Below are 72,089 nucleotides of genomic sequence, written 5' to 3' on the forward strand. Positions count from 1 at the left end.
TGAAGTATAGAAGAATTCTCAAGGTTCCAGAACAAATGTAAAAGTTCTAGAACCTAATACTAACTCGAATGATAGGAGAACTCAAAAATCAGGTATTTTCCAAGTGTAGGAATTTTGCACAGCAGTTACCTGCAGTGCTAGGGAATCTGCCCTAGTATGCTTTACTGTACCAAAGTACATATATCACATTTATAGGCTCCACTGACCAATTGGTGTACATGTACCATCAATATTCCATATTCTTGTAATATACAGTATGCTGCTAGAAATATGGATGTTACAAGTCACCAAGTAGTTTCATGAACATCGAGGAACATGAGGCTGCATGACTCTATACAGCTCTCTGAGGTGACCTAAAATATTCTTATCATTGACCATAAATTGCACATCATTCTTAGTTAGCAGCAGGGTGGGATACTAATGGGCTAAAGCCCTACCAATTTAGACTTTAAAGCATTGGCATTTTCTTCAAATGAATTGCCTTATATTGGTGCCCTGAGCCAGCTTCCACAGGTCGTGGCGTAACAGGCAAATCCTTCCTTGTCATCTGTCTTAAGGAAACATCCATAGAGCTCACTGTACCGATAAAATGAAAGCGTTATTGTTTGCAACTTCTACAGCGATTACACTGACTGGTGACTTGTAATATCCTTATAATGGACAGCAGGTAAGTAAATATTCCACAAGTAATTTGTTGCACTTTTATACCACTTAAAACATTCTGAGATGTAATCTGATGTATCATTAGATTTGAAAATCTGACTAATCCAATTTTATTGCAGTTACAACAATGTATATACATATATTGTATGGTTTTCTTCTCTACAGGTGCATTAATGATTAAATCGGAGTCCGCTGGCAAAGTAATCATCACGGGCGTTAAAAGCGGGCGTTACCTGTGTATGGATCAATATGGCAATGTCTTTGGATCAGTAAGTACATATACAAACAATAATAATAATAATGTTTATTTATATATCCCTTTTCTCCAAAAGGTCTCCAAGTACTTTACATAGAGTAAGTAGTTACACAGTAGCGTTTGGTGCTATATAAAATACTGAACTATTACTCTATGTTGTAGATTGTAAAGAAAAATACTAATAAATACTTTATAAAGATGTAATGCAGTGATATGTTTACTTACATAATACCTAATATAGATCCTGATGCAGAGATGTACGCTAATGCCGCCGAGCCTGCTGTGATTGTGTACACAGCTGCTGTGCGAAAATAAGCAAATGTCGCAGATGCCGGGAGATATATGGAAACGCCCACCGGGGGGCTTTGCATATCCCAGCATCTGTGTACAAGACGTATCGGTCACAGATCATTTGATTATCGCAGTCCTGAATCCTGCAGAATGGCCACAGAAACTGAGACGCCAGAACCATTTTTATTGCATATGGGATCGCAGACGCAGGGTGTGACACGCCCCCAAAACGGTCTCGAAAAGCCTGCGTTCTGCGTTTATACAGTACATACAATTGCAAGTAGCAGTTATAGTAAATGTTGGTGCCAGGATTACAGGGAGAAAAATGCCCTGTCCAGCACAAGTCTCAGGCCTGAATCAGAGGGTGCACGCAAACTGAACACAATGCCGATGTTGGTGGAGCTGAGCGATTATTCGCTACCCCACATGCGTGAAAAAAATGAAAACCTCTAGACGCATGCGTTACACTGTGCGTACACACACTTGCGCTGTTGTTTGGGATCGCAGGCATTAGAAATGTTTAGGCAAATCCATCCTGCGTGGTGACAGGGAGGTGGCCAGAAGCGTGCGCAATAAAAGTCTCAGGGGTGTGTCATTGGAGTGCTAGACGATCAGTTGCAGAGCCACGTGCACAGAGGCCAAGTTTAGTGCGATTTCAGAAGGAGACACTGCGCCAGCCATGGGCTGGTATGAGGGTCGATGGTGGATACGATGATGCGCTGATGGTGGGGTGTTCAGAACCACTGGCGGAGTAAGGCCGGGTACACAGTAGGCGATATATTGGACAATATGTACTTTTGAGGCAAATTGGAATTACATATTGTCTACATTGCGCTCAATTGCGTGTTCACATGCGTCATTCATCACACCTTCCCATCGGATGTGCTGCATGTCAGATGGGAAGATGCCATGAACGATGTGGTGCACCTCGTGCAGTGTGTATGCTCAACTGGAAATCCATCAAATATATTGTTCCAATCTTTCCCCTGAAGACGTCACCTGAACGGCCAGTGATCTACACGATGATTACACAGTGTGTACAGGAGGAGAAGATTAATTGGATACAACAGAGGTTCCCAGACACGGTCTTCAAGGCTCCCCGATAGATCAGGTTTTAGAGATATCCATGGTTGAGCACAGGTGACATAATTAGTACCTCAGTCAATTTGATTTACCCACATGTGCTCAATCATGGATATCTCTAAAACCTGAACTGTTGGGGAGCCTTAAGGACAGCGTTTGGGAACCTCTGGGATACAATCTTTCGACATGATATATCATGCTGTCATTCGGAAAATTGTGTATTGCGCACGCTCTATATATCGTGTGTTTTTGGATGAAGGCAATTGGAACGACCATGGCAGCTCTTGCATGTCGTTCTAATGTGTACCCGGCCTTACACTTTTCCCGAGCACTGTAAGTGGGCTTGCCCTCTCCAGCGACACGCTAGCACACTAGGGGAAGGCTGAAACGATCATTGGCATATTACCGATGTCGTGACCCCACAAAAAGTCGTAGCCACTGCGGTATTACTGTCCATCTCAGAATCACGGTCTCAATGTCATTTTTATAAATTTTTATAAAGTTAGTACATAAAACACTATGAACTTAGAGGGTCTGATACGGAGTTGAACACATGCCTGTTTGCAGAGCGTTTCTTATATCGTATCGAACTACACATGCCATAAAACTGAGAGCACACAAGTGCGGGTAATGCAGATTTGTACACATTTCGATCGCATCTCCACTTAAAAGGCGTAACTGGGCTATAACTGCGCAATCTCACATATGCCTTGGTCAGTGAGAGCAACATACCAGAAAATATACCTGTTTCCAAGCGCATATACTGCACCTGCGATATTGTAGGCGCAAGTGGGCACTGATGGCGATAACATCATTATGAACCACTAGATACTTACAACTCTGCATTCAGGTGAATATACTTATGTGTCAGTGGGCGCAAAGCGGGAGCATATATGTCTAATTTCTGTCCACTCTGCATTTGTCCAAAAGCTTATGTATTGCCTATACACAATGGAGGCAGCCATTTTGTGTCATGAACCAATACTAATAGGAATGCAGTCTATACAGTCACTAGAAACAAGTGGCATCACTAAGCCACTTTGTGCTTCATGTCTCAGTGATGTCTCAAATTCCTAGTGAACTAACAATGACAGTGGGATAATGTGTTGTTCGCAATAGTAGAACTATTATAACATTCTGACTGATAGTGATACATGATAAAAGGGCATTTTCTAATTGGCGTTTCTAAAAAAAAATATTAGCGGAATTGTTCACCAACAGACTCAAGGCCTGATTCGGAGATGGACGGTATTGTACAGCTGCAGGGAAGCGTCTGTGCTATACCGTTCTTCTAATGCAGCAGAAGGGGTCTGTAGGAAAAAGACGCTTCCTGCATGTATCCAGGGGCACCGAGAAGGGGGGGAGCGGGTACTAATTACACAGGCCTTGTTGGAGGGGCTTGTTGGAGGGGCCCGAGGCGGCGTCACCCCCCCTCTCTTTTACCTGTCAGCAGCCCAGTACACGCCGCTGTGTGCTGTGCTGCAGTGGGACAAGGGAGGCGGCTGCAGCTGAGCAGCAGTCTTCTTTCCTCTGTCTGTGGGGGGGAGCGATCACACTAATCATGCCCCCCTCCTGGATTTGCATCTGGCTGAGGGACTCACAGCGCCCCCCTCCTCAGAGTGCAACGACGCTGCAAATAGGGTTGTTTTTTTAAAAGGGGGGGTGGCCACACCTCCTGTGATTAGGCCACACCCCCAGATAGTAATGGGGCCTGGGCCAGCTATTTACTGCTGAAACTTACTCAGCCAAGCCGTCAGAACTGGACAGATGGGTCCAGGAAGTCTACATCCGAAGACGCAGACCCTGGGCTCGGCACACCTACATAACATGGGAGACGCACTACCGATTTGTAGAAAGGTCCTTGTGTCCACAACTGCTCTGCCCCTCCAAACATCGCAGCGTATCAATCACGCTGCTGCTAAAGGGGGACTGAGAGCGACCATGCAGCACCCATTTTGCACGTGTGCAGACCCCCAGCAATCGGAGATGCACACAGCCATCGGGTTTGTGTACATATCTGAATCAGGCCCTCTATGCTTTTCTTATGCTTCAAGGCAGTGTCAGCCATGTCTCACTACTGGCTATGGGCCTATTGCAGAGATGGACGCATTAGAACCGCACAGCCGCAGAAGGTGTTTTGAGTTAAAAGACGCCCACTGCCTGTATGACTTTCGGACACCTGACATACCCTCAGGTTACGTGGGATGTTACAGCCACTGGCTTCAGTATGCCCATAAAATGGGGCCGATACCCCCCATTTTCTGTAATGCTTCCTATCATCGTCCTGCTGCGTTAGGTCCTATAATCCTCACTTTACCTGTCAAGCAGTTTATAAGCTGTCATGGGTAGCACCCTCTGATTTATCTCATGCCAAAGTCTCCCAGTGACTGATACTGAGGGGTAAATTTGCTAAAATTAGAGTTTTTAGAAGTGGAGATGTTGCCCATAGCAACCAACCAGATTCTACTTAACATTTAACTAGCACCTTCTAGAATATAATAGCTAGAATCTGATTGGTTGCTATGGGCAACATCTACATTTCTAAAAACTCACTTTAGTAAATTTACCCCTGAATCTGTCCACACACATTGCAATGCTGCAGCTGAGGTGAACGTCCATATCTCATCTGATCTGCTCACTCATTTGTGAGACCAAATGGAATGATAATCCCGACATTCGACCCTTGGATCGAGTGCCAGGGTCACCCTGTGTGTGTAGTAGAAGCGTAATGTAGAAGATGGTTTAAATAAAAGTCAGGATTTTGTGAACATTTAACAATCCCCATGTCATATTACCTTAACGTAACAATGATCATAATAATAGCATTAGAAGTCTTAGGGACTGATTCAGCATGTACGCAAACCCGACGGTATACACACAATTCCGATGGTTCCCAATCGACGCATGCACAGGATCTGTACTGCACATGTGGCACTCAGTGTTTGCGAAGACGGTCACAGTGCCCCCTAATATGATTGACATGCTGTGGCCATTTGGGGGCGACCACCAGCATCCCAGAAAACAGAGGTGTATCAGTCCTATTTTCGGGGTGTGCGAGGCCAGTGTCTGCATTTCACGGCCATCCTGAGTAACCTGAGCATATTATTGCACAACCTCTGTGTACAAAGTCGCAACAGCTGTGCAAAAGCTTCCATCTCTGGGGGCGAATCAAATGTTTTGCCGGCGGCTTTATTTTTAAGACGCCCAACGGAGCAATTCAATTGTTGCTCCTTCAGGGTGTGATAGCCGCCGGTATTTCTGCACGCACCCAGGAGGGTGCGAGCAGAAATGTGTGAGAAACCCCCTGGTAGCGTGCCCTAACCAGAACTTTAGACGGGTTTAGTCGTTTCACGCGGCTAAACCCGGGGCGAAGAGGGCGATAATTGATGAGCGCCCAGAACAATTGAATTGCAACACTGGGTGCTCATTAATTATCACGGCTAAAAAACATTTGAATTGCCCCCTCTAAATCAGGACGTACAGCGTAGAGATCGCCGATAGATGAATTTCATTCACTTTATCAAAATAATACTAATATTTGTCATCTTACCCTACTAGTATACAATGGGGGGTTATTTAAAAAAAATTTAATTTAATTTAATGTACCAAACTGTGTTACAAAAACAAACACCCTAAGGTGACTTCATGTGTTATTTTTTTCTCCAGCACTACTTTAGCTATGACGATTGTGTATTTAAGCACGAAACTCTCGAAAATCGTCTCGACGTTTACCATTCTCCGACCCACAACTACCTGCTGAGCCTGAAGAAGCCAAAACAGTTTTTCCGCCCAGGAATGGACCTACCGCCCTATTCTCAGTTTTTATCTATGGAGAACAAAATACCGATCACCAGATTTATCACTCCGGAGCCGGTCCGACACACCCGAAGTGCCGAAAGGTTTCCTGATCCGCTTAATATAGGCAGAGAAAAGAAGACCACGCTAAATTACCCAACACCCAAGAATCCTCAAGATGTCAAACCTTTCTTCCCTCAAGAGCCTTTGAGGCGTGATCAGAATGAAAAAGTGAACCCCGATGACCCCATGGGCATTGTAATCACAAGGAAAAACCATCCACGCCAATACTATTATAAAAGATAACCAATTTAACACAGTGCCAACCGATTTAATTTACACAAGAGAGTAATGGATACCTAACATAGGTACTATTGTTTAAACTATTTAAAAGAAAACTAATTTTTCTTAATTTAATGTCCTTATTGATAAGATGATTTGGAAATCATTGTTATCATTCTTTTTCTAATACACTATGGTTAAAATAGAACACTTTCAAGTGCTGCTTATCCGAAACACAGCATTCTATCATTAGAATTTGCAAATAGGCTTTCACAGCCTTAAGACCTTATACTGGCTCTGTATTTTTCACTACACTAGTCAGCCAGCCCTTATCGCTCAGAGCTACTTTTCACTCAGGAACACTTTATTCCTTTAATGCTGCAAAGTAACTGAGATATCTAAATAATATAAATGTATTTATACCATAAGACAGAAAACTGAATGACAATGCTTTGTAAACATCCTTATTTTAATAAATAGGGTATTTTAATACATATGTGGGTAGACATACTTTTCAAAAAGTGTATATATATATATATATATAATCTGTATATACATTCATGCATATATGTGAACACAATTTGTGTCTTTAATATATTTTTAAGTACGTCTACCTACATTTTTATTAATATACCATACATATTCAAAACTAGGCTATGCACAGTTTCAGAGAGTGGAGTTTTGCAGCTACAAGTCTCTTATAACAATAAAAAGAAGACATAACATGCAATTACTTTATTTTTATCAAGTTAGTTGCAGTTACAATAATATATATTATAGAGAGATATTTGGCTGCAGTCTGCAAACATTCTCGATCTATTCTTACGTGGGTCTAGAGAACTAGATGTCAGCCTTCCTGCCAACTGTTGTACAACATGGAGAGTCTAATATGTGGTCTTCATGCTAACAGCTGCACAGCATGGAAATGATAGAGGTCGTCCTCCATACTAACCATTGCACAGCATGGAAATGATAGAGGTCGTCCTCCATACTAACCATTGCACAGCATGGAAATGATAGAGGTCGTCCTCCATACTAACCATTGCACAGCATGGAAATTATAGAGGTCGTCGTCCTCCATACTAACCATTGCACAGCATGGAAATGATAGAGGTCGTCCTCCATACTAACCATTGCACAGCATGGAAATGATAGAGGTCGTCCTCCATACTAACCATTGCACAGCATGGAAATGATAGAGGTCGTCCTCCATACTAGCCATTGCACAGCATGGAAATGATAGAGGTCGTCCTCCATACTAACCATTGCACAGCATGGAAATGATAGAGGTCATCCTCCATACTAACCATTGCACAGCATGGAAATGATAGAGGTCGTCGTCCTCCATACTAACCATTGCACAGCATGGAAATGATAGAGGTCGTCCTCCATACTAACCATTGCACAGCATGGAAATGATAGAGGTCGTCCTCCATACTAACCATTGCACAGCATGGAAATGATAGAGGTCGTCCTCCATACTAACCATTGCACAGCATGGAAATGATAGAGGTCGTCCTCCATACTAACCATTGCACAGCATGGAAATGAGATTGGTCGTCCTCCATACTAACCATTGCACAGCATGGAAATGATAGAGGTCGTCCTCCATACTAACCATTGCACAGCATGGAAATGATAGAGGTCGTCCTCCATACTAACCATTGCACAGCATGGAAATGATAGAAGTCGTCCTCCATACTAACCATTGCACAGCATGGAAATGATAGAGGTCGTCCTCCATGCTAACTGTTACAAGGCATAGGATTTAATTAACTTTATTTTCTAATGTTGCACTAGAATTTTAAGGAGAAGTATAATGTTCCTTGTCACTGACATAGTCTATTTATTTAATATTTATCTATAATATGAAAAACATAATGAAGAACTAGAAAGATAATATAGAAAGAAAACCAAAAATATACTGTATATATAACTAAATAATTTTGAAGCATGATAAAAAGACACTTTACCAGATCATGTAGCTAGCCTTTGGTTCTATATGTGCGACTATTGGCCTGATTCAAAGATGTACGCAATGCCGATTATTACGCAGATGGAGCATTGTTTGCCATTGCGCATGCGTGTCAGCAGCACTGCGCAGTCACAGCAATTGTTTTACGATTACACCCGCACAGAGGATCCATTTCACAAAGTGGGTGACAGGTAGTTAGCGTTTGGGGAGGTAATGGGGGAGTGGCTAGGCAAACGCAGGCATGGCTGACCATGTAAATGCCATTTCATGGGCGTGCATATATTAGCCATTGCGATCTCCTATGAGAGGTCTCTGCGTGTCATGAGAGCTGCAGTGTTTGCGGCTGGTCAGACTTGCCGCATTGCCGCCTGATATGCATCGATGTTACCGATGTTTACGCTGTTGTACGTCGTCGGACGGATAGGAGAAGGCAGCGTCGTCGGACGGATAGGAGAAGGCAGCAGTGGGCCTCCCTGTGTTCGAGTAAGCTTTGGAAACAGCATATTTTCGCAGCTGTATTCTGTGTAAAATCGCAGGTGCAATTGCATTAGTGTCCATCTTTGGATCAGGCCCTGTGTCCCAGCATGCACTGCCAGCCTCTGATCTACATGATTCATTATAGTTTATAAGTGCCTTTAAATGTCTGGAGCTGGAATTTGCTAAATAACCCCTTTATTTCAACAAATCACCACACATAAACTGGAACATTGCACTTGTATAGAGGATAATTGCTGGACTATGGAGAAAGCTGCCATAGTGGGTATTATTATAAATCTCAATAGTAAAGTGCAACTAAATATGCTGGCCTATGTAATTAAATGTTGATAAATCCCATATAGGAACCAATAAAGCTAGTCGATCACTTTCTGTGAAGATCATCTCACACCTAAAAAAAATAAAAAATGGAGGCAGCCATTGTGGACGCTGTAATAACTTACATGACAAGGCAGCCAACCTATTCACAAAGAACCAGGGACTTATGACTATCGCTCACAAAGTGCCTCAGTGATATCACCATTGTTATGCCGACCATTGACACTGCCATATTGTAGTTGATATCGGTCACTTGGGCCAATGTGAGAATGAACCAAAAACAAATGTAATGCATATTAATGACCTTTTCTAAATCATTTGGAAATACAGTCAGGAGATCTTGTCTAATTTATTCACCTACGTCTGTGGCCAAATTTGACACTAATCAGCCCACATATATTGTAGGGCCTAAGGGGCTGATTTATCAACAAGTTTTATCATATGCAACGAGTTTTAAAACTCGTTACGTATAATAAATGGTGCTCCAGCCAATTGGCTCCCAACTGTCACTTTTAAAACAGATGACAGTTAGGAGCTGATTGGTGGACCATCATTATCATACACAACATGTTTTCAAACTCGTTGCGTATAATAAAATTTGTTGATAAATGAGCCCCTATATTTGCTTTTGGTGAATGAGATTTGCTATTTAAAGCCAAATACATTTCATCTGCTTGAACTGTTTGAATTGATTTTTGCACTAATGACCAAAATCAGCACTTGAAATGTTACTTATAACCGATTGCATAAAGCCACATCCTACTAATCGATTGCAATTAAAAGCAGTTTACCACCAATGCCATTCATTCCTGGGTTTGAACCTAAAATAAAGCAAGAGATGTGGCTAAATATGAATTTTTGGCTATAATTATGAATTTAGTTAATATTTGCAGAATGTATTTCTAACCCATTTTCAAATAATTGATTTTCTTTAGTAAGTGAATATTTTTGGATTATTGTATTTTTTAGGTGCCAGGAGCTGGCATAAGACCATGCAAAACAATGTTTAAAACAATGATACGATTTTGCACTATTTATATAATGTATGTATGCACTTAGTATATAGTTAACACCTGTGTCCTTTAATAATATTTTTGGGTGTACTCCAGTGCCCGCCTGCCTCTCAGCTAGGAACGAGTGACAATTTCAAATGCACTTTCAAGGAATATTAGTTTCCTACACTCCTCAAATATTTGTGTGTCCAAGATGTCATGCAACTGAGCCTTCTCTGAATGGGGAATGTGGCCACATCACAGTGACATAACCAGGACTGGCTCTCCCTCAAATCGGGACTGTCCTGCCACAATCGGGTCGGTGTTCCCAGCCTAAACACAATACCACCACAGCAGACTGAATTGATTGCTGTCCACTCAGCTCTATTAATCTCTGTAAAAGAATCTGTGCTGCCATCGCAAAACTTGAGTTGCACAAAAGTTTGCCAAACTTTTGTTCATCTCTACTTACATTTTAGTAAGGGAGCCTTCATGAGGGATAGCATGTGATATATTTTCTTACACATGATTAACTACATAGGGCTAATATGTTTAAATTACACTTTTCTTTTTAAATATTAGGCTTGATTCAATTAGTTGCGAGTGGGGCAAAGCGCCATTGCAATGGCAGGTGAACGCCGGCAACAGTGCCTCATCTCACCCGGGACTCGTAGATCAGCAAGTCTGTGTAAGTGGCACATATGCACACACTAATGTAAGTGGCACATATGCACACACTTACTTGCTGTGAGCTGACTCGTGGCTATTTGAATTGACTCCATTGTGTTTGCGAATGCTGGCATTTTACGTTAGATTGCCAATATTTGGTAATCGCCTGCGGGCGATGTTGGGCAGGGTTTGGGGTGGCAGTTGGTGTGGCTCCCCTATTTGAATTTTGGACTGGGCTGCAGCCCCACCTATGGAGCCGGCATTGCTCCTACCAGTCCCTATTTTAGAAGGACGGTCACGATTTGTGCACCCAAAAAGTTGGGTTTGATTCTGGAATCATGGTTTGCGTTGGCTGTATGAGAGGCTTATTTGTATCCAATTTTGCCTTTTTAATATATTGTGAGGTAGGCATCATGGGTAGGGCTTGTATAACCCGTGGCTTTTCAAGGACAGACCTGCTTTTGCCAATATAAATCAATAGTGAAAAATTTCAAAGAGTGTATGTATATAATTGTATATTGCTTTGTGTCATTTTCACCATTGTATGTATGCTTGCAGTAATAGGGAACACTGTAAATCAGGGCTAAAGCTGAAATGTTTCCATACTTCACTAACATTTTTCCCGGACTCCCAGGAGCGTAGGTCACCCACCCAAACTCTGCCCACGCTATTTCCATACTGCTACCTGCAGGAGAGGAGGTCCAAATATATATCTGTTTCCAGGCATGTTCTGTCTACATTCCATCTCTATGGAATATTAGTTTTCCCCATAAGTTCTCAAACTCGGTCCTCAGGACCCCAAACAGACATAATTAGCTCCACCTGTGGATCTTATAAAATGTGTCAGTGAGTACTTAATACACATGTGCACCTGCTGGGTGACATGGAAAGCGGGAACTGATGGAGGTCTTGAGTACGGAGTATGAGAACCACTAGCTTAAACCCTCTTTACTAATAAGCTCTGATCAGTAGACATGAAATTGGGGTTTCCCAGATCATATTGTGGAAGGGTGCGGAGTTATGACAGCTTTTAGAGAAACTAAATATTTTATTCTGGGGCAGGGTTGCAATATTTATTTATTTATTTGTTGGTAGAGTTGCAAACAATGTCTTAGGCTGTATTTATATATATTTATTATGTATTCCACAAAGATGATGCTTTTGTTCTATGCAAATAAAACTGCTTTTCACAAATATGACTGTTTCGGATTTTATTTTCAGAGCAGTAAAACGGATTAATAACAGGATGCCATGACTAAACACAATATACTATGTATCGTACGATATATCATTCAAACGCAGATCGGAACACTATATCGTATAGTGTGTGCGTCTGATCCGTCATTCCCGGCAGTCATTCATTACATCGTCCCATCTGCTGGTCTGCACATCAGATGGGACGATGCAATGAATGGCGCATTATAGTTACATGCAGCATGTAACGATAAATCGAGCTGTCATGCGCCATATTGTGCAGTGTGATTGGCATGCGCAATGTATCATTACATTGGCCGCTGCATCGCTAGGTCACACCGTCGTATTGTGTGTACCCAGCTTTAGATTAATGGCATAAGCAGTAATGTTTGGTATTAGTTCAGTTGTTTTTTTTTTCCACTAAATACAAACCTTTTTCTTACTAGCTTCCATTTGTGTTCTTCAGTCATGTCAGAGTAGGTTTATCTTTGCTGCACAGAATCACTTAATTTGTGTTCTGGATTGAATGATCAGTAGCTTCTAGAGTTGGTAGACTTCAGCAAGTCACTTCCCGGGATTTCTGGGGAGCAGAAGGTTGAGGTGGCCGGGGCTCTGTTCCTGGGAATTTTACTGTGATTCACGGATTTGCTTTGCCCCGCCCACTTCACCTAAGAAATGCGTGCGACAGCAGCTTGTGAGAGTTGCTCACTTTTCCAGAAGCTGCAACTCCCCCCAAGGTGTTCCAGGGAAAGAGGCAACTATGCTTATTGGTTGTTTCAATTTCCTGGTCTCCACCTGTTTGTTCACACTCAAAATTTGGAAATTTAAAAAAAACAAACAAACAAGGAAAACAATTTCAGGAATCAAACCAAGTAATCAGGAATAAAAAGGTGGTGCAGCGGTTCATAACGGTCGCCCTCACTGCTGAAATCGCACCCCAGAATGCCTTGCCGCTTCTACAAGTCCAGGCTCAGTACTAATCCTGATCTCTGCCCCCCCTGAGAAATGCTCCTCTGTATCTACATGGGGTGGATAGGTAATGTGGCTTCCTCATTGGAGGTGGTGGTGGGAGGGGCAGGGAGGCTCCTTTGGCACTGGAGGTGGCGAGTACTGCCTAGGTAAAGACCTTTGGCCCTGGGGGAGGAGGTGTAAATAAAATGTATGATACAGGACACTGGGGGTGGGGGTATGTGTATAAATGGAGACCTATTACCCCTGGGATCTATTAACACTAGGGGGTGGGTGGGGGTAATGCTAATGGAAGATCTAATGTCACTGGTAATTTTACAATGGGGGACCTATGGACAAGCCCCCTAGACATATTTTGTTTTTGATGGTTAGTTGGTAAATAAAAGAAAAAAAGTAGAATAATTGGTTAAAAAGTAAAACTATTCGACTTAATTGTGTATATGCTGCCCTCCGCTGGGATATGCAAGAACTGCATAAGTGTACAATATACATTGCACTGAATATAATTTGTGCTATAACTATAGGTAAATGTTATCTAACTGGTATGTGGTTAGAGACATATCTACAGTGGATGCAAAGAGAGTAATCACTCTTATATTGTGGCTTTATTGCACAGGAATTTTATTGCAATCATAAATGAAAGCAATCAATTTGGTGTTAATTTTAAGCATTGGTAATGAGCTAAAAGCCCTTATTTGACAATAATTCATATCATAGGATGTGTACTACAGAGCAATACCGGTAGTTTATATATGAAGTAAAATAAGCTTATCATGCTCTTACACCCCTCTGCTATAGATTGCCATGCTAGAAGGTGCTTCTAATATCCAGAAGGCAGTCTGACAAATTCCCAGATTTGCGCTGTAAAAATTCCCTGCGCGTGTTGGTGCACAGAAGCAGAGCCAGTGATGTCACTGCAGCTCAAATGACTGCTCGGTTTCAGACGTCACTGCATTACAGCTGGCCATACACCAGACCAACTTCCTCCAACCATCCAACTAGTTAGTTGGTTGGAATAAGAATCTGGTAATGGGAGCAAATGACAATCAGCTATTTCCTCCCACACACCAGAAAACACGAAAAAGGTCAATTCAGGTCAGTTGGTTAAATCGGTTTCATTTAAAAAAAACTTGGCTGAACAACAGCTTTTGTCCGTTTTCCAGTGTTTGGGAGCAAATTGCTGATTGTCATCTGCTCCCATGCATTACCGGATTCTTATTCCAACCAACTAGTTGGATGGTTGGAAGAAAGTTGGTCTGGTGTATGGCCAGCTTAAGATACTTCTGAGGAGGGAGCTCAGATGGCTGTAGTGGTATGGGAAAGTTACACTATACCAGTGGTTCTCAACCTCAACCCCTAAGTTTTCAGGTCATTTTTTCAGTATCTTTGGTGTGAAAGTAATGGAGATAATTACTGACCCAGCAACATAGATTAACTCACCTGCGCATGATTAAAGACATCCAAAAACATGACCTGTAATATTTACTATCGGGATTCTGGAGTTAGTATTGTGAGCTTCCATCGGGATTCCGAAGCCGGTGTTGTGACCAACGGGATGGTTACCGCCAGGATCCTGGCTACATCCTGGAAGTTGCTATGCAAATAAATGGGTCATGTGTAATTCCCAGAGGCATTCAGTTTACAGTGAGGGGCTGCAGTCATTTTACCACATTTATCTCTGTTCATGCAGGTGACGGCGTTTACTTTGAGCTCTAATTTTTGAAAAGTTAGTGGGAGCATTTACAAAATGGAATAAATGCAGTTCCGCAGCGTGTTCCGTTACATACATATCTGCCACCCACATTCCTTTATGAATAAATCTAAAGACACTCATAAAAAAAAAAAAAAAATCAACTGCTCGGATTTCCTATGATTATTCCTGATTATCTCATAATCCTTATGGGCGTACATATGCAAATTCACTGTGACATTCACCAGGTATTTCCTTTAAACTGTAAAGCATGTAGCACAGATATTGGGACTGTGTTTTTGCCGAAAAATCGTCCCAACTGTTGGTTTGATAAAAAAAAATAAAAAAAAAAATTGCATAGTGTGCACCTAGGTTTACTTCTGTGGAATGAAATACACATGGATGTGCTCTAACTCCATCCTACATTGATGAGCCATAAACAGGTAGGAGCAGTCTCTCTGAAGCTGGATAGTCAGCCTTAGTCCACATAATGGAACAGGCCTCCTCGGGTGACAGCTCCTGTACCTGTTACTAGGCACAAGGTTTAGAGCGTTCCTGAATCTAGATGGATTATTTTTCCAGTAAAGCAGTGAATGCCACTATCAGCGGTTTCATATAAAAAATTATGTAACAGTTTACTTTGAGCTTTCTAAGAAGACCTGAATGCTATCTATTGCTGAGGTCTTAGGTCTATGTGATTCTTCATTTAATTCTGACTCCTCACATTTCATGCGGTGTGTCATATATCTCACATAGCTCAAGGAGAGGAACATGTCATACAATCCAGTTATGCCAAATATACTTCCTGTGAATATCTGCCAGGGACACAGACTTATTAATACTACTCACATAATTATACAGGCTGCACCCATGGTGGCATCCGACTGAATAGCTTCCTAAGGGGGAAAGAGACTTAAATATATAAAATAATGTAAAGTTTCAGAAGAGCAGAATATATTAACCTCATCAGCATAGCACGCTGACATAGTAACACTTATCTCCTGACTGTCGGCATGCTGAACACGTCTCCTTAATTTACTTATGGGTACGTGCAACAATTTAAATCCCTAGATATTTTGCCCCAGGAAGCCAACAATGGTCGTAAACAAAGTCAAGGAATAAAAAATGGTATAACTATATACATTTATTTGTATACAGTTTGAATGCAACATGGAACATATCTTTACTTACCGCTAATAAATCAATAATAATGCAGAATGATGGAACAAGCAGTAGTACAGCAAAACCAATATATCTTGTAAAATGTTCAGTGCCACAGACTTTCCACTGCATAGTAAATTGTAATGGAGTATTTGCTCCCCCTCCACATTTGATGCAAGACAAAAAGTTAAAATGGGATGGTTTCCCTCTGATGAAGTTACCAGCTTGTAACGAAACGTGTCAGGGACTTTGCTCATTCAGATACCTAGGTCTATTGCGCACTTCCTGGACACCACCTGGCTTTATTGCACCTGCCAAGGACTGCACCATTTCTATCACCCGGACCCTATATTCTACAATACTGAGGTTTATCACACAGCACCCTTATCAGCAATCGTACGGCTTGACCGCCATCGGAAAGTAGGTACCTGTACCATGTAAACCATATTCCGACATTCATGCTGTTGTATCATTTGAGACATTTTTCAGCTGCATGTCAAAATTGCATACATTTCTTTAGCTGTCTTTTCCTCATTGTCAAAACAGATCACTATACATCAGATGTTTTATTTTTGTATATATATATATATACACAACTATATATTTTTTAATCTTTTTGTTTTTAAATAGTGTTTGATGGTACTGCAGGATTCTTTAATAAATTCTTGCATTTATATGTTTCACACTGTTCTCTTTAATATTTATTGTTTGTATTTGATACTACCTATCGAGAATACACATATAGCACTACTAGGCGACATTCTCACAATGGGATGATGTCATGTCTGTTATAGTTGTTTGATTAATCTAATCCACTAATCTGTAGAAAGCTTTTCTGTTAAAGATGGTGTCTGAGCTGGGCAATCCACTCTACAGCCATGGCCAAATTTTTTGAGAATTACACAAATATTGGTTTTCACAAAGTTTGCTGATTCAGTGTTTTTAGACCTTTTTGTCAGATGTTACTATGGTATACTAAAGTAAAATTACAAGCATTTCATAAGTGTCAGAGGCTTTTATTGACAATTACATTAAGTTTATGCAAAGAGTCAATATTTGTAGTGTTGCCCCCTCTTTTTCAAGACCTCTGACAGCATGCCAGGGAGAATTGCAATCAAATTCTGGGCCACATACTGACTGATGGCCGCCCATTCTTGCCTAATCAATGCTTGGAGTTTGTCAGAATTTGTGGGTTTTTGTTTGTCCACCCCCCTCTTTAGGATTGACCACAGATTCTCAATGGGATTAAGGTCTGGGGAGTTTCCTGGCCATGGACTCAAAATTTCTATGGTTTGTTCCCCGAGCCACTTAGTCATCACTTTTGCCTTATGGCAAGGTGCTCCATCATGCTGGAAAAGTCATTGTTCGTCACCAAACTGTTCTTGGATGTTTGGGAGAAGTTGCTCTTGGAGGATGTTTTGGTACCATTTTTTATTCATGGCTGTGTTCTTAGGCAAAATTGTGAGTGAGCCCACTCCCTTGGCTGAGAAGCAACCCCACACATGAATTGTCTAAGAATGCTTTACTGTTGGTATGACACAGGACAAAAACTTTTGGAGGATGGCTTGGTGTCAAGAAGGGCAGCAAAGAAGCCACTTCTCTACAAGAAAAACATCAGGGACAGACTGATATTCTGCAAAAGGTACAGGGATTGGACTGCTGAGGACTGGGGTAAAGTTATTTTATCTAATGAATCCCCTTTTAGATTGTTTGGGGCATCTGGAAAAACACTTGTCCAGAGAAGAAAAGGTGAGTGCTACCATCAGTCCTGTGTCATGCCAACAGTAAAGCATCCCGAGACCATTCATGTGTGGGGTTGCTTCTCAGTCAATGGTATGTTCTCACTCACAATTTTGCCTAAAAACACAGCCATGAATAATGAATGGTACCAAAACATCCTCCAAGAGCAACTTCTCCCAACCATCCAAGAACAGTTTGGTTGATGAACAATGCCTTTTCCAGTATGATGGAGCACCTTGCCAAAAGGCAAAAAGTGATAACTAAGTGGCTCGGGGAACAAAACATTGATATTTTGGGTCCATGGCCAGGAAACTCCCCAGACCTTAATCCCATTGAGAACTTGTGGTCAATCCTCAAGAGGCGGGTGGACAAACAAAAACCCACAAATTCTGACAAACTCCAAGCATTGTTTAGGTAAGAATGGACGGCCATCGGTCACTATGTGGCCCAGAAATTGATTGACAGCATGCCAGGGAGAATTGCAGAGGTCTTGAAAAAGAAGGGTCAACACTGCAAATATTGACTCTTTGCATAAACTTAATGTTATTGCCAATAAAAGCCTCTGACACTTCTGAAATGCTTGTAATTTTACTTCAGTATACCATAGTAACATCTGACAAAAAGGTCTAAAACACTGAAGCAGCAAACTTTGAGACATTCTCAAAACTTTTGGCCAAGGCTGTACATCAAGGATGTCCCCCACACATAGTAAATAAGGGAGGAATCGTCGCCCCCCCCATACACCTACCCCAAAACAGCTGAGGACCCAGAAAACCAAACCTGCATATGATATACGGGTGTGTGGGTGAGAAGAAGGGGGAATGGGGCGGGTGTTAAATCGTGGGGTTGTCCAAAAGCACCACGAAGAAAAACATGCTAAATAGATTTTCTTAATCAGTTACTTTTGATCATTATTTAGCTCAGTAATACACAGGCTTTTATATATATGAATGTACATGCCCTTTAAAAAAGGAAATTCCACTGTCTAACAGGTGGTTTTATTAATTATTATATTATATACAAGACATTTATTTTCTGATACAAAAGGTAAGTGTGAGTTTTAATTTAGAAGCAGCAGCAATGCCAGGCCTTCTGCAAGGTAATATTGTTTAGTATGTTTGCTATGGGTAATAGGTATTATTAGGTATCTTTACCTGCCCCCTCCTTTTATACACTCCATATTGACGTCTCTCTGTAGGCATACACCTTGTGCAGACCATACAGGGTTCCAATGTTAGCAGATGTAATCAGGAAGCTTGGTGGTGTCATAGGAGGAGACAACTACTGCTTAGAACCATTAGTAGACGCACATAGCGCTGCAATGTCACTGAATCCCAATGTACGTCTCTGCCTTTGCCTTTTCTTCAGAGATTATAAGGAGCCATAATGACAGAACAAAAAACACAGACACATTTCTTGAACCACTATCAGCTTTATGACATTACTTAAACATGGGGTAATCATTTCACTCCGTCCCTAGAACTCTTGAATGTCCTGCTCGTACAGTAATTAACAGTCAGGTATGAATAAACAAACAAACCCGTTTTTCCACATAATACAGTCTGCAATATAAACCTAATGGTTATCACGTGAAGTGAGTGGGCCCCTAAACTGGTTGACAGTACGGCCGTGTTCATTTCCCTAATAAAATAAACTGCAATAAAGCTGAACTGGCATCTTATTGCGGAGCAGCGTTAGAATGAGAGATGTTCCAATAATATGAAGGGTTTTGTAATTCAATCAAGTTCAGCCAGTTGCAAGGCTCAGAAATCTCGCTGGTAGAAGCAGTCGATGCGATCTGGCTCAGCTGCCTCCAATGGTGACATGCAGGCTCCAGTACACAGTTTAAAGGTCACATCTGCAGATCACGTTACTTTAAGACGTGATCACATTACTTTAAAGACATTAAAATTAACAGTAAGTGTTTCCTGTTCAAACCAATGGCTACATTGTGTAGTATTATAACAGGTTTTTTCATTTGACCAGCAAATATGATCATGTTTGTGTTTGAATCTCGCATGGAGGAAAACCTTTAAAAACTACCGACGTGTCCTCACTAATCTTTGCTGCAGTCGTATCACACAGCCCCTCATGGGGCGACTGGTCGTGTGAGTCTCTGCTAGCGCCGGGCGTCTTTTTGTGTGAAAAGGCGTCTAAATCACAAAGCGATGCGACTAGGAAGCACCAGGAGGCCGTGCCGATTAATTATAATGTGACACTTGTATATCTGTGAGTCTCTCATTCAGCGTGAGACGTTCTACGATGCAGCGGCCGCAGCTTTTTTCCATGCCAAGTGCCATTTACATTCTCAGGCGCACACAGATACCTGTATACAAGTGTCACATATCAAATTAATCAGCACAGGCTCCTGGTGCGTCCTAGCCACGTCACATTGCGACTTAGACACTTTTTCGGCACAAAAGGACACCTGACGCTAGCATTGCTGCATGGGCCCGGATGGCTCACTCACGCCAGGCACATCGTGCTGCATGGCGTATTGAGGGTAGATGACCAAGGACACATCTGTATGTACGGTGTAGCCATTATGCTTGAACCTGATCACAGCTACCTACCTCACTCTAATTATTTGTGTAAGCTAAAGCTTGAGAATTTGTCTTTTTTTTTTTTTCAACTCCAAAACAATAGTTCAAGAGACAATTCTCTATTCAAGTCAGAATTCAGCCATCACTGACCACGAGACGGCCAACATGTCACTGCATGGCCACTACAATGGGCAGCTCACCAGACTTTTCACTCACTTTTATTATGGAAGTTGTTACCGACTTCAGAACATAAATATTGCATCTTGCCCAAGGGTGAAGTGTGAGAAGAATACAAGACGTATACTAATCAAACAGAACACAAATGGTGTAAACACTGGCTAATGGTTTGACTTTACATTAACACTGGCACATCCATAGATTTAAATTAGCCCTTTTGAATAATATTTACAATTTCGGTTTCAACAACCAACTCCATGCAAATATTACGCACAAAATAAAACAAAAAACACAAATAATAAAGAAACACAGGATAAACAGACATAGAAAATAATCGAATAGTCATTATACTTAGAAGGAGTATACAGTGTACACCCTTCACACAGTAGCAAAAGGGTGATGTGAGTAGTTGGGAATTTCTTGAAACCAAATTAAAAAAACTATATTTACAGAAGCTTTAAACCGCCGTTTGACCATCAGAATGTGGATCAAAACTGATCTAGTTCAAAAAGGAACAGACCGTCTGTTCCAGATGGACCATGGACCAAATGTAGCTCTTCACTATGGTTTTTTAGACTCTGGTTCGCCAAAGACTTTTATAGACTATATAATATCACAAGTTTGTGAGGTTAGAGACATGCAGCCCATCACCTTAGAAACATGCATACTGTCAAAGCTCCTTTTTTTTTTACTTGAAAATAGTCAAAGTTGCGATTCCTTTCCTCAAATATAAATAAAAGACAATGGCATAAAGCAAGCCGGGGGTTTCCCAGCTGTTGTTAAACTACAACTGCCAGCATGCCCTGCCAGCTGGGCACACTGATACACAAGAAAGTGAGGTCAGTGCACATCATACCACATAATGGCTGGTGTCTGTGTTCATGTCTGCTAAGTGATCGTGGCGATTAATACAAATGCAACAGATGTCGGGTTTAGTGATTTCTCCAGGCTTAAGGCTGATAATAAAATGGCTGATTCCGGTATTGGGGCTAACGGACAGTTCCCGCAGCTTCTTCAGGTCAGGTGGGAAAGTGAATTGCAGATCTTCTACAAAGTACTTCATCCAGTTCCTCATGTAAGCTCCGTGACTCACCAGCAGAATGTTAGCGTCCAGCGTGACATCACTACTAGTGGGGCAGCCGGCCTGATTCTCACTCTTGTGATTTGTGAATGGGGCGAGGTTGATTGCAGCCACCCGCTCTCTTCCGGCGGCGCCGAGAGCGGACTGGTCCCTGGCAGCCGTTTCGTCCATTACCAGCTGGCAGAGGAATTCAAAGAAATCTTTGGCACGTGCTCTGACCTATTACACAAACAGTGAGGAAAGACAAAACATTTAGGATCGACTTCATAATACTTCTTCAGTTATACTTCCCACCTCTTTAGTCACGCACCATAGTTCTCAATGGCAAGCCATAGCCTATTTTTCTGCTACTAAACTACAACTCTTTATTACACTACATACAATATACTGTTACTATAAATGCAAGCAACGTAAATAGCAATGTAAATATTTGGCAAACACAAATGTCACATGATTTCTTCTGAAAATATTCTGTGTAATGTGTGAATATTTTGCGAATGTGTAACTTGACGAGTCCCAGGATGCATGCTCATCTTCCGTGGCTCCACAAAAAAAAAAAAAAAAATCTCAGTGTCCCCTTTCCCCTTGGGGTATAGAGGTGACTGCACAACTGTTGGATGACTTCTGATATCATTATGAACAACACCATTCTATAATAGCCAGCATTAACCTTTCCAGCAATTTGTGCTATAGTAGCTCTTCTGTGGGATGGGACCAGACAGGCTAGCCCTCGCACCCTACACGCACCAATGTGCCTTGGGTGCCAATGACCCTGTCACCAGATCACCGGTTGTCCTTCCTTGGACCACTTTGGGTAGGTGCTAACAACTGCATAGCGGGAACACCCCACAAGGCCTGCAGTTTCGGAGATGCTCTAACCCAGTCATCTAGCCATCACAATCTGGTCCTTGTCAAAGTTGTTCAGATCCTTACGCTTGCCCAATTGTCCTACTTCCAACACATCAACTTCAAGATCTGTCTGTTCACTTGCTGCCTGATATAGGTTACCCCCTGACAGGTGCCATTGTAATGAGATAATGAATGTTATTCACTTCACCTGTTAGTGTTTTGTTTTTCTATATATATTTTTTATTGAAGCATGTAACATCATCTAAACAATGAATACATAATCAAAAACAATACTTGAATCTACATTCATAGGTTCTATAAGACAGGTGAAGTTAGAATTATACAATTAGGTAGGGATACAATTCTGCAAAGTAACAAGAACATTTACAAATTATGCAAGGGGCAAAGAATTTGCCGCCAGTCAAAACTTAGAGCAGTGCACAGAAATATAACACAATATTATGGGGGAACGATCCACGTGCCCAGGGGGGACCCCCAATTTCACCAGCCTACAATCGTACAATGAGTGTCCTAGTAATCTTAGATAAGATTACTAGGACACTCCATCCGAAGCTCATCCCATGTAGTGTATTGCAGACTCCTATGAATTTGGCGCCTGGTAACCCAAGGAAGTGTGTCTATATAACTTTCCCAGGCCTCAAAGAAAAAGCCAACACGTTGTACCCTCTCCCATACGGCTTCAACCCAATCCATACGGAATACATGTCCCCCCCTTTCTTTGAAAAGGGGAAAGGAGGGGTTTCCCTCTGGAGCTAATTTTGAAGGATAGTTTTTCTACCTGCCACACTAATCGCCACTAAGAGCTTCCTAACACCCTCTGTAATTCTCTGATTAGTTGGGAAAGTACCCAACACAGCCCATTCAGGATTAAGGGGAACATAGTTAACCAGCTGGTTGTGGGCATTCCCACAGACAATGGAACAGATTTGCCTTGGGATGGGAGCATTTTAGACAATGGTGGTCACTGTCAGTGGTGTTAATGTTAAGGCTGATCATAGGTGTATATAAAGCACAGATATACACCTATGATCTGCAGATTTTCAAAACAAAAATATTACATCAATCAAGATATTATTCTGAGAAACTATATATATATTTGGAACAAACCATACACTATTATTCTTGACACAGGACCATGTCAGGTGGGCATGAGGCTGTTATACTGGGCATGAGTGTGTATGCTGGGCATATGGATGTTGCGGACATGGGTCTATATATACGATAGTCATTACCTTGTATGCGGTGTAAATGGGACAGTATTTGCCATGCCATGCATATAAAATACTGACGTTTTACATGATACCAAACACTGTAATTATGTTTATGTTTCAATGTGCCTTGCATCTTGTTGTATATGATGTACTGGATATAGCTACAGGATATACGTAACTCACAATTCTCTGTGCTATGTGCTTTATGGCTCTCTACCATATAATTTGTCTTTCCATACCCAAGATGCTGGACAGCACTTTTATCATGGAAGCTGTAAAACACTGGCCTGGTGATGTCACAGCTTACTGAATATAATAGTATAAAGTAATATTACTCTATACGCTAATATGACAGTGAATGCTTTACATTGATATTTTGCAAACAAAGCAGGAGTCTGTCCTGCCACAGATGTTACCTGCTCCAGGGTCTCTCCCCCTGGAGGGGTGTATGAAGGACACTGCTCCCCAGATTTCTTTGCCATGGTTTTAAGCTCACTAAGAGGCCGCCCCTCCGCAATGCCGTATTTCTGGAATGCATAATATTTACAGCCAGCAATTATTACATGAGCTGACCTCTTACAGAGAACATCATGCATCTAAGAGTAAATAATCACAAACTACTTTTTCTAAAATATAGGTACATATAGTAAAGTGCTTGAAAAGAAGAGCACCCAGACCCAAATAACACGATGCACTGGCCTCAAGCTCAACAGGATCCAGTTCTCATACAGGATGCTGGTGCCCAAAATATCAGATAGTACAGGTTACAATTACCTAAATGCAAGATTAAAGCTGAGTAAACACTATACCAGAGGTTCCCAAACTCTGCCACTACAGTCCAGGATTTAAGTATATCCATGCTCCAGTCCAGATGGTTACATTAAATTGACTGGGGTACTAATTAAGTGACCTGTGCTCAAGCATGGATATACTTAAAATGTGGACTGTAATGGGCAGAGTTTGGGAACCTCTGCACTATACAATCCTCTGTCATGAAATGATCAGATGATCTGCCAGAGGATAGTATTATGTATATGCACGTACAGTCTCCATTTATGGATCTCAGATAAATCTGCCTCGTCGCATGATCTCATCTTCTAGGATGCTGATAAGATGCGATAAATCTGGTCACGGTATCAGAAACATTTTGTAGTGTGTATGCGCTGACGACCGATCTGCAGGCTTCGGATACTGAGCCGCTCCAAGAGGGGCAGCGTACCGTCTTTTTCTCTATATTTTGTGTCTTATTCAGACGCAGTGAACCATCACTCGCAGTGTTTGGCGTGAGAAAAAGCTGCAGTCGCTGCATCGGAACACTAAGTATACAAATTCACACTCCGTCACACACAGTTGTACGAATGTTGCACATCGGATTGATCGGTGTAATCTAGCACGGTAGCTTTGCTGCTTTCGTTTGAGTCGTCCGGGAATTGAGGCGAGGAGTTGGGCTGTTTGGTGCGACTGAATACACAGTGTATGAGGAGATCTGTAATTTAGATGACCTAAATGCAAGACTTATGCTGGTTAAACATTATACCAGAGGTATAGCGCACAGTGTGTACAGGGGCATAATCTTTCTTCCTAATCATTAGGATAGATAAATAGAAGGATGGGAAGACGCAATTGTATATTGTGCACATGTGAGTATCGGAGGTTTTTCTTGCAAGGACAAATCGTGAGTTTATAAAACTGTAAAACTGTACAGTGTGTACCCAGCAAAAGTGCTTAAGGCCTGATTCAGAGATGGACGGAATAGCAGAGGCGCATACAAGCAGCTGTGCAATTCCGTCCACATAAAATACATATGCAGCAGGAGGTGTCTGTACGGAACAGCCATCTGCTTGCTGCATCTGCGATCCCAGCGATGTACCAAGATCACAGCCTGGGATCACCATCGCAATCACAGCGACCGATAAAGCAGTAAACAACATATTTGGTAAGTGCTTACCCTCTCCCGCAACCTGGGGTCATAGTTAATCTTAATGTCCTCACTATACTGGTTATTCTTCATGATGGCGTAAGCCGTCTGTAAAGCGAAATAAGGATTATTACATTTGTTTATATGTCATTTGCTTATTGTAATGGATTAGATGAATTTACACTTTCAGATAATCAGCATTAATTAATAACCGCAATCGATTATTAAAGCGATTAGGAAACAAAGATTTAACGTTTCAAAAATTTTAAAATAAGAATAATAAAAATAAAAAATACTTGGTTCTTGGCCCAACCTTCGTAAACTATTTCTCCAAGTTATTAAGTTAATAAGTCTTTTTTAAATTTTTGTACTTTGTGCTTTGGTGTTGGCCACAGAAAAGCACAATAATAAAAACGTCCTAAAATACATTGATAAATATATTGTATAAAATAAATAGAATTAGTCATTTAGGGCCTAATTCCCAGGTGGACGAAGTGTCGATGGCGCACAGAAACACCCAGCGCATGTGTCCCGATTTAACTGCGTACAGAGACGCAGCATGGAATCGGATGCGCGGTTGGAGAATGTTAGTGGGCATTACTGGGAGGTAACAGGGGAGTGGCGAAGTGGATGCAGGCATGTCGCCGATAGTGACTGCGATGAAAGACGCACAGTCGGCACATAGGAGGCCATGCCCGGATGTAGAAACTGCACCTGCCCATAGGGCTGGTGCAAGTTTCCATGGTGCGGCCTAAATACACGCAGTGAGGGAAATGCGCGGACGTAAGGCGCTGCAAGTGGGCATCTCAGTTCTTTGCAGTAGCCACTTCTACACGTTACAAAAAGAAAACGATAATAAAATGCCTACATACAAATGTTAAAAATTTTTTTTAAATGGTATATTTCATTTCAAATACCAGGTTTACAAATAAATCACAAAAAGGGCTCATTTAGAGCTGAACTTATGCCACCCTGCTTTACATGAGAGGGGCACTACCATACTGTATATGTATATCGCCATAGGTATAAAGGGGCTGGGCAGCAGCGGGCAAGACTTTGCTGAGTACAGGAAGGGTAGTGTTCACATAACTACAATTAGATTGGAGGCATATACAGGTGAGGCACAATTAGATTGGAGGCATATACAGGTAAGGCACAATTAGATTGGAGCATATACAGGTAAGGCACAATTAGATTGGAGGCATATACAGGTAAGGCATATTTATTACAGGTACAACAACGATGATGAAGAAGATGATTATCAGCACCACCAACTGAGAATTATTTCAATGGCATGGCGGCTATATAATATGGATTTGCTGCAATCTGTTCCTATTACTTAAGTGACCTTTCCACATGGCAGGGGTACTGAACAGACTCTCCAGTTGCTATGGAGCTACACATCCCAGCATGCCCTGTCACAGTTTTGCTATGAGGGTATGCTAAAACTGTGGCAGGGCATCCTGAGAAGTGTAGTTCCACAGCTAGAAGGCTGCATGCGGAGACCCTTGCCATATGGAGTATGGGGGTCATTCAGACCCGCTCGCGAGGGAAGTTCGCTCGCAAGCGGGTCGATGTTTGGCGAATGCGCACGACGGAGGGAGCTCAGTCGTGTGCATGCGCGAGACCCGGCGAGTGACGAGAAATATGTCGCTCGGGGTCTCGCACCAAAGGGGGCGTGCTGTCGATGGTGACTGACAGCACGCCCCCTTTGGTGGGCGTGCCAGCCAGACGGAGGCGTTCCCATGGGAACGCCTACCGTCTGAGTCCGGCCCCACTGACATCAGTAATGATGTCAGTGGGAGTGACTTTGGCTCTGACCCTACCGCAGGGTCTCGTCGCAAGCCCGATGGTCGCGATGGTCTTTGACCATTGCGACCATCATCACGGACGCTCGCATAAGCTGTGGGTGGTAACCCACTGCTATGCGAGCGTCCATGAGGACGCTCCAAAAACAGGTAGGAGGGCCCTGATTCAGAGCGAGCGCTCTGGTCAGAGCGTTCAGCTCTGAATCAGGCCCTATGTCAGGAAAGACAATTACCATTTGATTTTTAAAAGGGGAGGGGTGGGGGGGGGGCAATGTGGAGATGGATATATTTAATTTCATATTGAAGATGTGACATCAGCAATTTACTTCCTTGTTCCTACTAGCCTGGTTTACTTTTGTTGCAAAAGAGAAACATCCCTTGTATGTGCTCTTTGCTGGACTGTAGATCTGGACATAAAGTCCAGGTTGTTTGGATTGTGATGACAAAGCTGGAATATGTTTTGTCCTGTAGATGTTACACTGGCTGTCCAAGGTAGGATGCCAATGGCTGAGGAAAACACCCCGAAAAGCTTAAGCTTCCCCTCCCAGAAGATTTTTAGAGAAATTGCATCTTCCGGATCAAGTTTTGCAGGCAGATACAGCCACAGTCGCACACAGAATATAGGCATGCCGCGTATCATTGTAATCAGCAGAAGCTGCTTGTGTGTTCTATTTGCATCACTTTGCAGATAAGACGCATTTGAAGGTTACAATTTGCAAGAAAAGACAATCTGCGCTACCAAGTCACACCATGGCATGGCACCTCTAAAAGTGCTGTTTAACACGCAAGGAAGTAAGATGTATGTGGACACATCTGTATGTGTATCTCCAGAAATTCTAGCTCTTGGGATGGAAGCACATGGTTTTTATGGTGGTTGATGAGCCTTGACTTGTGCCATCACCGACTTTGAGTATTGTGTCCGGAATGGGCCAGACTGCAACACTGCACTCTCAGTGCTGCCATCAGAATTACTTTGCAAGTGTCCATGATGCTGTGGACAGCCAGAAAGGTAGGCAAGTGAATTGGAGATGTAATTTACAGATGAATGTTGAATGCTGATGAGCAATCAGTATATGCAGATATGTGTCCTAAAGATCGACGGACGTCAGGAAGTCTACCTTCTCCAGTACCTTCAATATTAATGTTGCTTATACCACTTTGAAGATCTTTGAATCTTTACAAAACTGTCTGAGGTCTAATATGTCCTAAGGAAAAACGTGAATTAAACCCTTTGCTTCTCTGATGATGTAAAAACACCATGAGCAGCACTGCTAAACAAGGAGGGGCCACTAGGGGCAATATGGGAAAAGACCAATTTTTAAAAGCGATTTAGGCCCTCTTACTTTTTTCTGTGGTTGTCACACAGTTTTGTTTTATTACTGGTTTGTCCCCAATTGTGAAGCTCGACAGAATATGCTGGCGCTATATAAACTAAACCTTAATAAATAAATGTAGTAGATGTTCCGTCTCCATTGTTAGTGAATCGCATGCTGCCTTTCGGCTACAAGGACAGCAGACACAGCCTAATCACTAGTGGGTGAGCTTTTGCAAGTCGGAGGAACCGAGAAAATATCTGCTATTGCATGAAGCTTCGGGAGTGATGGCAACCCCAGCCTTTAGGTGCAAGCCCTATAACAGCTACACCCCATGCTACCCTGTTTGCCCTCTACTCTCCATGTCAGCATTCTCAGTGTAGATCACGGCCATACTGCTGTAACAAAGTGGCCATAATTAGCATGCAGACTAGGCCATTAAGCATCCTCACTGGCGTGCTAAACGCCAAGCCATGGAGCCTCCTGGGAAGGGGATTTTGCTACAGGTATTTGGAAATCTGTAATTTATAAAAGAAAGCCTGTCCCAGAGGTAACAGATTCTCCTTAACAATAATAATGCACATTAACATATAGATCCAGCAGCGGAATAAAACGGTAAAGCACTTGCTTGTTTTGCACGAATGAGGTCACTGGAGAAAACATGAGTGAAATTGACAAAGCTCAGGAATCTACCAGCAGCGTCCGCCTGCTTGAACCCTATTTCAGAAAGAGGCTCATCTATACCTTGGCCTGTGGAAACAAGATATACAAAGAAATGATTAGCTTTGCTCTGTAATGTTATATGGTTTAGTTTAACAACATAATACTGGTTACACTAATGGTTTATTTTAGAGGTAGGTGCTTAGTATCAAACACTGACAGCAAGGATCTTTCCGTCCTGACGTTAGTGCTACAAGTACGTTCTTTTTATTCTACATAGTGAGCTATAGATCAAATTATTGAGCAATGCACTACGGGGCAAAGGACCATAGGTCCTTTACAACCGCTCAAGAATACGAGGTCTCAAGGACCCTACACACTAGACGATATTGTGAGCGATTTGGCCGATACCGATGCATCGGAACGACAAATCGTTCATATCGTCCAGTGTGTACACTTGATTACGATCACGATGCATGTTCCCGACGGTCGTTGGTCGTATCTTCAGATCTTCCCTACATGCAGGAAGATCTGTCTATCTCGTAACGATTCGCAGCATATCGTGCAGTGTGTTCGCACTACCGAACGAACACGTCATTCAGACCCTGACAATGAGGGCGTCTCTTAACTGACATTCCAAGGACACTCCCCTCCTCCATATTTTTCCAGCATCGTGAACTATACGAGCAGCATTGCAGCAGCAGCATCCCGAACCAGATTACAGTTTATAATAGAGGTAAGTACTAAATAATCCAGTCAATTTGTATTATAGAGCTAACCAGCAATATGTAAAATAAAAAAATTTTTTATGTATGTATGTATGTATGTATGTATGTATGTATATATATATATATATGTATATATATATATATATATATATATATATATAAACGTGGGGTCCCCCTCTACAGCTCAACCAGCACCGGACTTTTCAGTGAGCCAGTCCTGGTTGTGAAAATGCGGGGGACAAAAGACGTAAGGGTCCCCTATATTTTGCATAACCAGCACTGGGCTCACCGAGCCAGTCCTGGTTGTGAAAATACAGGGTCCCAAATATTTTGCAAAACCAACAATGGGCCTAGTGAGCCGGTCCTGGTTTTGGAAACATGGGGACAAAATGAGTAGGTGGTCTCCTGTATTTCTTCTTCAGGGTCCATAGGGCTCCACAGGGAGACAATGGGGTGTAGGTGGGACCTGGAGGACCTGACACCAACAGCAAAGCTTTTCAATCCCAGGATGCTCCCGCCCTTCCCCCTATACTGCGCCCACAGCCTGAGGGCAACTCAGTTTTGTTAACAAGCCTAAGGCAGGAGAGGAGAGAAGGAAGACACTCTCACACAGAGAAGGAAACAAGTGACCAAGAGAAAAAAGCCATAGAAGCCAGGTGCATCAGGGCGGGTTCCCTGTGGACCCTATGGACTTCGAAGAAAGAGCATTAACAAAGGTAAGTTTTACCATAACTCTCCTTTTCTTCTTCAGGGTCCATAGGGCTCCACAGGTAGATAATGGCGATGTCCCAAAGCAGTTGTTCAAGGGCAGGAATGAGCTGATAGGAGAACCCTATGCTCTTAGGAAGCATCCTGAGAGGCAAATGTATCAAAGGCATAAAAAGAAAGGTGTGGACAGAAGCCCAGATGCCCGTACTGCATAGCTGTTCAGCTGAGGCGCCACGCCGGGCTGCCCACGAGGGACCCACAGAGCAAGTAGAATGAGCAGATACTGTAGCCGGCACAGGAAGGCCAGAATTGCAGGGTGCCCGGGTTGCCCTGAAAGGCTCCTTACGCTTTACCCAAACGGAAATCAGATCCTGTTGAAACAGTCCAGAGTCCTTGGAAGTGATTACAGGTGTAGCTAGCACCCTGCAATTCAACACCCGCTGGCTCCCCATCACCCACCGGGTATGATATCCTGTACTTTTTTGCCTACTACCAAGTGTACAATTATTACCATTTATTTGTACATTGCACTAACTATAGTGCTTATTTTTAACACAGGAGTCACATTTCCTGCTGCAATCAGAACTCACCAGACCTGTCATTTGTTTTATGTATCATCCACAATATACATAATTCACCTATTGCATATGTCTAATGTCCATGGCAGATACCGTTTTTCTGCCTCACCCAGTATTTAACAACTGATTCTGTGAATTCTCATCCCTTTTGAATCTACAGCACGTTTTTACTGTGAGATAGTCATGCGAATCCATCTGGCCAGAGTCTGTTTGTTAGCTGGCAATCCCTTCTTGTGGAATCCATATAGGACGAAGAGGGAATCCGATTTCCTGATGGAAGTAGTATGGTCCACGTTGATCTTCAGAGTACGAACAACATCCAAAGAAGTCTCACCTGCCAAGAGGTCTAGTGATTGAAAGGCCAGAACCACAATTTCCTCATCTAGGTGGAAACGAGAAACCACTTTGGGAAGAAAGCCCGGGAGTGTTCTAAGAACAGCCCTCTCTCGATGAAAGATTAAGAAGGGGGAGCGACATGAAAGCGCCCCTAAATCCAATACCCTACGGGCAAATGCGACAGCCAGAAGAAACAGAGTTTACGCAGTGAGCCACTTGACATCCACTGATTCCAGGGGTTTGAATGGAGGTTCCTGAAGGGCTTGGAGCACACCTTCCAAATTCCATGGAGGGACAAAGGGAGGCTGTATATGTAGAACACCTTTCAGGAAGGTGTGAACATCCGGTATAGGAGCAAGTCTGCGCCCCGTGGCGGAGATGTAATTCAGGGAGTATCATCCTTGGGGACAGTACTATGTCTGTGGATCAGGATTTTTTTTCTTTTTTTAAAGCAGACCGTGGATACCTACTGTACATGGAGGAGAGGACATGATCTACACTAGGTATAGGTGAGTATCGAACATTGTTTTAGAAGTTTTATATTTCTTTTGCAGGTGTACTACATGTACCATCGGGCCCGTAATGCCCCGCATGCTGGTACTTGTGGTTTTCCAAGTGAGAGGCTTGCTGGGACTTGTAGTTCATCAGCCAAAGACAATATTTTTACATCTATCATTTGCACCACACTATACAAAATCAACCCGACCCCCGCCGGCCAGGGGTGGCGGAGATGGCCCCGGGCTATCAGTCCAGGCCTGGGGTGCCCTGGAGAGGGGGTCCCCACCTCCCCAGGGATCACTACCCTGGGCTGACTAGCAGTCAGGCGTAATGCTTTGGTCGGGAGACCCGGTGAAAGGGTTCACCGGCTGTGGCATTACACCCCAGCTAGAAACCCAGCACCGGAATGGTGCTGGTAATGGAAAATACAGGGGACTCCCTACTCATTTTGTTCCCTTATTTCCAAAACCAGGACCGGCTCACTTTTTTTTGTACATTTTACATTTAACAAATTACAGGTTAGCTCTATAATACACATTGGGGATCAGCAGTGACTGGATTATTTAATATTTACCTATTATAAACTGTAATCTGGTTTGGGATGCTGCTGCTGCAATGCTGCTCGTATAGTTCACGATGCTGGAAAAATATGGAGAAGGAGAGTGTCCTTGGAATACCAGTCAAGGGATGCCCTCATTCTCAGGGTCTGAACGACATATCGCCGTTCGGTAGTGCATACACACTGCACGATATGCCGCGAATGGTTAACAAGATTGACAGATTTTCCTGCATGTAGGGAAGATCTGAAGATACCACCAAAGACCTTCGGGAGTGCGCATCGTGTTCGCGATCAAGTGTACACACTGGACGATATGAGTGATTTGTCATTCCGATGCATCAGAATTCGAACAAATCACTCACGATATCATCTAGTGTGCAGGGGTCTTGACTGTTGCTCAAGGGTCTTGTAAACAAAAAAAACACACACACAAAGCAATTACAAAATATTTTTCTATATTCAACATCAAGGGGTCTATTTACTAAGCAGTGTTAGGAGACAGAGGGAAAAGTGATAAGAAAGTGATAAGGTGCCAGCCAATCAGCTCCCAACTGTCATCTCACAGGCTGTGTTTGAAAAAGGACAGCTGGGAGCTGATTGGCTGGCACCTTATCACTTTCTTATCACTTTTCCCTCTGTCTCCTAACACTGCTTAGTAAATAGACCCCTTAATATTTTTAACCAAAATGTAACAATCCAATTAGTTGCCCATCCATCAACATATCTAGTTTTTCCTCTGGGTATGTGTAAAGCTAAGCATTGCGGGATGTTTGGGGACACAACGTCACAAACTGAATCTTCCCCAACTATCTATTAAAATGATAGAGCCAGATCTCTCAATATGACACTTTGGTTCAAGGAATTCTGTATCTTATTGAAGAGTTTACAGAATTTATAGGTGTATTCATGGAAAAAAAAACTGAAAAAGGTACCATTGGTTCCCCACAACTAAGCAGAAGAGACTGGAGAGATTATTTACTAAGCGTCGGTTTTTAAAACCCACCTCATCCGATCATGTTTATGCCCAAAATGTAAAAGCGCAATGATTTTACCGCACCTCCAAACTTCACCATTAGATAAGATCTCAGAAATGGTCTGAGGTTTAGGGGTCATATAATAGACCAATGAAGGTAGTTTCACTTTAAACTATGCAACACACTGAAAACAGTGTCCCAGTCTGGTCTGTCAACAGACAACTGAATGCAATGACACACACGAGTATCAAGAGTCAGGAGGCACAGACACTGGCGCCACACAGATCTGACCTCACCTTGGGCCGACCTTGGCTAAATGATCCTAATATAGCTCTGGCAATTACCTTAGATGACTTAGGAGAAATTCTATTAAGCTTTCCAATAAAAATATATGTCATTAAAAAGGTACTTTAGGGATTGTTCGTTGTATTTATTTTATCATAATACCAGACTTAGAGGAGGTAATATAAACCTCAGTGATGTGCCTTTACAACTGTTGCAAAGGTACTCTGACTATGGACCTCATTCAGACCCGCTCGCAAGCGGATCGATGTTTAGGCCCTGCGCACGCGCAGCGGCCACACTGCGTGTGCGCAAGTCTTGGAGCGAGAGAGAAATTCTCTCGCTCCGGGGCTCGCTACAAAAGGGGCGGCTGTCGATGTTGATCGACAGCTCGACCAGTTTTGTAGGCGGGGAGGGGGGGTGGTTCCACAAACGGAGGCATTCCTTAAGGAACGCCTGCCGTTTGTGGGCGGCCGCACTGACATCAGCACTGACATCGAGCTTCCTGCTCGATCAGAGCAGGAAGCTCCCTGGGGCTTGCGGTTGCCGAGACCCAACATCAAGGGGCTCGTCGCAAGCCCCGATGGTCGTGATGGTCTTGACCATCGCGACCATCAACCTGGTCGCTCACTAAAGCTGTGGGTGGTAACCCACAGCTTAACTAGCGACCAGGAGGCCACACTTCAAAAGACAAGCGGCCGCCCTCTGAATGAGGGCCTATATATCTTCGCTCATTTTTCCCCTCACACCTCATCGAGGGGCACAGGCATATGTACGAAGATAGCTTACTGTAATAAGCTATTGTGCGTACATGGACATCGCCACAGCACATCATTGTGAACTGAATTGCCCCCTAGGTGTCATCATTACAGTAAACGTATCATATCAAAGGTTTGTCACATCAAAAAGTTTTGGAAACACTGGGGGAGATGTATTAACCGCAGAAGCGGCATCAGTGCACGTTATGTGCACTGATACCACTTCTCACCCATGTATTACTGGGGGACTGGGCGGTAAATGACAGGGGCACAGAGCGCCCCTGTCATTATCGGCGTTGCTATCTACATGATAGCAGAGCCAATAGCCTGGGCTATGTATGAACGGACAGTTCGGCTGAGCGTTCCGCTCGCTGCACCTATCGTTATCGACTGCTGCAACTGGCGATGCCCTATCCCCACAGCTCTGTCCCTGCTGCAGGGGCTGCCGGCTCCAGGTCTTTACGCGGGATTTCGCGATACTTGCGAGATCCCGCGCATGCTCTGTAGAGCCGGTCGGGACTGAGACACAGCGCATCAGCACTAGGCTGCTGCGCTGTGGGCTCTAGGAGGGATCGCTGGAGGGGGGAGTTGTCACTCCCCTGCTTTGGCCGATGACATGTTCATACAGTAAGAGAGGCAAAGCAGGAAGCGTTGTAGTGGCACAATAAGTGCCTCTACAGCCATGGCCAAAAGTTTTGAGAATGACACAAGTATTGGTTTTCACAAAGTTTGCTGCTTCAGTGTCTTTAGACCTTTTGGTCAGCTGTTACTATGGTATACTGAAGTCAAATTACAAGCATTTCATAAGTGTCAGAGGCTTTTATTGACAATTACATTACGTTTAGGCTGAGAGTCAATATTTGTAGTGTTGACCCTTCTTTTTCAAGACTTCTACAATTCACCCTGGAATGCTGTCAATCAACTGCTGGACCACATACTGACTGATGGCCGCCCATTCTTGCCTAATCAATGCTTGGAGTTGTCAGAATTTGTGGGTTTTTCGTTTGTCCACTCGCCTTTTGAGGATTGACCACAAATTCTCAATGGGATTAAGGTGTGGGGGAGTTTCCTGACCATGGACCCAAAATTTCTATTTTGTTCCCCGAGCCACTTAGTTAGCACTTTAGCCATATGGCAAGGTGCTCCATCATGCTGGAAAAGGCATTGTTTGTCACCAAACTGTTCTTGGATGGTTGGGAGAAGTTGCTCTTGGAGGATGTTTTAGTAGCATTCTTTATTCATGGCTGTGTTCTTAGGCAAAAGGTGATCCCACTCACTTGGCTGAGAAGCAATCCCACACATCAATGGTCTCAGGATGCTTTTGTCACGACCAGAGTTTCTCAGCATGGTGGTCGACGGGTATTACCTGTGAGGTCACTATGGCGGGGGGCGTCTGGCGGTGGCGCTAGTGTTTGGCGACGGGCGTTGTCTGTGCGTGGTTCTGTGCGGGCATGTTGTCACTTTGGGCTGGTGAGGTCTGGTGGTGCTTCTATTCCGCTCCGGCATGGGCGCCGCCATCTTGCCTCCAGTCACGTGACCTACTCACCTAATCCTGGTTTGTCACATGCTCTCTCTGGCCAGTCACGGCACAGAACTTGGTATTTAGGGAAGTTCAGAGCCTCACTTAATTGCCAGTGCAACGTGTTTCTCAGCATAGCTGAGAGTTCCCTGTGCTCACCATCTGTTTCCTGTAATACACTACCTGCCTGCCTGCTTGTCTGCTCCAACCCCGCTGGACTACCCTGCATCCTCCATTACCTTCCCCTTGCCTGAGTACCTGAGTCTGCGGTTCACCCTGCACCTTGCCTCCACTGACACTCTGCTGGATAATCCTTCCTCAGCCTGCATTCTTCATTTCAGCTACTACACCTGATTTCTCCAGCCTGTCAGCAACTGGACATTTTCCTATTAACCAGTCACTACCTGGACAGTTCCCATTGTCTGCCACTACCTGAACATTCTCTATTAACCAGTCACTTCCTGGACATTGTTCATTGCCTGTCACTAACTGGACTTTTTCCCATTACTTCACCACAGCTCCCAAGTGCACTTAGTGCTGTATCTGGACTTTAGTTTTTGTCATATTCATGTCTATCAAACCACTCATTAAAAGTTCCACCTTTTCATTTAAACCTGCTTCAGTGTCTGCTCCTATCACTACCCCGGGCCCACAAAAAAAACAGAACCTCACAGCTTTACTGTTGGCATGACACCGGACTAATGGTAGCGCTCACCTTTCCTTCTCCGAAAGGGTATTCATAGAGAAAATAATTTTACCTCAGTCCTCAGCAGTTCAATCCCTGTACCTTTTGCAGAATATCAGTCTGTCCCTGATGTTTTTCCAGGAGAGAAGTGGCTTCTTTGCTGCCCTTCTTGACACCAGGCCATCCTCCAAAAGTCTTCGCTTCACTGTGCGTGAAGATGCACTCACACCTGCCTGCTGCCATTCCTGAGCAAGCTCTGCACTGGTGGTGCCCCAATCCTGCAGCTGAATCAACTTTAGGAGATGGTCTTGGCACTTGCTGGACATTCTTGGGTGCCCTGAAGCCTTCTTCACTACTACTGAACCTCTCTCTTTGAAGTTCTTGATGATCCGATAAATGGTTGATTTAGGTGCAATCTTACTAGCAGCAAAAACCTTGCCTGTGAAGCCCTTTTTGTGAAAAGCAATGATAACTGCATGTGATTCCTTGCAGGTGATCATGAGGGTGTAGTAGGTATGGCTGGAGGTTCAAATCCCGAAAGCGGCAGCCCAGCAAGGGTGAAGATCCTGATCGTCCCTTAGGTATGTATCGCTAACCTAATTCTACCCCCTAACCCTCCTCTAGGGGTGCCTAACCCTAACCTCCCCCCAAGTGCCTAACTCTAATCGCCCCTCTATGTGCCTAAACCTAACCCCCCCCCTTTCCCCTAGCGTAAACCTAACCCTCCTGGGGAAAGTGTCTAACCCCCCCCCCGGGCTGTCCGCGCCCAGCTTACCTTCATTCGGTATGCCGGCGGTCAGTCTTCCGGCGGGTTTTCGACGCCTGTCATTAGTACCACGCCGAGATTAGAGAGTTTGGGAGCCGGCGGTCGGCATTTAGACCTCTCGGCTTCCAGACTACATCCCAATCATGGGTAACAGAGGAAGAACAATGATTTCAAGCTCCACCCTCCTTTTGAAGCTTCCAGTCTGTTATGCTGACTCAATCAGCATGACAGAGTGATCTCCAGCATTGTCCTCGTAAACACTGTCACCTGTCTTAACAAGAGAATCACTGACATGATGTCAGCTGGTCCTTTTGTGCAGAGCTGAAATGTAGTGGAAATGTTATTTTTGGGATTAAGGACCTGATTCAGACCCGCACGCTAGGATGCGTTCGCTCGTAGCTGGCCAATTTTCGGATTCTGCGCTTGCGTACGCATCACAGTGTGCATGCGCGAACCACTGCGAGAGATCGGGAAGCGTTCGCTTGCTGCGCATAGACTGCCCAGCAGAGTGAGTGACAGGAGAAGCCGTTTGTGGGTGGTGACAGGGGCTGGCTACTAGAAAAGGGGGAGTGGAGGTGCGAACCCAGGCGTGCCTGAGCGTCTTACCACCGTTTCTGAGGTGTGCATAATTAATAGGCAGCGTCATAGTACACGTCACCTGGTTGTATTTCACACTGAAGTGATTGCAGTGCTTGCGGCAGGGTATGGTCAACCACAAGCGCTGCGAGCGCCTCAGATGGTAACCGATGCACCAATGGTTGCATACACTTCCTGGAGATGATGTGTGCAAGTGGTCTATATTGATCTCATGCTTTCTTATTCTAGTGGGGATTTAAATATCTATTACAAAAACTCTCAGGAGCTTCGATGGGACAGAATAAGGGATCTTGCTGAGACTTTGTAAGCAGGGGTCTCATAGCGGACGTCAGCACGGAGCTCTGCAGGGGTATCGTCAATGTAATTTCCTAAGTTCAATAAAAGTCATCAATTCATGGTGAATGATACTGGTCAGAGAGCAGCATTTTACCCACATGAGTGTAGATGATCATGACTTCTCTCTGTGCCCTTACTTTGAATTACTTGCAGGGTGCTACATAATAGCCTGATACAGGTTGAGTCTCCCATATACAAATATTCCGAAATACGGAATATTTTTAGCATAACTGACATATTGAAACCTTTGTTTTTTGATGGTTCAATGTACACAAACTTAGTTTAAGGCACAAAATTATTAAAACTATTGTATAAAATTAACTTCAGGCTCTGTGTAAAAGGTGTATATGAAACATAAATTAATTTTATGTATGTACACAAACTTTCTTTGAGCCACAAAATTATTGAAAATATTGTATAAACTTACCTGCAGGCTGTGTGTATGAAGTGTATATAATACATAAATGCATTCTGTGTGTATATTGGGGTCCCATTCCCAAGATATTTCATTATGATATGCAAATATTCCAAAATACGGAATATTCCGTTATCCAAAATACCCCTGGTCCCAAGTATTTTGGATATGGGAGGCTCAACCTGTACTGCAAAATGCTTTAATTTGCAGGGCAAACAATTCTAATACTGTCAAAAATTGTAATAAAACATAATAAATATTGAATTTACAAGTGTGAGGTAGACAGGTTAATAAAATAATCATCTGTAGATATAACCCAATAAATGTGTGTAATCTAATATTAGTCCTTATTTAGACATCAGAGAATAAGGGAGATAGAAAAAAATTGGCCCTTTTAAGGGCTTTTTGGACAATAAGATAACAATAATAATACTGATAAAAACATCTTTCTATTATTATAGTGAACAGACATAAAATGACTCTTACATTTATATATTATTTTAAATCTATCCTATATTTAAAATCTGAAAATTATAGAAAACCAGTCTAAGGGAAGAGGATGGTGGAAAAGGGGCCTGTACCAAACCGAAAAGGCTGCTCACACATATAAGGGGGAAACAAACCAGAAAATTTTAGCTGCAAGTCAAAAATAAGGAAAAAGAATCATACAAAACGACAGACCCCCCCCAGGGATCTGGGGCATATGGAGTAAGTCCGGACCTCTTCCCTAATGATCCTAGCTAGACTCCATTGAGTTCGACAGTATCATTAAGACCGCCCGGGACCAATGTCCCTAGTTTGAAAATCCAAAAGGCCTCCCTTCCTGCACAGTGCCTTAAATCTGTCGCCCCCTCTTACTGTTGGTTTGATTTGTTCAATGGCTTTAATTTTAATATTTTTCATGTCTCCAAGAGGACACATTGAGATGTCTGGGCAGGCTATGAATTTTCAGGTTTTTTCACACACACCGTCTGTGCTCCAGAAACCTAGTGTTGAAGGTCCATGTAATCCGACCTATATATTGGATTCCACATCCACAAGAAATTACATAAACAACATATTTTGATTGACAATTTATAAAAGATTAAATTTTAAATCTATTCTTGTCATAAAAATAGATCACATTATCGCTTTTGTGGTCCGCATGTGTACAGGTGTGGCATTTCGTTTTTCTTCACTTGAAGAAACTCTTTGGTCTTGGTGCCAACTACGTGAGGCCACATCTACTTTTTAGTATACTCGGTGTTAACTTGTTCTTAAGATTATCAGCTTTCCTAAAAACTACTCTCTTACCCCCTCCAAAGTCTTCGCAAGAAACCTCTCTCTTTTTAGGAGTAAAGAATGTTTATTAATAATCCACCTAATTTCTGAGGCTGATTAATTATATTTAGTAATGAAGGCCATTGCTCTATCATTTTTTCCTACCTCCTCATTTATCTTATCTGGCATTTGTATCCTCTTGGAGATTAATAATGACTGCCTCTCTATTTGTTTGGCCTCTTCTAGTGCAATATCCAATAAATCACTAGGATACCCTTGTTATAAAAAAGCCCCATATAACGTTTCTGACTGTTCCAGACAGACTTCCATATTAGAACAGTTCCGGCGTAATCGCAGAAACTTTCCTTTCGAAATGTTCCTTTTCCAACTATTTTTGTGACAACTTTTATCATTCAAATATTTATTGTAGTCAACATCCTTTGTATAAGTTGACATGCAGATCCTATTATTCCTAATCGTTAGTGTGACTTCCAAATAATTTATTTCAGTATCACTGTGAGAACTAGTAAATTTCAGACCAAATTGATTAGTGTTCAATAATTCTACAAACCGTGCAATAGGTGAATCCCCATCCTAAACAAAAAAAAAATTGTCTCTGTATCTTGCGTAGAGAACCAGGTTCACTCCGAAGCCGCCGCTACACATGTGCTGCTCCTCGAACAAGCTCCATATAGAGATTGGCGAAACTCGGATCGAACCTGGTTCCCATCGCTGTACCGTAGGTCTGTAAATAATATTGTGATTCAAACCGAAAATAATTGTGATGTAAAATGAACCATATTGCCGATAAAACAAAATCACGTGATGAATATGTCATATTGGCATTCTTATGTAAATAGTATTCTACTGCTGAAATCCCTTCTTCGTGTGGTACATTAGTATATAGAGACTCCGCATCTCATGTCAATAACCTATAGGAATCTTTCCAATCTATCCCGCTAATTTTTTGTAAAAAGTGCATAGTGTCTCTCGTATATGCCTGTAAATTCACCGCGTGATTCTGTAACTGTGAGTCTACGTAATAAGATACATTTGTGGTCAGCGACCCAATCCCCGAAATTATTGGTCGGCCCGGCGGCGTAATAAAGCATTTATGAATCTTCGGCAAATAATAGATTGGTGTTACCGGATATGTCATTAATAAAAAATTGCCATGTTTCTTTGGATATCACACTATTATCTAGTGCCTCATCTAAAAGAAGTTTCAGTTCTTTCTGAAAAGTCCAAGTCGGGTCACATGACAATTTTCTATAAAACTTCTCATTATTAAGTTGTCGGGCAGCCTCCATCAGATAATCTTGCTTACTCTGTAAAACTACCCCCCCTCTTCCTTTATCTGCCTGTTTAATAATCAGATCATTCTTAGCGATTCGCTTTTTCAGGGCCTTTCTCTCTCCACTAGATAAGTTGTCCCTATTTTTCTTTTTACAATCTTTTTTTTTATTTTACACAGTTCAATGAAATCTTCCATTGTGGCGGAATAAAAACTTTTCTACGAAAGGTCCCTGGTATTGAAGAAGATTAAAATCAGACGGATTTTTTAAACATTTACCATTCATTTCGATATCAAATAATTTTATGCTATCATTATTACAAAGACCTTCACTTTCTTGTCTCTTTCAGTCCAAAATTTGTAGAGGTATTTGGTCACCGGAGTCCAGCACAATGGGAGATCCCCGTGCCTCTTTTTTATGGAGGGTTTTTATAGCAAAATATCTTTTGTGGCTTAGGGTCCTTAAGTATCTATTTAAATCGTCAAAAGTCCAATAGGTTTGGTCCCACTGTAGGGGCAAATTTAAAGCCTTTATTTAATAGAGACAATTCATCTTTGGAGAGTCTTATTTGTTAAATTAAATATACCTTTAGTCTCTATCTCCACCTTAGATTTTGTGTTTGGATTTACTGATGCATTTTCCTCCCCGTACTCCCCTTTGTCTTCCTCCCTTTCTCTTTTTCCCTTATTTCTCTGTCCTAATCTTTCTCTTCTTTGTATCGGGGGCGATTTGCAATGATTCATCAATCTCTCCCTCCCTAAAAAATTATTAGTGTTTGGTGATGATCTTATCTCTCTAGGGGGTGTCTTTTGTGAACCATTCTCCTGTTCATTTCTCTTAGATAGACAGTCAAACCTAGTGAGGGTGGGTATATCTGACCATGAGTTATTCCTCTCTCTAAGGTAATGGTCTTTTGTAACCAAAATGCCTATCCAGGTATCAGGGCTCAAATCCGGTCTCCCTTTCCTACATAACCCATGTCTCTGAGGTCTTCTATTGGAGAAAGGAGTTCTCGGTCTCCTATTGGTAGATGTAAATCTAAGTTACTTATTGTAGGTACGGACCTGATCATTCTATAGCTGCACCAATGCCTCCACTTGTTCTCTTTAAAATGTTGATACAGTACATCAGCCCCAATATCCAGTATATTCTTTCAACTATCATAGGCACAATTACGCAATTAATAAATAGAGCTGGATCCAATTAGGTGCCAAGGGCGGAAGTTGCCATTGCAACGACATTCTGGCTCACAGCCCTTTGGGGCTGGAAACAAACATATGCAAGTCCGGCAGTGATGTTAGTGCGGCATACAGCCGCAAGTAATTAGTTCCTAAGTGGATCGAGCCCTTAAGAGTTCTTTAAGTTGCACAATATAGTATGGTTATTTCCTACCTTGGAGTAATTTTTCTTTGTTGTAACGCGTCTCCCCACTGTGTAAAAAAAAAGGGATACATATTATTAATAAATAAAAGGAATAGTTCAAAATATACTTCATTATTTAAGATATTTTCTAGGTATTTGCTTAAACTGTTAAACTAAAGGCCCCCATACACGGGGCGATATAGCAGGCGATCCGACTGATTGGTGCGATTTTCCTGCTATATCGCAACGTGTATGGCCTGGATTTTGGGCTGAGCGCGCTCCCGCAGGGTCATACATCGCATCCCCTGATCTGGCTGCAGGACCATGAAATCAGGGGATGCGATGTGCGATCCCATGGATTCCTATGCGGGTGAGACAGCCAGCATATCGGGCGGTCGGCCACCATATCACACCGTGTGTGCGGACCACCCGATATGTTGGACGACGGATCGCCTCGCACGGTGCAATCGCACCATGTATGGGGGCCTTAAGTGAAGTTAAAACTTTCATTACTGCTTTCAGGGCTCGATTCAGCAGTGCACGCAGGACCCATTATGAGAGTGTACAGAATGGGTCCTGCTCAATCGCACGCAGTCCCTTGAATGCCTCTGCCTGACTGACAGGCAGAGACATTTAAGGGGCGGTCGGCGTTCCCGGAAATGGGGGTGTGTCCGGCCCATTTTCCAGGAGTGGCCAGCCCAGAGACTTCATGAGCGTACGCAGTTTGCTGGGCTCTCAGCCGGCCAGCCTGAGTAAGTTGCAGCTTACTCAGCTGTCTGGCCGCCCGGCACTGTCCACCATCGCGACCATCGATGGTTGCAATGGTGATCCCTGCCTGCAACCTCCGTCGCAGTGCTTGGATCGCATATGCAGAAGGGGGTGTCATACACCTCATGATGCATTTGCATTATTCTGCCTGCATGCAGCTTTGCAATTGCGATCCTTGCCGAATCAGGCCCTCGGTACATAGGCTCTATTAATTAACCAAAAGTGTACATCATACAAATAAAGACACAGAAAAAAAAAAACAGTAATTTTAAATTAGGGATGTGCGCCGGACCATTTTTGCCGGATTTGGATTTGGTTCTAATTCGTCGTCCGGCTTTGGATTTGCCAAACCGCGGTGACTGGCTTTGGATTTGGATTTTTTTACAAAAATTTACCAAAAAAAGCTAAAATCACATAAATTGGGCTTTTTTTTTCTTCCTAGAGTATTAACCTCAATAACCTTAATTTCCAGTCAATTTAGACCACCTCATAGTTTAAATGATAGTTTTCACCATTATTGGCCAAAGGTTGCAGTGAGCTGACTGGTTACCAAGCGACAAAGCAGCGGCACAGACATCACAGTTTAAAGCACATCTATGACACATTGCCACACAGCAGTGGCAGAAATGAAAAGTAGTGCACCCACCCAGTGGGGTACGGCCAGCAGAATCACAGTACTTGTTTACAAAGTGGGCTACGGCCCTAGGAGTCACAGTGCACAATCTTATTCACATTACAACGCACATAGTGCCCTGATTCACATTGCACCATAAAGCAGTGTCTCTTATTTATGTTACGACACACAGTAGTGCCCCTTTTACACAATGCCCACAGTAGTGACCCTTTTACACAATGCCCACAGTAGTGCCCCTTTTACACAATGCCCACAGTAGTGACCTTTTTACACAATGCCCACAGTAGTGACCCTTATACACAAAGGCTCTGACCAGAGCGCTCGCTCTGAATCAGTGCCCTCCTCCATGAAAATGGAGCGGCCTCCTGGCCGCTCGCATAGCTGTGGGTGACCACCCACAGCATATGCGAGCGTCCATGATGATGGTCGCGATGGTCTTGACCATCGCAACCATCGGGCTTGCGACGGAGACCCTGCGGTAGGGTCTTGCTGCCGCAAGCCCTGGAGTGATTTCGGCTCTATCAGAGCCAAAATCACTCCCACTGACATCACTAGTGATGTCAGTGGGGCCGGCTTCAGACGGTAGGCGTTCCCATGGGAACGCCTCCGTCTGGCAGGCACGCCCCCGGCATGCCCACCAAAGGGGGCGTGCTGTCAATCAACATCGACAGCATGCCCCCTTTGGTGCGAGACCCGGAGCAATGGAGAGCCCGTCGCTCGCCGGGTCTCGCGCATGCGCACGACGGAGCTCCCTCCGTCGTGCGCATGCGCAGTGGGGGAACATCGGCCCGCTTGCGAGCGACCTGCGCTCGCGAGCGGGTCTGAATGACCCCCTCAGCCCACAGTAGTAATGACCCTTATACAATGCCCACAGTAGTGACCTTTTTACACAATGCCCACAGTAGTGACCCTTATACACAAAGCCCACAGTAGTAATGCCCCTTATACAATGCCCACAGTAGTAGTGCCACTTATACAATGCCCCCAGTAGTGGTGCCCCCCCTGCAGTCCCCTTAGTAGTAGGGCCCCCTATGCAGTGCCCCCATTAGCAGGCCCCCAGTAGTAGTGCCCCCCAGCAGTAGTGCCCCCAGTAGCAGTGCCCCCAGTAGCAGTAGTGCCCCCATTAGCAGGCCCCCAGTAGTAGTGCCAGCATTAGCATGCCCCCAGTAGTAGTATGCCCCCCAGCAGTAGCGCCCCCATTAGCAGGCCCCCATTAGTAGTGCCCCCAGTAGTACGCCCCCCAGTAGCAGTGCCCCCAGTAGTATGCCCCCCAGTGGCAGTGCCCCCATTAGCATGCCCCCAGTAGTAGTAGTATGCCCCCAGTAGCAGTGCCCCATTAGCATGCCCCCAGTAGTATGCCCCCCAGTAGTATGCCCCCTAGTAGTAGTGCCCCCAGTAGCGCCTCCTTACAAACACACAAATAAAAAAAATAAAAACTTACCTGAATCCCCGCTCCTGCTGCCGTCCGCTGTGCTCTGCTCTATTACGCGCGGAGGGAGCCGGAAGACGGAGCTCATGAGTGAGCTCCAACCGGCTCACTCCGTGCAGCAGCCAATGAGAGTCTGCCTGACTCTCATTGGCTGCTATTACTAACACACAGCTGCCGCTGGCGGCTGTGTGTCTGTGTAAGGCGGTCTGCCCTACACTAGATGAGCCCTGACGTCGGATTCTCTCGCGAGGATCCGACATCAGGAGGCCCGCCGTTCGGCCCTGAATGGGGAACCGAGTCAGGCGGGGAACACTCGAACAGGGTTCGGGTGGACTCGGATCCCCTATGTTCGGAGCGGTTCGGATTCCACAGAATCCGAACCGCTCATGTCTATTTTAAATTAGTGTAATATCCTGCAGTGACAACAGGCAGAGTGATAAAGTGCTCTGTGTGTGAGTAGAGTGGCGGAGTAATACGGCTCTGTGTGATTTGCCTTGTCATGAAAAGGGGGGGTGGAGTGATACACAAAGCTGTGTAGATTCCTGTTATTAATAATAGAGAGGGCATCTCAGCTAAGGGCCTCAGGGAGGAGGGAGGGAGGGTTTTCGTGGGGTTTCCAGATACCCTACATTTTTAAAAAAAGGAGATTAATTATGCTGTGAAGTGGAAATAGCACACAATGCAGGGACTCAGAACCAGGGTCAAAACTAGGAGTTTTGTCACCCGGGGCAAGACAGTAATTTGGCACCCGCCTGGTAATTGCCCCATAGTAATGCCCCCTGCAGCAGTGCCCCTATAGTAATGCCCCCTTCAGCAGTGCACCTATAGTAATGCCCCCTGAGGTAATGCCCATAAAGTAATGCCCCTGTAGTAGTGCCCATATGGTAATGCCCCCATAGTAATACCCGTGTAGTAGTGCCCATATAATGCCATTGTAATGCCGATATAGTAATGCACCTGTAGTAGTGCCCATATAATAATGCCCCTGTAGTAGTGCCCATATAGTAATGCCCCCATAGTAATGCCCCTGTAGTAGTGCCCATATGGTAATGCCCCCATAGTAATGCCCCTGTAGTAGTGCCCATATGGTAATGCCCCTGTAGTGCCACTTTCACAAAAAAAAACCCAATACTTACTTTAAACCCCGGTCTTACACTCGCTGCCATCTGGTCCGACTGGCTGCTCGGAACTATGGGAGTGCCCGTGGGGACAGCAGGAAGCTGGAGTTCAGGAGAGAACCCCAGCCTCCGGCTACCGCGGCACTGCAGGGAAGGAGCCGGGCGCCTGTTGGTAACAAAACCACAGCGGGCATCCGGCTTGGAGCCCCCCCTGCGGCGCCGGTTTGGAGTACACTGGCGGGGGATGCAGAGGCGCACGTGCACCTCCAGCCCCCCCCCCCTAGTCGTGGCCCTGCTCAAAGCCCATATATGAAGAGGGGAGAATCATCCATGCAGAGGGGACATGAGCCCAGTAATTGGGAGGAGGAGTAAGAGCCCCACATTAGGACTAAAAAGGGAGAAAGTCCCTACATACAGAAGCAGCCAGTAATGGGGAGAGGTCACTGTGGGGGCAGTGAGGCTAAACTAAAGAAGAAGGCTAGAAGCCCCATAATGGAGGAAAAAGAGGGTGTGATGCCCTAAGTGAGCTAGAGCTAAGGCAGCAAATAGCCCCAAAGTCTGAGGGGAAGCACTGCAGAGTTGTGATACAGAGATGCAGAGCAGTGATATGGTAAAGAGATGCAGAGCAGGGACATGGTAATGAGATGCAGAGCAGGGATTTAGTAATGAGTGCAGAGCAGTGATATAGTAATGAAATGCAGAGCAGGGACATGGTAATGAGATGCAGAGCAGGGACATGGTAATGAGATGCAGAGCAGGGACATGGTAAAGAGATGCAGAGCAGGGACATGGTAAAGAGATGCAGAGCAGGGACATGGTAAAGAGATGCAGAGCAGGGACATGGTAAAGAGATGCAGAGCAGGGACATGGTAAAGAGATGCAGAGCAGGGACATGGTAAAGAGATGCAGAGCAGGGACATGGTAAAGAGATGCAGAGCAGGGACATGGTAAAGAGATGCAGAGCAGGGATATGGTAAAGAGATGCAGAGCAGGGATGTGGTAAAGAGATGCAGAGCAGGGATGTGGTAAAGAGATGCAGAGCAGGGATATGGTAATGAGATGCAGAGCAGGGATATGGTAAAGAGATGCAGAGCAGGGATATGGTAAAGAGATGCAGAGCAGGGATATGGTAAAGAGATGCAGAGCAGGGATATGGTAATGAGATGCAGAGCAGTGATATGGTAATGAGATGCAGAGCAGTGATATGTTAATGAGATGCAGAGCAGTGATATGTTAATGAGTGCAGAGCAGTGATATAGTAATGAGTGCAGAGCAGTGATATGGTAATGAGATGCAGAGCAGTGATATGTTAATGAGTGCAGAGCAGTGATATAGTAATGAGTGCAGAGCAGTGATATAGTAATGAGTTCAGAGCAGTGATATAGTAATGAGTTCAGAGCAGTGATGTAGTAAAGAGATGCAGAGCAGTGATGTAGTAATGAGATGCAGAGCAGTGATGTAGTAAAGAGATGTAGAGCAGTGATATGGTAATGAGATGCAGAGCAGGGATGTAGTAAAGAGATGCAGAGCAGTGATGTAGTAAAGAGATGCAGAGCAGTGATATAGTAAAGAGATGCAGAGCAGTGATGTAGTAAAGAGATGCAGAGCAGTGATATGGTAATGAGATGCAGAGCAGTGATATGTTAATGAGTGCAGAGCAGTGATGTAGTAATGAGTGCAGAGCAGTGATGTAGTAAAGAGATGCAGAGTACTGATACAGGTTGAGTCTCCCATATTAAAATATTCTGAAATACGTAATATTTTTAGCATGACTGAGAAAGTGAAACCTTTGTTTTCTGATGGTTTAATGTACACAAACTTTGTTTAAAGCACAAATTATTAAAAAGTGTATAAAATAACCTTCAGGCTGTGTTTATAAGGTGTATATGAAACGTAAATGAATTTCATGTATTTACACACACTTTTTTTGATGCACAAAATTACTAAAAATATAGTATATAATGACCTTCAGGCTATGTGTATAAGATGTATATAACACATAAATGCATTCTGTATTTAGATTTGGGTCCTATTCCCAAGATATTTCAAGCATTAAGCACTTTGTGACAGTCAGAGCCGTAACTAGACATTTTGATGCTCTGTGCCAGAAAGAGCATTGGTGCCCCCTATATTTTAAATAGGGACACAGTGCACCTAAAAAAGGGGCGTGGTCTCGTAGGGAAAGGGCAAGGCCACATAATAGCACCCCCAATTAAAATTCTGCCCCACAGTAGTTTCCCTTATTCATGCTATGCCACACAGTAGTGTTCTTTATTCACTTTACACCATACAGTAGAGCCCCTTATTCACATTATGCCACACAGTAGTCGTCTTCCCACTAGGCTGTTTTAGCAGGGTACTGCACCTTACCCAAATTTAAAAGGGCAAAATGGTCCCTGCCCTACCTGCCAGCGCCCTCCTGGAACAGTCTGCTGGGTGCCATCCCCACCCGCGGGGAGATTGTGGTGCAGTGGTCACCGCCAGTGATTGCCAGCATCTATTCACAGTGAGGGGAGAGCTTGGAGGCAGCCCAGCATGTCCATAAGTGCTGGGCACACCCTCAAGAGTGACAAAAAGAGGTTGCGTCTTATGCATGGATATCCTTAAAACCTGAACTGTTATGGTGCCTTGAGGACCGAGTTTGGGAACTCCTGGTGTAATTCTTATTGGACATACATCCACTGGGTCTGTATACATTCAGATTCGGAATTGTCCAGGCAACCAACAAAGAAAATGACAGTAGTAGTAGAAGGCGGCTTGGCAAGGAAAATGAGCTTGGGCGGTATGGGCAGACAATAAGGGAACTGCAGAAGCCAATGTGTGAGATTATAGGGCTGATGTGGAGTGGGACGCATTTTGCGCCAAAAATGTGGCTGAAAAAAATATACATTTTGCATAACTTGCCTCTCAGGATACATCCACCTCAGTAACATATGGCCCTGGTTATAGACAGGAGGGAACAGTGGTACACACGTCAGGGTGAAGCAAAGATACAATATGTGGCATGGCTGTGTTAGGTCTTGTACACATCTGGGTTGGGTATGGGATGCCAGCGCTCGGGATCCCGGTGGTTAAAATCCTGACAGGGTTAGGATACCGACACCTGTCGGTAGGTATCCTAAACCGACCCCTAACTCTCCCTCCTCGGTGCCTAAACCTAACCTCCCCTCTCACACACCCTAAACCTAACCCTCCTCCCCTAGTGGCTAACCTTAACCTGACCCCCCTCCCCCAGCGCCTAACCCTCCCCCTAACCCCGCTACTAACCTTCAGGATGCCGGCGGTTGGGATGCTGGTGTGGGGATTCTGGCGCCGGTATTCTAATCACCAACATTCCCTTTGCTGGGATACTGACCGGATCCCACACATCTATACGGCGGGCAATCTTCCCTTTGCCCTGGACTAATTGCCTGTACACCCTATGTGATTTAATCAATGATGGTACGATACATTGTAGCGCACAATTGTGGGTAAACGATCTTCACGATTTGTCGTTACAGTATGACAAATCGTGACGATATCGTTCTAGTGTGTACCCAGCCTTAGTAGTAAATGCTAGATACAAGACACAGGGCCTGATTCAGACCCGTTCGCTATATGCGTGCGCTCGCAAGTGGCCCGATGTTCTGCGTATGCGCACGCTTCGTTCTGCGCGTGCGCGAACTACTCACTGCGATCGCATACCGCTCGCTCGCCCTGCAAAGACAGCCCAGTGTAATGAGTGACAGGAGAGGCCGTTTGTGGGTGGTAACAGGGGCAGGACACTAATAACGGGGGGTTGGAGATGCGAACGCAGGCGTGCCAGAGTGTTTCAACGCCGTTTTAGAGGCGTGCATAATTAACAGGCAGCGTCATAGTACACGTCACGTCACTTGCCTTTTTTTTACACTGATTTCCTCGCAATGCATGCGTTAGGGTAAAGCTAACCTCAAGCACTGTGTTCACATCCGATGGTGCTCGATGTACCAATGTTTTAATACACTTCCTGGAGATGACGTGTTGCTTGTGGGCGGCTCTGCCTGTACGATTGGGCGTACGCATGCACAAAGTGGCCGCTCGCAAGGACATGGTGGGCGTGCTTATGCCTTGGCGAGCGATCGCTTCCTGTGGCGTCATTTTGACAAACTTGCATACGCATCCAGCGAGCGTACGCAGATAGCGAACGGGTCTGAATCAGGCCCACAGTTCATACACACAATGCAGTAATTTAAAGAAGTCTCATTTATGTAACATGTAAAAGACATTTCAGTACAGACACAAATACATATAGTGCTAAACAAGGTCAATTAAATACAAACATCTGTGGCCTTCCACTTTAAAAAAAATAAAATAAATGGGGATTTTCTTTCCTGCCGCGGACCAATTGTAAATACCTAATAATGTGAATAAATTGCAGAAGCCAGATTAATAATGGTCATAGTATCAGTGGGAGGGATCCACGCGCACTTGGCCAACACAAGAACCCAGCAAGCAATCCGCCTCTGGATAGGTGAAAATGTGTCTCTGATGTGGTTTGCATGGAAAGAATTTGTTTGAATAACCTTATTGTACCCGGCCACACCAATCCATTGTCCATATCGCCTCTCTACACATATGGAGACGTAAGAGCAGAATGCATCCATATCTTGACATACACAGATGTGTAAGAATTTTCTGTGCATAAATGAAGGTATTGTTGTGTATTGTACGAGATATATGTGTATTCTGGAGCCGTTTCTTAAGGTGCATATCCACTACACAATATAAATGAACGATTAACCGATAACGACATTGTTATCGTTCATTGGCCACAATATTGTGCAGTGGATATGCCATCAACGACCAGCGATGCGTGCTCCTACTGGTCGTTGACGCAGTTGTTCATTGCCCGAACCTGCTGTCCAACCTGACGATATCGTCAGGTTGTGCAGGTTCAGGATGAGGGAGGGTGCCCACACTGACCGATATATCATTCAGTGTGGGCTCAATATTCACTGCACAATATAACGAACGATAACAATGTCATTATCGTTCAATCGTTCCTTAATCGTGTAGTGGATATGCACCTTTAGATTGGTGGACCAGGAGTGTATAATACACCCGACAGTTCTGCATTAAGGATTACACCCGTTTGAAGGATTATTGTTGTGTTGTCAACAGAAATAGCAACGTCAGGTAATTAGTGTCTGTTGGGTCATTCCATGGTTAACTCATATTATAAAGCAGGGGCATACATGCCTACCCTCCCGGTTTTCGCGGGAGGCTCTAGATTTTTTCGGGTAACCCCCCGCACCCCCGGAAGGGTAGGCATTTCTCCCGCATTCTGCCCACTTCCTAGTGAAGTGGGCAGAATGAGGAGAATACCCACGGCGATCGCGGGTCTCCGTGAAGGGGGTGGGGCTTAAGCCGTGATTCTGCATGAATCACAGCATTTGGCCCCGCCCCTATGTAAATTGTACCCAATCGCGGCAATTTTACAGCGAGGGTCAGGGCTTAATGACGCGAATCGTCAAGCCCCGCCCCCGTCAGCCCCCTGCTGCTTCTCTTACCCGGGCTTCTCCCGGGAAGAGAGTATTAAAGGTAGGCAACTATGAGCAGGGGTGGGGAACCTTTTTTCTGCCAAGGGCCATTTTGATATATATAACATTATTTGCGGGCCTGGTGCAGGCCACGCGCCCTCCATGTGATCTCACACAGGGACCGGGCCACAATCGCCAGTGATTGCAGTAATGCCCGGAGCATCCTGAGGATGCTCCGGGGGGCTGTAAGGGCAGTGGTGTGACCATCTGAAGCGTCCTAAGGACGTCCAGGTGGCACTGCTGCATAGATTCTGGCTGCATGGTGCTATTCTAAGCACAGTGCTTGCCAGATGAGGCTAGCAGAAAAAAGTTCCAAGGGCCAGACCAAATGATTCCGCAGGCCTTATACGGCCCCCGGGCTTGAGGTTCCCCATCCCTGTTATAAAGTGACATAACCAACAATTAGAAATTCCTGTATACAGTTGCTGTTGATAGCCATGCATATACTTGCCATGTCACTTTGTAATGTGAGTTTCCATGGAATGACCGTTGGCTTAAGTAAATTAAACAAGTGATCATGAAACACTGTTAAAGTCTTCCAGAATGAGAATGTAGAAAGGTCAGGGACAATAAAATGCAGCTGGATAGGAGGATTACTTGTATAAAGCTGGGTACACACTTAATTATATTTCATCCGATCCAGCAGATCGGGCACACATATCGTCAAAATTGTGCAGTGTGTACCCACTATGTCAGCCATTGCACGCTCCCGCGGGGTCGTTAGCCACATCGTCAGGTCATCCCTGTAGCTCAATCTGACGATGCGTTCGACGACCCCATGCAGCAGGATGCGGCAGGGGCTGACATACTGGGTGGTCGGGCACTGGATCGTTTAAGGTGTACCGGCCGCCCAATATGTCGGCCTGTCGGTGGAGGGGTCGTCCGTCAGATTGATGGGTGCACAAATCGTTTAATGTGTACCCAGCTTAACCAACTTGCTCTTGGGGGGGGGGGGGGGAATTCAATTTAAAGTGATGTGACGTTGCAGTACATCACATCGCGCCAACCAGCAATGTAGGTAGTCTTGTGGGAATGGGTATGAAGTCCCGCTGGTTCATATCCCGACGCCAGCAGCCCAAAGGGAGATCCCGACAGGGCAGGTAAGTACCCTATCCCTAGCCCTCCCTTAATGGTGCCTAACCCTAACCTCCCCCCTTTAGTGCCTAGCCCTAACCTCCCCACAGGGTGCCTAACCCCACCCTAAGCAAAACCCTTCCAGGGGATGGCTAACCCTAATCTCCCCCCCGGGGGGGCCTAACCCTGACCCTCCCCCCACAAACCTAACCCTAACTCTCCCCCCCCCATTAACCCTAAGGGCACCCCAGACTTACCTCATTTGGGCTGGCGTCCTTCGGCGTTCCGGCGTCGGGCTTGAAATAGGCGTCGGTATTTCTGCGCCTATCTTAAATCCCTTGTCGGGATTCCGATGTCGGTGTTGAGATCATCCCAGTCTTGTAATATCAGCACTACCGTAAATGCCTCAAATGTGTGGAGCCACGCAACATATCTTAGAATTGAATTCCCCCATTTGGGGTTAATTCAATTACCCGAGAGCACTTACGGCACCACCAGACGTACAGATTTGTGTTTGCAGTCCCAAAGGGCTGAGTACAAAAATTCACGAGTCGGGGGAGAGATCGGCCATGATGGGGGCGAGTTGCGGTACCGTTGGTGGAGTTTCCACGCTGTTACCATGGCAACTCGTGGCTAACTGCATCGACCCCTTTGTGTCTAATCCAAACCTGTGTATCCTTTGGAATCATCCCCCCCTCCCTTTTATTATCAGATAAAAAGGAGAATACAAGTCACTTTGGAAATTCATATACACATTACCGTACATATTATTCATGTAGAATACTGAATAATTAAGTTTGGAGTCCTAAGTTATCTTAATACAATGGTCACTGTAGACATTTAACAAAATCAACTCTATGATGAAATACTTTAGGACTTTAAATGTCATGATGCATTGTCAGCTATTGTTACCCATGTACTAACAGCAGTTCAGTGGTAAAATACAAAAGGCGTTTCTATAAGCTGTCACTAGCCCATAATAGACTCTGATGTGGTCCCTGAGATCTGCTTTCTCTGGCATGCCCTTTACCACTGTAGCCCTCCCTGTCTAAATAGAGGAGGCACTTACTGTCTGACGATGGTCAATGCAAACCTAGCCATGGTGCCAGCCTGACACGCTGTGCCCGCTCTCTGACACCCGCTGCTCCGCATTGCAGGGCGACGCCGGCACAGACACAATGTATCACAACCTTCCACAAGCCCAGCCATTCACTGCGCAGCACACAGCCGGTCATTGGACTGGGAGAAGTATCGCATCCGCTGATTGGCTGCTACAGGCAACGTGGGCATTGATTGGCATCAGTGCACCTTCCTCTGTGTGAGCTGGTGGTTTCTTCTTTCATTTGTGCTCATTGGATGATGGACAAGTAACTTGATAATAGCATGCTGAGGGGGTGCGTGTAACACAGTTATAATGTCACACTGCTAAATGAAAGTGTAATGACTTATTTCACCCCATAGTGTTGTTCTCACTAGAAACAATATTATAAACCTATGCATCTGTAGCTGTAGTAATAATAATAATGCCCTCGAGCAGGGGTGGCCAACCAGTCAGAGGCAAAGAGCCCAAAATATATGTAGTCAAGCTAAAGAGCTGATAGCATGCGCTCACCTTATGTGTGCACACAGAAATGGTGTGTGGCGTAGCTGTCACAAGACCTCCTTTGGTATGACATTTGCAGGACCCTGACTTTGTGTCACACCCCGTTTTTAGTCACACTGGGGGTGAGCCCAGCACATTGAAAATACTGTATTTGTGCCCCTTATGCAGTGCCCCCTGTAGTTCTGCCCCAGTTTCTGCGTCATTTTACGTACTGTTGCTATGTACTAAAAGCCTAATGCAGAAAATCTCCTGCAGAAGGCTAATAAGCGCTGCAGATTACAGTCCCCATAATTATCAGTTCGGACAGTGGTCTGACCCCTATGTACCAAACATAGTTTGGCCCCATTGGTTAACACCATCCTCAGATTAAATTAACAGCTTTATACCTATGGAGGCCTTCTCGCAGAAGAGGGGGGCTCTTATGATCTCTCTCCAGCAGCCTCCGAGCGGCTTTGGTAACTGACACTGTGCACATGCGAAGTGTCAGAAACTTAAGGGGCATACACACTAGACCAGGGGTCTTCAAACTTGGCCCTCCAGATGCTGTGGAACTACACATCCCAGCATGCACTGCACATAGTTTTAGCATGCTGTTATATCAAAAAGGTGGCAGTGCATGCTGGGATGTGTAGTTCCACAGCAGCTGGAGGGCCAAGTTTGAAGACCCCTGCACTAGACGATTCGCTCCTTGGGCGATATCGTCTAGTATGTCCTCGGCAGGGGTGTGCTCAATGTCGTTAACAACATTGAGCACCCACACTGAACGATATCATGCACGATAACATTCAGTGCCGGATACCCTCTCTCTCATCCCCGAGCATGCAACAGCTTGACAATATCGTCAGGTTGGCCTGCATGTTCGGGCGATGAACGACAAAGACCAACCACCTGCGGGAGCGCGCATCGTTGGTTGTTATCGTTTTTGCATACAATTTGGCCAATATAGTGAACGATAATGATATCGTTATCGTTCAGTCGCCCAGAATATTGGCAAGTGTGTACACACCTTTGGGAAGAGTCTTTCGAAAATATGAAAGACACCTCCGATGTGGCCAGGACGTAAATCGGGACAGGGGTTATCGCTACACTGTCCCAGTAAGTGTATTTTAATACATAGCAGGGATAATTTTGTTAAAAAGTAAAAAAAACACTGTGATACTGACTGATAATAATAGTGCCACTGCCACGATTATTAGTACATAGGCCCCTATATGTGTCTATATTTAGGTTTGAGAATGACCAGTCATTTTTAATTATCCACTTAAGGGGGCTTTTTGTGTGTTATTTTTATATGTAAAGTATATACAAAAAAAAGAAGCAATGCCATTACAAAAACATGCGGTAATTAATAACATGTGAAAATATACTTAATCCACATATATTGTCATGTGCCTCCAAAGGTGGGGAAATGTTTTCCAATTCCATCTGGAAAGGTTGAAAGATAGTACAGAACTTCTAATATAAACCTGCGGGAGAGAGATTTTTTTTTTTCCGTCTACAACAGAGGTTCCCAAACACTGCCATTACAGTCCAGGTTTTAAGGCTATCCATGTTTGAGTCCAGATGGTTAAATCAAATTGACTGGCGTACTAATTAAATCACCAGTGCTCAACCATTTATATCCTTAAAACATGGACTGGTTTGGCAGAGTTTGGGAACATCTGGTCTACAACATAGGTTCTCAAACTCGGTCCTCAGGACCCCAAAAAGTTCATGTTTTCTAGGTCTCCTCACAGATCCACCTGTGGATCTTTAAAAATGTGTCAGTGAGTAATGAATATACCTGTGCACCTGCTGGGTGCCCGGAAAACGAAAACTGTTTGGGGTCATCAGGACTCAGTTTGAGAACCACTGGTTTATCCCATGACAATTCCCCTTTAAAGCATAGTAACAGAGTGAGAAGTGTCTATTATGTAGGACAGGCATGTCAGTGTCAAGACTAGATGAGACAAATAGATGATGTTTGCAAAGGAAAGGATAGTTTCTTTGCTTATTAAATGTATAAAATATAATGTTTACTATATATACAACTTTATTGCTTTTTCATTTCTGCCAATTTAGCTGCTTGACTAATGTGTGCTGGTTTTATATTGCATTGCTTACACATTCATTACTGAATTACTCCCCCTGCAAACAGTTTATGTTGCTGTATTAGATTCACTTCAGGCGTGCAAAATGCATCTCTTGCACTGCAGATTTTTGTGTCACCTCATAAATATTCAATAACTATATAAATGTACAACATGAATATTAATGTAGAAAGTAGAAACATATTACAATAATCACATTTTTCTTTTAGCGAAACAAATATGTGCGAATGGTGTTTGCAGCAGGTTTTCATTAATTTGTGATTATCAACAGGTGTCAAGAGAAGCCAGAGTCTATAATTCATTTCCCTGACTGGCTGTTATTAGGGTGTGTTTTGTTTACTGCTGTGTTTGTGAACTAATGTTCATATGCAGAATTTGTTGAGAGCTCGATTTAATCCCTTGTGTACCTTACATGCATTGCACAGGGCATAGCTCAGCATATAATATGCGTTTTAGAAAGGAATTGCATGTGAGCTCAGGGGCAGAGCCATAACTAGACTTTTTGGTGCCCTGTGCCAGAGACCATTGGTGTCCCCCTCCCCCATCTTTTAAATAGGGACATAAGATACTGCACCTGAAAAAGGGCCATGGCCTCATGGGGAAGGACCAGGAAAGAGATAGGGGAGGCCAGGAGATGCTGGGGATAAAAGAAGGGTAGAGCTTATTTCCCCTTCATGCTAGGGACCAGGAAGTGACGTGAGTGAGGGCGGACGTGCAGGTCCATGCCAATTAAGGCCACCTAAAGAAGAAAATTGTCCCTCGCTGCGCTCGCCAAACTTCGGGCTCGGGGGCTCGCTACGCTCGCCACATGGTTATGTTCCCCCTCTATGCCCACTTGGAAGGTAGAGAATGACACTGGCTGATGACGTCGGGGTCCTCTCCCTGAAGGAGATTTAGACATTACCATAAAAGAAGAAGAAGCTACAAGTGACAATGATAATAAACAGGAAAATTTACAGGCCCAAACAGCGCCCCCTGTCTTGCGGTGCCCTGTGCCATGGCACAGGTCGCACTACCCTAGTTACGGGCCTGCTCAGGGGGGTCAATCCAATTAGGTTCGAGTTGGGTTCTGCGAGCTGGCAAATTCCGTTTGTTAATCCCATTGCATACCTACATAGTTTATTTAGAAGAAAATTTGCGTTATTTTGTGCACACCCCCTGAGTTGGTGAAATGGTAGGAAAGATGTTTATTTTACGGTAAAAATCTCTGGGCACAGTGCAGAACCTCAGGTGCCCCCCTTCCACTGTACCCTCCCTATTCGGTTGTTTAACTAGCATATTTTGGCAAATAAAGTAATGTCAGTTTTCAGGTGAATTTCTCTAAAAAGCTAAATAATGAGTTAAATGATGTGGGGCAGGTATGTGGAGGTGTAAATGATGTGGGACAGGTATGTGGAGGTGTAAATGATGTGGGACAGGTATGTGGAGGTGTAAATAATATAGGACAGGTATGTGGAGCTGTAAATGATGTGGGACAGGTATGTGGTGGTGTAAATGATGGGGGACAGAGGTATGTGGAGGTGTAAATGATGGGGAGCAGGTATGGGGAGTTGTAAGTGATGGGGGACAGGTATGTGGAGGTGTAAATGATGGGGGACAGGTATATGGTGGTGTAAATGATGTGGGGACTGGTATGGGGAGGTGTAAATGATGTGGGGACTGGTATGGGGAGGTGTAAATGATGGGGGACAGGTATGTTGCGTGTAAATGATGGGGACAGGTATGTGGAGGTGTAAATGATGGGGGACAGGCATGTGGAGGTGTAAATGGTGTGGGACAGGTATGGGGAGGTGTAAATGGTGTGACAGGTATGTTGCGTGTAAATGATGGGGGACAGGTATGTGGAGGTGTAAATGATGGGGGACAGGTACGTGGAGGTGTAAATGATGTGGGACAGGTATGTGGAGGTGTAAATGATGTGGGGACAGAGGTATGTGGAGGTGTAAATGATGTGGGGACAGAGGTATGTGGAGGTGTAAATGATGTGGGGACAGAGGTATGTGGAGGTGTAAATGGTGTGGGACAGGTATGGGGAGGTGTAAATGGTGTGGGACAGGTATGGGGAGGTGTAAATGATGTGGGACAGGTATGTGGAGGTGTAAATGATGTGGGGCAGGTATGGGGTGTAAAGGATGTGGGGACAGGTATGTGAAGGTGTAAATTATGTAGGACAGGTATGGGGAGGTGTAAATGATGGAGGACAGGTATGTGGAGGTGTAAATGATGAGGGACAGGTATGTGGAGGTGTAAATGATGGGGGACAGAGGTATGTGGAGGTGTAAATGATGGGGAGCAGGTATGGGGAGTTGTAAGTGATGGGGGACAGGTATGTGGAGGTGTAAATGATGGGGGACAGGTATGTGGTGGTGTAAATGATGTGGGGACTGGTATGGGGTGGTGTAAATGATGTGGGGACTGGTATGGGGAGGTGTAAATGATTGGGGACAGGTATGTTGCGTGTAAATGATGGGGGACAGGTATGTGGAGGTGTAAATGATGGGGGACAGGTATGTGGAGGTGTAAATGGTGTGGGACAGGTATGGGGAGGTGTAAATGGTGTGACAGGTATGTTGCGTGTAAATGATGGGGGACAGGTATGTTGCGTGTAAATGATGGGGGACAGGTATGTGGAGGTGTAAATGATGGGGGACAGGTATGTGGAGGTGTAAATGGTGTGGGACAGGTATGGGGAGGTGTAAATGGTGTGGGACAGGTATGGGAGGTGTAAATTATGTGGGACAGGTATGTGGAGGTGTAAATGATGTAGGACAGGTATGGGGAGGTGTAAATGATGGAGGACAGGTATGTGGAGGTGTAAATGATGAGGGACAGGTATGTGGAGGTGTAAATGATGGGGGACAGGTATGTGGAGGTGTAAATGATGGGGGACAGGTATGTGGAGGTGTAAATGATGGGGGACAGAGGTATGTGGAGGTGTAAATGATGGGGAGCAGGTATGGGGAGTTGTAAGTGATGGGGGACAAGTATGTGGAGGTGTAAATGATGGGGGACAGGTATGTGGAGGTGTAAATGATGGGGGACAGGTATGTGGAGGTGTAAATGGTGTGGGACAGGTATGGGGAGGTGTAAATGGTGTGGGACAGGTATGGGAGGTGTAAATTATGTGGGACAGGTATGTGGAGGTGTAAATGATGTAGGACAGGTATGGGGAGGTGTAAATGATGGAGGACAGGTATGTGGAGGTGTAAATGATGAGGGACAGGTATGTGGAGGTGTAAATGATGGGGGACAGGTATGTGGAGGTGTAAATGATGGGGGACAGGTATGTGGAGGTGTAAATGATGGGGGACAGAGGTATGTGGAGGTGTAAATGATGGGGAGCAGGTATGGGGAGTTGTAAGTGATGGGGGACAAGTATGTGGAGGTGTAAATGATGGGGGACAGGTATGTGGAGGTGTAAATGATGGGGGACAGAGGTATGTGGAGGTGTAAATGATGGGGAGCAGGTATGGGGAGTTGTAAGTGATGGGGGACAAGTATGTGGAGGTGTAAATGATGGGGGACAGGTATGTGGAGGTGTAAATGATGGGGGACAGGTATGTGGAGGTGTAAATGGTGTGGGACAGGTATGGGGAGGTGTAAATGGTGTGGGACAGGTATGGGAGGTGTAAATTATGTGGGACAGGTATGTGGAGGTGTAAATGATGTAGGACAGGTATGGGGAGGTGTAAATGATGGAGGACAGGTATGTGGAGGTGTAAATGATGAGGGACAGGTATGTGGAGGTGTAAATGATGGGGGACAGGTATGTGGAGGTGTAAATGATGGGGGACAGGTATGTGGAGGTGTAAATGATGGGGGACAGAGGTATGTGGAGGTGTAAATGATGGGGAGCAGGTATGGGGAGTTGTAAGTGATGGGGGACAAGTATGTGGAGGTGTAAATGATGGGGGACAGGTATGTGGTGGTGTAAATGATGTGGGGACTGGTATGGGGAGGTGTAAATGATGGGGGACAGGTATGTTGCGTGTAAATTATGGGGGACAGGTATGTGGAGGTGTAAATGATGGGGGACAGGTATGTGGAGGTGTAAATGGTGTGGGACAGGTATGGGAGTTGTAAATGATGTGGGATGATAGGTATGAGGAGGTGTAAATGATGTGGGACAGGTATGAGGAGGTGTAAATGATGTGGGGACAGGTATGTGGAGGTGTAAATGATGGAGGATAGGTATGTGGAGGTGTAAAGGATGTGGGGACAGGTATGTGGAGGTGTAAATGATGGAGGACAGGTATGTGGAGGTGTAAATGATGAGGGACAGGTATGTGGAGGTGTAAATGATGGGGGACAGGTATGTGGAGGTGTAAATGGTGTGGGACAGGTATGTGGAGGTGTAAATGATGAGGGACAAATGATGGGGGACAGGTTTGTGGAGGTGTAAGTGATGTGGTAATGAGAGGTAAAAGTGTTTGTTCCAACTTATTACAAACTTGTATAAAAACACTGAAATTACTATACAGACACTTGCTCGCTATCATTTTTTCCCCATTAATAAAAAAAAAATAAAGTACACAAATCAGCCATTTGACACTTTTTAAAAACTCCAGTACTTTATGGCTACTATCAGCCTTCTATATGGTCCAGCTGTCTCAGTTGTCACTTTTTTAGGGTCCAGGATATTTCGCCATTTTTTCATGCACTTCCCCCAGGTTGCATTTTGTAGAAAAGTCGCCCATCCTCGCCGCGAGTACCACATATTGCCATTTATAATTGATCTTTAATTTCTTGGGTGCGCTCACTTGTGCGATGTCTGAGTTTCATGAAACAAATTAGCTTTCACATACCGCACCTAATAGGATTGAGCCCACAGTGTGGAAAAAAATAAAATTCCAGGTGAAGTCTGTGGAACATGACAAAGATTTTAGCTATCATTTAGGTAGTACAGTGATTCTCAAACACCATCCTCAGACACACTGGATATCCTTACCACCTGGACTGATGGTGTATCCTGGGGACTGAGGGCCTGATTCAGAGCCGGACGCTATTTGCGCTCGCTCGTTCAGAAAAAAGGGGTGGTTATTCAAATGAACCGTTCGCTCTTTGCGGTCTGTTCACGCCTCTAGGTGTGAACGAGCGAACAAAACTTGCGGTCGTTTTTTGAAAAACTACGCCCCCTGGCTGCTCGCATCCTATGTCATGTCCGCTATTTATTAGATTAATCGAGTACATCGACCAGCGTATGAACTGCTCGCTATTCTTGTGGTTGGTTTTTCCTACCGCAATCATGCGAGCAGTTCTGACTATAAAATAACCCAGTGACGTGGTCAATGACGCTGCTGTATTAATTATACACACCCATAAAACGCCTGTTTTGACCTTTAAGCACGCCTGCGTTCTGATCTCCACTCCCCGTTTTCAAGCACCTTCCCCTGTTACCACCCACATACGCCTCCTCCTGTCACTCAAAATAGCAGGCATTCGCTATTTAGCGAACAAACGATTTTCGGCTGCACTGACTGGCTCGCGCATGCGTATTACGATCCATACGCATGCGCAGTTGTGCAAACATCGCTTGGAACGAACGAGCGGCCGCTTACGAGCGGCTCTGAATCAGGCCCTGAGTTTGAGAAGCATTGATCTAGTTCTAGTACATTCTAGAAAATAGTAGCTATAATGTGATTGGTTGCTATTGCCAACACCTTGACGTTTCCTTTGCCTCTTTTAATTTGATAAGGTGCATACACACATAGCGATTTAGTAAATGAACGATTTTAGTAAATGATTTTCGTTAATTTTTTCAAGGGAAAAATTACCGAAAATCGTTGACTAAAATCGTTCATTTACTAAATGTAATGAATGATTTTTTTTTTTAACTACAAACGATTTTTGCATATTCCCTTCCTGAAAATCGTTCAGTTGGTCAGTCTGACTAAACTACAAACGTGAAGACGCATGAACGATAATCGTTCATCGTTTTAACTCAGAAAGTGAACGATTTTTTTCGACGATTGAACGATAATGTTATCGATAATCGTTCTAAAGAATCGTTGTGTGTGTATGCACCTTAACTCTTATCTTTGGGGATTAAATACTAGTGCCTCCACCCAAGATGAATTGTGCTGTAATACACTTGGGTAGACCTGCTTGGGTAAGCGTAACTAAGTTTATTCCTCTAATATGTGGTGGTGCGTCATATAAATGATATATGTTAAATGGCAAAACTCAATATATACATATATATTTTACGATTCTTACTTATATCAACTTTCCCTTCTTCTCTCCACAGGTTTGAGTAGTGCTGGAATCCGTCTTTACACCTTCAGGTAAGTAAACTCACATACACTTAGAAATGCTTTTCTTCGTTTTATCTCAGACAGTTTTCATTGGTTTACACAACCTTACTCATACAGGTCACACAATACAATTCCTTACATGCATATACTCTAAATATAAATCGAGCTTTGTAACTATCTTGTTTTAACAATCCTGGCCAAAACTCATATACCTAACCAGTAACCAGCTAGATTAAACTTCAGATCCTTACGTTTAACCTACTCAAAGGGTTTTCAAATATAGGGGTCTATTTATTAAGCAGTGTTAGGAGACAGAGTGAAAAGTGATAAGAAAGTGATAAGGTGCCAGCCAATCAGCTCCCAACTGTCATCTCACAGGCTGTGTTTGAAAATGGCATTTGGGAGCTGATCGGCTGGCACCTTATCACTTTCTTATCACTTTTCACTCTGTCTCTTAACACTGCTTAGTAAATAGAGCCCCTACAGTTATGTCTTTGAATTATCCAAGTAATTTATGTCTTCAAGTTTTGATATATTAGACGAAGTCCAGAGAAACTAATAAGACATCCTGTTATACTGTAGATAGGGAAATATGTCTCAGTTTCTTTTGCACTTATCTGAAGCTTTCATCTATTACTGTAATCATCAGTCAATAGATACTTGGATGTCAGAGATAAGCCAGTGTGTTCCTCAGCTTACACAGCCATTCATTTATATATTAAATATTACCATTTGGCTGCAAGTATTACTATTACGGGATGTAGCGGCTGCCGGTCTCAATCCTGACAGCGTAATCCCGGCAAGGGATTTAACATAGGCATCGAAATACCGACGCCTATGTTAATCCCGATGCTGGAATGGCGAGGACGCCGGACCGATCGTCGTCTCTGCCGGGTAAGTATACACTTAGCCAGGGGATGGGGGGGTTAGGTTTAGGGACCCCGGGGGGACTTAGGGTTAGGCTAGGGGTAATGGAGGATTAGGATTAGGCACTAGAGGGAGGTTAGGGTTAGACACAACCCCGGGAGAGTTAGGTTTAGGGTGCGGGGAGTGGCGGTTAGGTTTAGGGACCCCGGGGGGACTTAGGGTTAGGCTTGGGGGAAGGGGGGGTTAGGGTTAGGCACTAGGGGGGGGGGGAGGTTAGGGTTAGACACAACCCCGGGAGGGTTAGGTTTAGGGTGCGGGGAGTGGCGGTTAGGTTTAGGCACCCATGGGGGGGAGGTTAGGGTTAGGCACCCCTAAGGGAGGGTTAGGGGGGGAGAGGGGAGGGTTAGCATACTTGCCACTGGGCGTCGGGATCTTCAACTGTCGGCCTGTCACTGCTCAAGAGCCGCCGGTATTTCAATCCCATTCCTACTATTACAATATAGATCACTACGTAGTAGAAGCCAGAGTAGTACTTGATGGGATGGCTTAGTTACATTTTCCCCCAGACACTAGCAATACTGTAATGAGTACTTAGGGGCCCATTTATCAAAGTGTATTTGAGGTATAATCCCCGAAAACACCAATTTTCAGGGATTTACCTCAAATACTAAGTATCCCCCATATGTATTAAGGAGGGACCGCAGCAGGTATCTCCTCGTTCCTTGCTGTGATCCCTCCATTACCGCTGGAAGCCACATCTATGGGGGATGCGATGCTGACATATTTACCAATATCCAGAATGCGATGCATTCCCGATATTGACCCCCTCAGCTAACACCATCTGAAAATGACGTTAGCCGCTGTAGCCTATGGGCTACAACGCGCATAATTAGCCAGCGGAGGGATCCGCCGGAACCCTCCCCGGCTATGGCGGGTGTGCATGTGCAGTCCACGGGACTGCGCATGCACAGCAGCCTCTGCACTGGCCGGCAGCTCTCCGGAGACATCACGGGGACGGGCTCCTTTCGGATCCCGTGTCCCTGCATGTCCCGGATGATACATCCGGCCGGTATGATCACATTTTGCAATGCTATCATGGGTGTTACTGTCATTCCCCGATCGCGTTGCAAAAGCGATCATTGATAAATGGGGGCCTTAGTCACTTTGTCTATTTTGTAATATTTTACAAAGTATCTCCTACTGCTAGAACATTGAGACAGTTTCTGGCCAGTATGCTAAATTGCCTATTCTTGACTTCTTTCCTTTAGAGGGTTTATTTTGATGGAATGTTTATACACTCCCCCAACTTATGGCTGTATATTATCTCTGTTGTAAAAACTGGTTTAGCAGCACCCAATACTCAATGCTTTGATATCTCCTCCTATTCTCTCTCTCTGGTGTGCCTCTGCTCCTGGTGTGGGCTGATATTATAAGGGCACCGCCGTGCCCTTATATTAAGGCTGAATTGAAAAAAATGGAAATCTCCATAGAAAATTCTGGAGGGGGGGTCATGGTGTTTAAGGGGCTACACCTCAAAAGCTATTGGAGGAACCGGATTGAAATTTGTCACGGACGGGTAGAACTGTCGCTTGGTGCTGCGTGCAAAATTTCAGGGAAAAAAAAGGAGGATTTGGGAGTAATCTAAAGTTCCAACTGTCATTTTTTTCTGACACTCTCAGTTAGGACCACTTTTCTGATGTTCTCTATGGGGGATTTTTGGGAAGGCATAACTCAGGGTAGGGGGCAGTAGGACCCGGGGAAGGTAGCTGGCATCAGTGGCAGATGCAGGCTCGTGAAGCCTGCATCTGTGTGTAAAAACAAAACAAAACTGAGTGCCCCCCCCAAAAGAGCAACCAGCACTGGGCTTTTAGTGACTCAGTGCTGGTTGTACAAAATACGGAGGACAAACGACGTAGGGGGTCCCCCGTATTAAGCACAACCAGCACTGGGCTCTGAGCCGGTCATGGTTCTGGAAATACAGGGGAAAAATGAGTAGGGTTTCCCTGTATTTTCAAGAACCAGCACCGGATTTTTTCTAGCGGGGGGCTGATACCACAGCCTGGAGAGCCCTTTCACTGGGCCCCCTAGCCGAAGCATCAACCCTGGGCTGGGGAGCTGGGGACCCCCCAAATAATGGGGTCCTCCTTTCCAGGGCACCCCAGGCCTAGGCTGATAGCCCGGGGCTATCTGCGGCACCCCTGCGGCGATGGGTGCCAGGTTGATAGTGTAATGTGGTGTAAGAAAATAGAAGTATAATATTGTCTTTCTACTTCAGGGTCCATAGGGTATCCTACTTTGGCCTCCCTTTGGGGGATCCCAAAGTGGGAGGCCGCCTGCTGCAGTTCGCCCGGTGTTGGTCGGTCACCACGACAGACACTTGGGTTCTCGAGGTGGTCTCACACGGGTATGCCCTCTCCTTCCGGCACAGACCCCCGGCTCGATTCTTCACCACGGGTCTACCATCAGACCGGAACAAAGCCACGGAGCTGCGGAAGGTTTTGGACGCTATGCTCCAGGCTGGAGTTATAGTGCCTGTTCCATTCTCCCAGAGGGGCCAGGGTTTCTATTCCAATCTCTTATTGGTGCAGAAACCCAATGGGTCGTTTCGTCTGATTCTCAATCTCAAAGCTCTCAACAAATCTTTGCGGGTACCGAAGTTTCGGATGGAGACCCTACGGTCTATCATTCTGGCGCTGGAACCTGGGGACTACATAGTGTCATTGGACATACAGGACGCTTACCTGCATGTCCCTATTCTTTTGCGCCATCAGCAGTTCCTCAGGTTTGCAATCCGCAGCGACCACTTCCAGTTCCGGGCATTACCTTTTGGCCTGGCGACAGCACCACGTGTTTTCACCAAGGTGATGGCGGTCATGGCGGCTTCCCTGCGGCGGCCGTGTGTCCGCATGTTGCCGTACTTGGACGACCTTCTCTTAGTGGCAGGATCTCCGGAGCTCCTTCTCCGACACTTGGACCTGACCATTGCGCTACTGCAACGGCAGGGCTGGTTGATAAACTGGCAGAAGTCCACCCTGATCCCGTCTCAGCGGATTCTGCACCTCGGAGCCTTATTGGACTCGAGACAGCAAAGGATCTTTGTGACAGGGGAAAAGATCACTGCCTTACAGTCGAGGGTACGCAGTTGTCTGCAGAGCCGCCGGGTGTCTCTGCACTCGGTGATGAGGTTACTGGGCTCCATGGTGTCGGTATTCGACATGGTGGAATATGCCCAGTTTCACTCAAGACCTCCGCAGCACCTGATCCTGTCCAAATGGAATGGACTGCCTCAGTCTCTGAAATTCCAGTCGATAGTGCTCACTCCGGAGGTTCGCCTGTCCCTTGCCTGGTGGTTGCAGACGACCCATCTCAACAGGGGTCGTCCGTTCTGGGTGGCGAATTGGGTCCTATTGACAACGGACGCCAGTCTTCGGGGCTGGGGAGCAGTTTTGGGTCCACACTTGTTCCAGGGTAGATGGACTCCGGCGGAAGCGGAGCTTCCAATAAACATCTTGGAACTCCGAGCGGTTTTCAATGCTCTCCAGCAGGCACATCGGGTTCTCCAGGGTCGCCCAGTGCAGGTCCAATCGGACAACGCTACCACCGTGGCCTACATAAACCGGCAGGGAGGAACCCGAAGTCGGGCGGCTCTCGTAGAGGTGTCTCGGATCCTGGTATGGGCGGAGCGCAATCTTCCGGCCATATCAGCGGTCTTCATCCCGGGAGTGCTAAACTGGGAGGCCGACTTTCTCAGTCGCCAGGACGTTCATCCGGGGGAGTGGTCCCTGCACCCGGACGTTTTTCAACTGCTGGTGGACAGGTGGGGTCTTCCAGAGATCGACCTCATGGCGTCTCGGCACAACAACAAGTTGCTGGTGTATGGGTCTCGCACAAGAGACGAAGAGGCGTCTCTGGTGGATGCTCTGTCCGTCCGGTGGACGTTCCGGTTTGCTTATCTCTTTCCTCCGGTTTCCCCTCTTCCAGGGGTAATCTGGAAATTCAAACAGGAAGGAGGGACGCTTCTGTTGATAGCTCCCGCATGGCCCAGACGGCACTGGTTCTCAGATCTTCAGGGTCTGTCCATGGACAGTCCTCTGCAGTTGCCGCTACGTCCGGACCTTCTTTCACACGGTCCTTGTCTTCACCCGGACCTGACTCAGCTGTCTTTGACGGCGTGGCTGTTGAGACGGCCATGTTAAGGTCCAGGGGGTTTTCCAGCTCTGTAGTGCGGACCATGCTAAGAGCTCGGAAACCGTCTTCCGCGAGCATATACCATCGCGTGTGGCATACGTTCTTCCAGTGGTGTCGACCGAGAGGTTATGCACCGCGGGAGTTTCGTCTGTCTTGGGTACTCGCCTTCCTACAGGCGGGACTGGACCATGGGCTTCGCCTTGCTTCTTTGAAGGTGCAGGTTTCGGCCCCGTCTGTCTGGTTTCACCATAGGATTGCTACAATCCCAGATGTACGCACCTTTATGCAGGGCGTTCTGCGTATTCAGCCGCCTTTTGTTCCACCTGTGGTGCCTTGGGACTTGACTGTGGTCCTGAGGGCTCTCCAAGGACCGCCGTTTGAACCACTGGGCTCAGTGGATCTTAAATGGCTAACAGCTAAGGCTGTTTTCCTTCTGGCCATAGCTTCGGCCAGATGTGTTTCTGATTTAGGGGCTCTCTCTTGTAGACCCCCTTTCTTGATTTTTCATGGGAACAGGGCAGTGCTGCGCACTCGTCCTGAATTTCTTCCCAAAGTTGTTTCCCTGTTTCATGTTAACGAGGAAATAGTTGTTCCGGCCTTTAACTCACCTGGCCTTTCAGTGGGTGAGGCCACTTTGGATGTTGTGCGGGCCTTAAGGACTTATGTTGACCGCACTTCTTCGTTTAGGAAGTCGGACGCCTTGTTTGTCCTCTATGGCTTCCGTAAAAAGGGTTGGCCTGCTTCAAAGCAAACTTTGGCAGCCTGGATCCGTATGGCTATTTCTGAAGCTTATCTTCATGAAGGCCTGCCGGTTCCTCCTTCTGTGAAGCTCATTCCACACTAGGTCTGTGGGTCCTTCGTGGGCAGCTCGACGTGGTGCCTCTGCAGTCCAGATCTGCAAGGCTGCTACGTGGTCCTCTGTCCATACCTTCGTGAGGTATTACAGGTTTGACACCTTCGCCTCTCAGGATGCTTCCTTCGGGCGGCGGATTCTCCTTTCAGCACAGGAGCATCCCCACCCTTAAAGGATACTGCTTTGGGACATCCCCAAGGTATCCTGTGGATACCCTATGGACCCTGCAGTAGAAAATATGAGATATGGTAAGAACTTACCCTTATCTCTATTTCTACGAAGTCCATAGGGTTCCACAGGACTCCCGCCCTGTAGCACCTGTGCTGCAGATGGGCTTTACTCTGGTCACCGGTTTTTCCGTCTCCCTCTGGTGAGAATGTGATTCTTGTGTGTGTCCAGATCTTTTTTCTCTCTCTTCCTTCTCCTCCTCCGGCCTATGGCTTGGTAACTAACTGAGATGCCTTGGCTCGGGGGCGGGGTATAGGAGGGGGTCCCTAGTGCATCCTGGGAGGACTGAAAACTTTTCTCTATTGTGCCTGATGCCTGACGTCATCACCTATACCCCAAGGTATCCTGTGGAACCCTATAGTACCCCTCTAAAAGATATATTAAAAAAAAGCAACAGACACCTTTTTGTTTTATTATTTTATTGTACTGCACCTTCACCTGGGGGGCGGCAGCCGCCTGCCCTAGGACTACCACGGCGACTTCAACTGGAGGGCGCCGTCCATCCAGGACTACCACGGCGACTTCACCTGGAGGGCACTGCCCATCCAGGACTTCCCCGGCGCCTTCTCTCTTCGGTAGCTCTTCACTTTTAAGACAGAAGCATAGATGGATCACACTGATTCATCCATGCATCTGTGTCTTATTTTCACAGATGCATGCCCAGCGCCAGTGAGCACCTCTGTCTCCCGCTGATGCCCCTGTGCACTGCTGCCACTGGTCCGCACCCCGCTGCTGTCGCTGCCCCACACTTCTGCAGCCCTCCCCCGTAGCCATCTCTCCCTGTGCATCCCCAAAACACCTGTGTGCCAGCCTCCCTCCACCTGCGCGAGTGTACCATTTTGTTGCCCTTCTCCCATGCAGGTGGCCTGGTTTGCTCCTCCAAACCCTGATCGTTAATACATTTTAAAAAAGCAATGAAATCCCATAGACAAAAAAACTTACGGTTTCACATGTCCCATTAAGGCTTCAAGTTCTTACACATGATCTGAAATTTCACAAAACCTACTGAATTTCTGCCACTCAAACTGTTTTCCACCAATCTGCATCACTTTGGCTCGGCTCCATCTGTACTGCTTAATATTCCCCTCTCCACGCCTTTCTGTCTGCCCCATCCACACCACTCTGTCTTCTCCATCCATCCACCATACTCGTATCCCATCTGCGCAGCTCTATGTTCTGCTCAGACCTCAGTTGCATAGACTGCATGTGTGTATTCTAATGAGCACACAATTCTGTCAATTAGCAGCTCCACCATTTTGTGAGTGACAGCAATCTCACACCTAATTCCTGGGTCTGACCTGAGATTTGGAACACAGGTTCCAAAACGGGTCAGACCCAGGACAGACCTTTTCTACTGCAGCGCCGATCAGAATTATTCCCGGATCGGCGCCGTTCACACTGCACACGGGTCCAGTGGAACACTTCTCCTGGCACTTGGAGATGACATCATCTCCAAGCGCCAAGAACCCCGGAAGTCCCCATGCTGTAAACTGGAGCCGGGTTGATGCCGGCCACGACGAATGGGGGCAGGGGGGGGGCCATGCTGCATTTGGCAGCATGGCATCGTTAACGATATCCCCAAATTTAGCTGCATGTACAGCCGACTGGGGATATCGTTATCGTTCGGCGGGAGTGCACATCGTTGGTCGGTGAGTGCATACACACTGGACGATATGAACGATATATCAGTGAGCAATATTTTTATCGTTAATGGATATCGTCCAGTGTGTGCGCGGCCTTAGAATATTCCCACCTCACTTCACTAAAGAAAAAGTGTGCGTATATACTGTATATAACCGTGTGCTTTACTTGGTATTTATGTGAAAACAATCAAGTGTTCACTTAATCCAGTGGTTCCCAAACTGTGCGCCGTGGCACCCTGGGGTGCCTTGGGACACTTGCAGGGGTGCCTCAGGTTGGTGGTCCAGAACTAGATAAAATTATTTATGGTCAATTTAATGTAAATATGTGACTAAACAGAAGTGCAAACCTGTCCACCACTAGATAACTGAACCTAAGGATGACAGGTAAGCACAATTTACTTCACTGTACTATTTTACTATATTTTTTTTTTTATCTGTATTTCACAATAACAAACTAAAACGTGTGTAATAGGTATTACCGCCGGCCGCATGGTTCAAATCCCGACAGCGGCAGCCCGGCAAGGGTAAAGATCCCCATCGTCCCTAAGGTAAGTATCGCTAACCTAATTCTACCCCCTAACCCTAACCCTCCCTTAGGGGTGCCTAAACCTAATCCCCCCCCTTCCCTGCTGCCTAAACCTAAGTCCCCCGGGGGGGTGCCTAACCCTAACCTCCCCCGAGGGCGCCTAACCCTAATGCCCCCTTCCCCTAACCTAAACCTAACCCTTCCGGGGGGGTACCTGACCCTAAGTCCCCCCAGGCGCCCTAAATAAACCCCCCCCACGCGGCTGTCCGCGCCCGGCTTACCTTCGTTCGGTATGCCGGGCGTCGGTCTTCCGGCGTATATGGTTAATGACAGGTGTCGAGTTTTCAACGCCTGTCATTAGTACCACGCCGGGATTAGAGAGTCTGTAAGCCGGCGGACGGCATTTAGACCGTCGGCTTCCAGAGTACATCCCACTAAAACTTAGG

At 45.0% G+C, this 72,089-nt stretch overlaps 2 protein-coding genes across 2 annotated transcripts in view; one reads left to right on the forward strand and one right to left on the reverse strand.

The window, feature by feature from the left end:
• Positions 1-6,451, forward strand: part of FGF23 (fibroblast growth factor 23) — an 8,000-nt gene extending 1,549 nt beyond the window's left edge. Inside the window, exons 2-3 of the mRNA XM_088478984.1 lie at positions 829-932; positions 5,960-6,451. Of these exons, the coding sequence (XP_088335110.1) occupies positions 829-932; positions 5,960-6,394 (539 nt within the window). The 3' untranslated portion in view covers positions 6,395-6,451. The remainder of the gene's footprint in view (positions 1-828; positions 933-5,959) is intronic.
• Positions 6,452-18,975: 12,524 nt separating this feature from the next.
• On the reverse strand, positions 18,976-54,631 carry TIGAR (TP53 induced glycolysis regulatory phosphatase). Its single transcript, XM_088478985.1, has 6 exons — positions 54,461-54,631; positions 42,841-42,878; positions 29,123-29,244; positions 25,404-25,481; positions 23,872-23,982; positions 18,976-21,593 (listed from the first exon to the last, which is right to left on the reverse strand). Exons 1-6 carry the CDS (start codon positions 54,598-54,600, stop codon positions 21,144-21,146), a joined length of 939 nt encoding a protein of 312 aa, XP_088335111.1. The 5' UTR covers positions 54,601-54,631; the 3' UTR covers positions 18,976-21,143.
• Between the last annotated feature and the right edge of the window lie 17,458 nt (positions 54,632-72,089).

This window comes from Taudactylus pleione, unplaced genomic scaffold (genome assembly GCF_031769625.1).
Source record: "Taudactylus pleione unplaced genomic scaffold, aTauple2 ptg000225l, whole genome shotgun sequence".
In the NCBI taxonomy this organism is placed as follows: Eukaryota; Metazoa; Chordata; class Amphibia; order Anura; family Myobatrachidae; genus Taudactylus; species Taudactylus pleione.

What these genes read in the sequence shown, in the direction of transcription:
- TIGAR (XM_088478985.1), bottom strand. Translation starts at nt 54,600, where the DNA reads ATGGCTGGGCTTGTGGAAGGTTGTGATACATTGTGTCTGTGCCGGCGT. An exon ending in ACCCCAGGTTGCGGGAGAGG is followed by an intron (nt 23,983 to 25,403) that starts GTAAGCACTTAC and finishes TATGCATTCCAG; the next exon opens with AAATACGGCATTGCGGAGGG. An exon ending in GGGGAGAGACCCTGGAGCAG is followed by an intron (nt 21,594 to 23,871) that starts GTAACATCTGTG and finishes TTTGTGTAATAG; the next exon opens with GTCAGAGCACGTGCCAAAGA.